Consider the following 72,089-nt stretch of genomic DNA (forward strand, 5'->3'; position numbering starts at 1 on the left):
TGGGTCACCTATAATCTATAGGGGGACAACCAAAAATTCAGGACAAAATGGCATGTTTTATTAGGATATCTGAGAGATGATTACCGGATTCAAATGTGTCCGCTGAACATTCGGATTTCAGAAATTGTCTAAGGCCACTAAACAACTGATAAAATCAAGGACTTCATTGTACAATCTTGTATGTTAAAAGTGAAGCAGCTTGAGGGATAGGGGGGTTTGAGGGAAAGGGGATGGGAGGGGGAGAGGAGGTTGGAGTGGTTTTGTATTGTTTGATATTGCAAAATGCTAATAGAAAATAAATAAAAAGAAAAAAAAAGAGTACTCTCTAAATTCGTAATGAAAGTTCTGATTGACTCTAAATTTGGACAGTTTGTAGATAAGAGTAACCTCTATCTGAGTATGTAAAACACAAATACAGCTTCCCACGCTTTGCATTGTCCAGAAATGACAAAAATGTGTAAAATTAACGAATTTCATCGCACAATGCTCATCAAAGTTTCTAAATATGCGACAGGATTTACAGAATCTGAAAAGATACATTTCTACCACTCACGGTTATTTTAGTAAAAAGATATGTCCAAACAAATGTAGTATCTCTTCGACAGGAACAGTTTTTCCCTCCCACCTTTGCTAGTGATGTGGCTGAGAAACCACACCTCTGTGACAAGGCAGAGGTGGAGCTTGAGAGCTATAAGAATTGGATAATCCAGAATAAGAATTCACATCTCTGAAGGTAAATCAAATCCCAAATCAATCCCAAATGTCCCATATAGATATTCCTCAGAGTAAATATGGGAGGGCAAAGAAAGGGAATGGTAGGGAGTGCAGTTTGAACACAGGGACACATGTGTTGGTACCTCAATGCCTTGTGTTCCCCCATCTTTATTGAATGCAAAATGAGATGTTGCCCTTTAAAGCCCAACCCAGTTTGCTTTAAAAAACTAAATTAAAATCTGAATAGATTTTGGTGCCACTTTAATGTGAAATTGTTTTTGTACGGTTAAATATAAGTACTGGCTCAAACCAGTGTATAATCCTTTGGATCATTGTATAGTTTCAACATACCTGGGTGATATCATGCATGTAATGCAATCAGGGAACGCCATATTTATAAACATGCTGTTTGTGCAACAAAATGCATGCTGAGAGAATGAATTCTAATTATTGAGAATTGTGTGGCGTGCAAACCCCTGCATTCCCTTACCTTTAGATGCCCAGGTAGATTCATGTGCAACGCTAAGGTGAAGGTCGTTCTTTTACATTTTACATGTTAAAGGAAAATAGAATATTTTCAGCCTGAAAATACATGCAGGTTGAATACACACACAGATGCATCAAAGGTGTGTAGGCAAACCCATGTGAATGTAGAGCTGCCTATTTAGCTGTATTCACAATCCCCCATGCACACACCAAGACACCGGTACAGAATCAAAGCAATATATTAATGTTATAGTTCAGAGAAAGCAACAAACATGGGTATTGAAAATGCAGTATTCGTGTGGGTTCCGAATCGAACATATAGATTTCAGAGAGCATTACTTTGAATTCAAACCTACAGGAGCCAATGCAAGCAAGCCATTGTTTACATATACATGGCTTACATATAGACCCCACATTCACAAATTCACACATGTACAGGGGAGCTACGTTAAATGCATAGAAATCAATGTTCTTAATTAAAGTGACTTTTCTCTGGCACTATACATGTCTTGGTTCTGGAGAAAAATGAGTATTTGGAAAAATGATTGATAAATGTTTATGTTAGGCAGCTCATCTCTGGTACCATAGTTGTCTTGACACTGGAGAAAAGCAAGTGTAAGGAATTTGGTTGAATTAAGAAATGCATACTCTTACATCTTATTAAAGCACTATCTGTAAAGTATTCTGGGAATTTAGACTGAGGAAAAAGCATTAGAAATATAGAGAATGTCTAGTATGTTTTAGAATGTAATGTATTTTGAACATAGAGTACATGCTTGAATGACTATCAACAGTGAAATGCATATAGGTAGGCAATTACTTTCAATTTTACTTTCAACGACTTCTTCTGCAAGCAGGCAACCGCCGCTCGGCATCAGATGAGCCCTGTTGGAACACGTGGCTGGAGCCACAGATGATTCATGCAATCTTCAGCAAGGTAAGCCCTACCGGGCTGTAAGCGGATGCTCCACTGTGCGAGTGAAATTCACTCCTGATTGCAATCCCATAGCACTGTTTTGATTTGGTGCGCTTTATCCTGCCTCCCGAATTTGCATGATCTATTTTTCCTCTGTACACGCACTTTGAAACAGGAGAGTGAGCCTCTACATCATGGCCACCGTTTCACTTAGCAACGGAGTGCTGGTATAATGCAACATTGTGCTGTATTGATTGGCTGCCCCTTCCTTGAAACTGCCTAATCAGGGAGCCGGCAGGCAAACGCCAGCTCCCACCTAAGGCCCATGCTCTTGCCCCAACATCATCAGACGACGACTTCTTCTGCAAGCAGGCAGCTGCCACTCAGCGTCAGCTGAGCCTCGCCAGAACATGTGGCTGGAGCCACAGATGATCCATGCAATCTGCCGCAAGGTAAGCCCTACCGGGTTGTAAGAGGATGCTTTGCTGTGCGAGTAAAATTCACTCCTGATTGCAATCCCATAGCACCATTTTGATTTGGTGCGATATATCCTTCCTGCCAAAATTGCCTGATCTATTTTGTATCTGTACACGCGCTTTGAAACAGGAGAGTGAGCCTCTCCATCACGGCCGCAGTTTCACTTAGCACCGGAGTGCTGGTATAACACAGCATTGTGCTGTATTGATTGGCTTCCCCTTCCTTGAAACTGCCCAATTAAGGAGCAGGCAGGCGAACGCCGGACCCCACCAAAGGCCCACGCTCAAAGCCCCTGTCTGAGCCTGTCAGAGCATGAAGGAGTGCCTCCTCTATGTCACCACAGGAGCTGCAAACTTTGGAACACTCAGCAACACGCTGAGGTGTCCTTGTCGCCGCTTCCAATGACCCTGCTTCTCTAGCCTGATAACCAACCAGCCTGACTTTGTACTCACCCTATGTAAACATTACTGTTAATAACCGGAGCGCTCCAAATATCCAGGAAATGTGGCATCAAGCTCCCACGTGTATCCGACACTTGAAAGTTTGTAAAGTCTTAAAGTTTGTAACCCATCTAAGCATAACTCTCTGCACACCTCCCTACGCTACAGGCTATGCGCTAGCACTCTAAAACTGTAATGCTGTTCTCATTCCTGCAATCCACCAAAATCTAGCAAAATCTAGCACGCCATAAATGCGTACAAGCTCTGTGCGCCACCGTGTGAAATAGCACAAACCTCTGTAATGTGTGTATATTGTACATGTATTTATAACTGCCTAATTAGTTGCACCATTATGCTCATATACTCATCTGGCTGCACTAGGTGCTATTAGCACCTTGGTCCATGCCGGTAAAATACCGGGACCGCCTTGGTGGAAAGGGGAATTACCGCCCTATTCCAAGGTTGGCGGGGCGGTAATTCCCCCTTCCACCATTGCCCTTCCCCATTCCCATTTTTGCCCCATAGGGCATAATGGGAATGGGGAAGGTGCTAATTACGGTACCGCAAATTTGCGGTGCCGTAATTAGCACCAAGGTCCCTTAGCGGTTTGGTTTTTAACGCCTGCTAAAAGCAGGCGTTAAAGTACCAACCCGCTAAGGGACCTCGTAGTAAGGCGGTAAGGGTTAACAGTCACCAGTACCATTACCGGTGACCGTTAACCCTTACCGCCTACCGTGTAATGAGGCCCTAAGTCATAGACATTCTCCCTTTCCTCACCTTCCCCCAGAAATGCAATGTCTCCAGAGCTCTGGCCATCTCCAGGCTGCACTACTGCAAGAGCCTCTTCCTCAATCTGCCTAACTCCTCCCTTTGCCCCCTTCAGCTAATCCAGAACAGCACTGCGAGACTTATCCTTGGCCTCAAGCCCGGCACCGCATCTCTCTAGCCCTAAAATCTCTCCAGTGGCTGCCGGTTGCTGCAAGGATCAAGTTCAAGAACCTCTTTCTCATCCACAAGGCTTTCTGAGGTCTGGGACCCCGCTACATCCAACTCTCTCTCCTAAATACCTCCCCGCTAGAGACCTTCGGTAATCTAGCTCTAACTCTCTGCCGAGCAGATGCTTTTCCAAGCAGAGAGTGGGGGTAGATCTCTCTCCTCTGCAGGTGCTTCCCTCTGGAATGGCTTCCCTGCCCGGCTCAGACTTGAGCTGAATCGCCTTAAGTTCCGGAAGCTTCCCAAGACCTTCTTTTTTCTTTTTCCATCCCTCTCCCCTTCCCCTGCTAATGTCCTGGTCTGCCTTTTGACTGGCTGCCTGGTTCCTTCAGAGCCCAGGCAGCCAGTCCAGGCCCCCATACCCCTGAATCCCCTGAAATAAATGCAAAAATAAATAAATACAAAAATAAATAAAAATGTAATATTCCAGTCTACCCCTGAACTTGGTCTCTCCTGATTCCCCCTCAACCTGCACTTGCCCTTCCGGGCCCTTCCCCCGTACTAGCCTGGCTGGGCCTGGACCCTTGTAGCCCTTCATGCCCCTTACCTTGCACTTAGCTTGTGGAGCTTCCTTCCCCCACACTCTCTGCTTTCCCCTGGCTCTGTCCTCCTGGCCTCCCCTGGCACTCACTTTTTCTCTTGGGCCATTCTGCCCTCCCGGCACTTCCTCCCTCTCCCCTCTCCCCTCTCTCCTGCACTTCTCTTACTTCACTTGCATGATCCGAATGTCCAAATGCCTAGTAGGATATTTTTTTGTTTTGTTCTCCCTGTTCCCCCACCCTCTTATCTTGTTGCACCTCGAAACACATTATGTATAGGCGCATTACAAATACCCAATAAATAAATAATAGACAGATATGCTGGGGGTTTCTTATGGAGGGAAAGTTGCAAAATTAAACAGTTCCTTAACACCTATCTACATAACATATGTCATCACTACCACTGCAAATCACTTTCATGAAGCTGTGCTCATGATATATGCTAGCATTGCCATTGTAAATCACTTCATAAAGTTGTGGCAACAATCTATGCCAGTATGGTCACTGTAAATCACGCTCATGATGCTTTGGCCTCAATCTATTTATGCCTTTGTGGTCAATTTTAATCAGTTTCATGAAGCTGTGACCACAGTCCATGCCAGTATGGCCCTTCAAATCAAGTTCATTAAACAGCATCCACAATCTATTCCAATAAAGTTACTGTAAATCAAATTCACTTAATTGTGGCCACACTCTATGCTAGAAATGATCACTGTAAATCATGCTCATGTAGCTGTGAAAACATCTTTCTTGAAGCTGTGGCCACACACTATGCCAGTCATGGTCACTGTACATCACGTTCATGAAGCCGCAGCTACAATCTATGTCATTAGCATCACTGTAAATCATATTCATGAAGCTGCAGTCATATTCTATGTGAGTAATGGTCACTGACATCTGTTTCATGAAGCTACATCACATTCCTGATACAGCGTTTTGAAGATTTGAAGATGTTGCACACACAAAATGATCTGGCATTGTCAAGTAACTTTCATGATGAAGGATCCCCCACCAACAAACATATGCACAGATTGGACTTTCGGACACACTCATTCACTCAGTCACACAAACATATTCATGCATGCATGCACACACTTTGCAATACATTCAAACAGGCACACATACAAACCCCTTCTTATAACTCACCGTTAACAAGTTTACAAGCTGCTTCTTCAGTGGTCTTCGCTTCATCCAGTTGGGGCAATGACAGTCACATTGACAAAAGACAGGCCAGGTGCCTGGGCCGGGCTTTTGATATGTAGAAGCCTGCAGCTCACACCAGGCAATCTATGATCACGGTTTTCCTCACCAGGGGTCCTACTGCAGCATTTTCTCTCTGGAGGCAGTTCAGAAGGTAGTCAGAAGCCTATGCTGAGGCTGTTAGATAAAGAGATAGTATAGACATTTTGGATGGACAAATTATAATTTCTGTTTTATTCAGTTTAGGTTTTAGTCTGTTTTTATTCATCAACAAATTACCCAGATTTAAACTTTTGGCTAGGTTGGGTTGTCGATTTGTTGATACTTTTATAGGGTTGTAGACATTTGAGTGATATGATATGATATGTCATTTATAACGCACCTGTACACAAGTGTTTCTAGGTCTGTATTGTTGTAGCAGCTAATTCCCTGTTTACTGATTGTGTCAAAAGGAGGAGCAATGTAGATGTTGAAGAGAAATGGGGAGATGTTGGATCCCTGCGGTCCACAGCATGTCATGTTTTGTGGGATTGATTTGAAAATAGGCAGGGGGTGTTAGCAGAGTGTGGGCAGTGTCGTGTGGACCTGTGCTGCTGCTGAGTCTTTTTTCAGTGTCCATCCAGGAGACGGTGCCAAACTCCTAAACTCCCCTCGCCGGACATTGAGCATTGCAGAGTGTTGGCAGTGTTGGCGGAGTGCCAACCGGAGACGATGAAAAATGCACCCGAGGTCGGCTCGAGAGAGCTAGCCTGCCTACAACAGAAGGCTGACCACGGGGAACCATCAACTTCTTCTGTGGGGCTGGCGGCAACTGCCATAGCCCCAGCGGGTGCTTTTAAGGTAAAGGTAAACAATCTAAAATGCCTGCTGCAGTATTGGCTGACCCTTTGACTGACGCAACTATATCTGGTGCAAAATTGTCCCTCCAGCCCGCAAAACTCATTACTTACTCCATCTACTCATTAACCCCTGCACTAAACCATTCTCCCACATGGATGTAAGGGCTGCAATGGGTTTACCTGTGAATGACCAGGACTTGGTCTGGGACCATGTAATTGATACTGTAATTTGTGCACAGGACCTTGATGATGTTAACCCTGGTACTCCCAAGAACGTCCCTTCAATGGAAAATGCATTTCCAGTGTTGGAGGGTGGCGCAGATGTTTAAAAAGAGAAGCAAATCACAATCAGAGTTAGTGGTAGATGCGGCAAAGCTAAAATGGCATTTGAAGTGTTTGGCGTCCCCAGTTGCCGAAATAGCCTTTACGAACCACGTACAGTCGAGGACTCCCTCTCTTTAAGGGATGTAAGGAATGATCGCAATGGGGCTAACGGTCCCACGGAAATGGGCAAAGCCCTACCCATTGTTGCCATGAATGGTTGGGGCAATCTTACCGATGCAGACTTGCTGGAAGACATAGACTACCACACAGCCCAAACCGATTCTCCTTCTCCACCAAATACTGTGCCTCTTAGGGCCCGCTGGTTGGCTGAGGAGTCCTCTATGGCACAGGCCTTGACTGGTGTTCAAATAAGTAGAAAAGATTGTGGGAAGCAGGAGCAGTCGGCTAAAACCAACAATGTGCTACTGTCGACAACAAACATTGAGGAGTGCTACCCAGTGATGGAGGAAAAACTCCCAAGATTGGGCCGTATGTGCCCAGCTGTCTTGTTTCAAGGGACAGATTCTGAAGAAAGCCCCCATGAGAACTCGCCTCTGGCAGCAAGGTTAAGGAAAGACATTGCAAACTTGACCTTAACTTTAAGTATGGAAGGTGGCGGCCACGGTGAAAAGCGCCCAAGCCCTGAGACTGGCAACAGTAGAGAACTGGACCGCGTCGTTCCAGCAAAAAAGCACAGACTCAAGGTGCACTCTGAGGGAGAGCATTTAATGGTAGACTATCCCCGGTTTGGCCTCCCAAAGAAAAATGAACTCCAGCCTGACAGGGGTATTGATTCAGGAACACATGAACGGATCAGAACACAGCTGCGCAGGAGTGAGGGCTCTAGTGACGAGTCCTCACCTGACTCTTCTTGGGACTCAACGTATCACGGGATGGCAGAGATACTCAATCACGAAAAGCAAAACAAAAACAGAGAAACCAAGCTCAACTGTTCACAGATGACAGTACCCAAACTGCCTGGATGTCACAGTTGCAAGTCAATATCTTTTCTACATTTACCATCACACTGGCTCCCTTCCTAAATTTATACGAAAATGTTAAACGATAACTACAAAGACCAAACTACCTTGATTGCACTGATGCATACTAAATTGGTGCATGTAGAATCATTTATAGAGGCAATCAAGGAAAGAAAGATGAGGGAAAAAGAAATGAATGGTGTGATTTTAAAATCACTCATCGACCTTACGCAAGATGCCAGGTTGGACAAAAGAATTTTCCTTAAAGGAATTAAGGAGATTGTAACGCAGATAAAACCTCAGGACCTCCAGAGTGAGAACAAATCTGCTAATGTCGAAAGTCCAGTTGCCCCGGCACCATAGCCTGAGAGGATTGCGGCCAGCTTTGCCCAATTCCCTCAGGTGGTCTGCCTAGAAGCAGCATTGTCAGCTCCACTGATTGAAAACTGGAACCGGGTCCAAAGTGAGCAAAGGCCTAAAACACAATAGGGGTCAACAGTGGCAATGTTCCTAGGCCCCATATCCATAGAGGTGGAGTCAACCCAGACACTGGATCACACCAAGATTTCAAACTGTCCGAGTTTGTAACTACAGTCGAAGAAGACAGCAATAATGAAGAGGGAATAACATCCGCAGTGGCGAATAACTTTTCAGTCTTCAATCAAAACAAAGAGAAGAAAAAGATATTGACAGAACTGAATAAAGCTAAAAAACCTCAGAAATCCAAAAACATGTCACAGGCGAAAATGGGGAATGCCTGTGGATCAAGGACCTTTCTAAGAAATCTCAAAAATGTTTTTTGGGCACATCACCAGCACCAGCTAAAAAGAGGAAATTGGCCTGTAATATGAAAGCCCATTTGATTGAAAACGTTACTAATGATAGTAGAACCAGGCCCAGGAGTTCTGAAGACCTGGTTGACCCGGAAAGCTCCTTGCACCCTCTGATGCAACTTCCTACTCATGAGGACTGTGAACTGGACTGTCCAGAGACTGAGATTCTATCCGTAAAGATCATTCACTATTCGAACAGTGGAAGGCCAGATGGATCACGCTGAAGAAGAGAATTCTAATATGACTTCCTTTATTACTCTGGCTGAGAGACAGGCCAGAGTTACAGGTTTGGGGTCAGAACATCCAAAGCCCAATAACATTATAGAAAAAATTATTAATACATTGAGATTAGATCGATCGCTAGGGGTGTCGCCCAAGCAGACTGTGGAGTGTGGTGAACACTTACTCCTGAGAAAGCTTAGAAGAATCCATACAGAACCAGACTGACCATCAGATGTAAACAGAGGTCACTTAACTCTAATCTTAGAGCGAACACTAAAGGCTAAGGAAGGATTAATATTAAAACATTCAAATAACTTTTGCTTATTCCATCATGTACCCAGATTGAGAGTGTTTGACTCCCGAGACATTAGAATTGTTGATTTCCCAAATGAAAGAGATAATGACCGTGTCTATCTTCATATGGTCTCTGCTTCTCTGATCACGCTCCTCTTGGATTCCAGTGATGAGCTTAGATCCTTGGAATTTGACCTAAGGGAGAATGAGAAGCATGTGAGAAAAAACATCTGAGAGTGGGGCCTCTAGAATACAACGAAGGGTGCCCCCAACAAACACTTCTAACGTAGGTGGCCTGAAGGAAAAGAAAGGTTATAAGGGTGGACCGTGAAATAAGGGTCTATGGGAACAGGCTGCCTAGCTGAATGGTTTGTAAAACGTTACCGTGAGCAGGCGAATACTCAGAATGAAAATAAGAGAGTGGTTTGCCAAGAGGATTGTGAGAAACCATTGTTGGGGAAGGTTACATCCTGTGAGTGGCTGGCAACGGTTCTAGTCCCTTTGGGCAAGGAATAGAGCTGGAAAGACCTGGATCCCGGCAGGATTGACTCTTCCTCCTGGAACACCAGGGGCTTTGCCCATTTATTCATAGTATGGACCCGGTCGTTGCTGGGCTGGACATAATGTGTCTACAAGAAACATGGATTCTGGAGACCCCACTCCTGCATGGCTTTTGTCTGTACCTAAATAAGGCCACAAAGGGTAGACAGGGTAGGCCCTGCTCGGGCTTCTTGACTATAAGGAGAAATGGTCTAAATATGCAGGTGATACAAGTTTTCAACCTCAATCCCTATATTCAGATCCTGATTATAAAGTTGGAGGAGTTATCTCACAGTGGCAAGAGCTGTCTGGTTCTCTTTAATGTATAGTGGAACCCTGATTCCGGGGAATCAAGCAGCTTTGCGGACACTGTGATGTCATGGATTGACAATATGCATTCAATAATTGCGGAGCCTCTACTACTGTTATGTGGTGACCTGAATATAGACTGCTTAAAGCTATGGCAGAGGAATGAAAAGGGTTTAGTGGAAGGTAAAGGGGCAAGGGGAGTGAGGGCATTGGATTGGTTAGAGGCAATTGAGTTCAGGGGTATACATATGTTGAATGATCAGGTTCAGTGTGATATCCCGGGTGCCATGACCTGGCGCAATGGGAAATCATGCGCAACGCTGGATTACTTTTTTGCTTCTGACAATGCGTCCCCTAGGGTCTTATGCCTGCGCATAGCTCTCACCGTACATAGTGACCATGCCGATTGTGCTCTCTTGGTTTGCAATGGGGGCAAAAAAGGAGAACATGTGGAGTTAATGTTTGGAACAGAAGGGGGGAGAAATAGATTGCGTATTGGACCCCCACAAGTGCCGCATATGACTAAAAACCTCACTAAGCCCGTGTGTGCAAAGGGCGTTTACAGGACTACCTGCTGTTGTGCTGTGGCTGCGTGAGAGTGCCCACATATCAGCTGTGCTGCTCTGATCAGCTGTTCTACACCAGGAATCAAGTGGAATTGTGCGCGGAAGACGAAGCGCCGTTGCGCTGAGAAGCTCCGCCCCCTTTTGCCCCGAGCACCGCCCCGCAGGAAGTGTGTCAGACAAAAGACCTTCCCAGGCACCCTTGCGGCGCTAAGCCCGTGTGTGCAAAGGGCGTTTACAGGACTACCTGCTGTTGTGCTGTGGCTGCGTGAGAGTGCCCACATATCAGCTGTGCTGCTCTGATCAGCTGTTCTACACCAGGAATCAAGTGGAATTGTGCGCGGAAGACGAAGCGCCGTTGCGCTGAGAAGCTCCGCCCCCTTTTGCCCCGAGCACCGCCCCGCAGGAAGTGTGTCAGACAAAAGACTTTCCCAGGCACCCTTGCGGCGCTAAGCCCGTGTGTGCAAAGGGCGTTTACAGGACTACCTGCTGTTGTGCTGTTTGGCTGCTTGCTGTGGCTTTGCAGGCCACCTTACCCCCAGAGAGTGGTCAGCTGTACTCGGATTGGAGCAAAAGCAGAAAGCGGCGGTGGCGGTGCGAAGTGGTGTCTAAGTGGTCTGGCGTGGTCAGGCGGAGGGCCGCGGTTGCCTGGACCCAGAAGCTCAAGCTCACACGGTAAGCCCTCCCAAGCTCTTTAGTCTTCCTTCCTTACATCCAGACCATAGACTCCAATACCAACATCCACCTCACTTAAAATCACTAGCATTGAAGCTTACTAAATCATTACACGCACCTAAGTCCCCAGCGCACAAAACTTCAGAAATGGATGAAGATGACAGGCGTCGTCTTCGCAGCTCAAAGAAGGGAGTAGGAGGGCCTAGAATCGGTGCAGTTATTGAAAGAGACGAGACAAATAGATCGACAAAGAAGAACGATGCCACCTCTGAAGTCACTGAAGCACCATTAATATCTCCCATACAGACGAGTTGCGAGCACACTGGCCCGCGGACAGTCAATCTAGAAAGAAACTACAAGTCTGTGCATACCCCCACTACAATCTTTGAAATGACTGTGAACAAGGAAACAATAATCAGCGTCCAAAACCGCAAACACTTGGAAAACGAAGAGAGCGAGGACGGCAAGAAGTCTACACCCCCACAACTCGGCACTCCCATGCAAACCACACTGACAGCCCCCGGAGGGGGGTTGGAGTGTATGCATGAAGAGAGCCTGGAGCTAAGTGAGGGAATAGACATACGCCCTCAAAATGAAAACGTCGAAGAAACGCTGCAAGCAAGCTCTACCGACTCACGATTGTTAATAGTCACCTCCGATCTGCCGTCAGAAGATGAAGATCGTGCGCACACGAGGGACACACAACCCGAAATCGAAGTAGAGAGCTGTGAACCGCATAAACAGAAAGAGAAAAAATCTGAAAAACAGACTCACGACCAATTATCAATGAAGATCCATCAACAAGTAAAAGTTCTAGTGCACGCCTCAAACAATGAAGAAAATCCCCAGGAAAGCATAAACGGGACGGAATACGCCCCGCCAGAAACGAATTGCGTAGAAAGCGCATTAACATCAGAGCAAAACATGAAAAAAAGAAGCAGAGACAGTTGCGAAACTATATGCGGACAATCAAGTATGCACAAACCAATCAATCGAAAGAACATTAAATCAAACATGCATGTGAGATCCAAAGTGAATCGATCCACTAAGAACGCACCACTCACTGTGAAAGAGCGGATGAGCAAAAGCGCAAGCATCGAGAAATCAAAAAAAACAAATACTATGCGAATGCTGACTGACTTTTTTGAACTCCAGCTACTGAAGAAATCACGAAATTTCACGGAAATTTCCGATGCAGAAATGTTAACAGCCATAAGCGAAAATATACCACACGCAAAACAACGTAGAATGGACCTCACACCTGAAGCTGGATCGCCACAAACAGACAAACCTGCAGTTCAAAGAAGTACATCAACAGACTCAACTATCGAGGACGGCAAAAAAACAAACGCAAACAATGAGAATGTAACAAGCCAAATGGAAAAAGTCAATCCCTCTATGAACATAGACGAAGATACACCTAACAAAAAAAACGCACCTTATCAACACACCACTGAAGGTGTACACTCAACATCGCTTAACACAGACCAGGAGAGCACGACAAGCGATGAACAACTGATCCGAAGCAGCAAAGAACTTAAAAAGCCTCAAGAGGCTATTGCGGTCATGGCAAAAATACAAGAACAAGAAAGCACACCTCAGACCTCTGTGTCAGGAGTATCTCCATTACGAGCTGCATCCAGTCAAAGTCCCAGTCCATGCTTAATCAGTCATCCCGCGACAGAAACAAAAGAATTAAACAAACATCCAAAGATAGCGGAACTGGATATACAAGGGGACAAAACAAAAGATCGACCTCAATGGAACTTTCCGACAGAAAAAATAATACAAACGGAAGCAAGAGGTTCTCAACATCCACGAACACCCAGGAGAAGCCATAGTGACTTTGAACATCAGTCAGGCAGAACCTCGTGCCCACAAACGCCAAATGCAGCACAAGAAGCATCCTCAAAAAAAACGGACCTACAAGGAATCATGTCTGTCATAACTATTGCACTCAATCCTTTCTGCAAACTATATGAGACCATGAATGACGCAGTAAAAGATCAACAAGTCATCTTAGCAATGCTGCTGACAAAAATAGTATACTTGGAAGGTTACATCACAGCAAAAGGAAATCACACAAATAATAAAGGCACAATAGAGTCAAGTAGTAATGACACGATTATCAACTGTACAGAAACAATAAACGAAACATTGTCTAATCAACCAAGTAAGTCCATCAACACATATCAAGTAGGAACACAAACAGAGACCATCATCGACTTAACAGTTGACAGAAAAGCAACTGATAAAGAAAAAATCCAGCAAAACATAGTAAACAATAATGAGACCATAAACATCAAAAACAATGTGTCCACGAAACAACAAACGCCATCGGTAATGTTGGTGTTAAATCAAGCAAACGCTAACGACGAATGTGAGACTAGACTTGTAACACCCTCATTTGGCATTTTTGAAACAACTGGCCGAAAAAACAAACCGAATAAAGGTCCAAAGACAGTCCCAACCTGCGACAACGAGGAGGTCTTAAAAGCCACCGCCAATAATCATAGCACAGAAAAAGAATCGAACCCAAGTCTTGGAACAATAGCACCAGTCGCAACACCAAAATGGAACATGAGTAGTTCAACGCCCATCATAACAGGGGAAAACAGCAACTCAGAAAGCGTAACAAACAATAAAAGTAAACAAATCAAAAATCAGAACTTCAAGGATAAACTGGATTCAACAGATCCCCTAACAAATCTGAGCACATACTCGGATGAAATTAGTGATTCACCAACAACACTAACCACAGTCAATCAGAAGGCAGAACAAACCCAATCATTGAAACAAAAAACTACAGCAACCATAAAAGAAAATCGCGTGAAAATGCTGCAAGAACGTGACTACGAAACTTTAGAACAAAAACGAAATCGTCTAATAAACCATGCAGCATCCCGTGAGAATATAAAAGAGCATAAGCAAACACATATCACAGACATACACTCAGAAATTAACAAAAGCAAGAACATCGATAAAACAACTCACACCAGAAACAAATCAGAAGAACTTTCCACAAAAAAGAAAAAGAAAATGGACAAAGAACCAATAACCACTTCACAAGTACAAACTAAAATACAAGAACTTCAAGTGGACAAAAAACGAAAGCCAAAGGTGTACGAAGAAACACCCAAGAAACGAGATCATGAAGTAAGAAGATCTAACAATAACACCAAACATAATACAAGCTCAAGACCCAAACAACAGAACGAGACATACAAACGAGCATCTCATGCTTCAAAAATAAGAAATATAGAAACTGAAGAAAACGGCGAGTCACATTCCACGAAAAATGCTTTAAGATACCTTATCAGACTGACCCAACGAAGTTGCATAAAAGAAGAGATCATTTTAAATCGAAGAACGGTCTTAAAGATATTATGTCAAGTTAAAGACTTACAGAGACTTCACACAGACAATTTGAAAATTGTCGAACCATGGCACACACAACATGGGGCAGTCACAATACTGCATTTAACGTCTTTAACAACATTCAAAAAAATTCTAAACAACAAAAGAGATATCTACAATTCTGGTTACTACGTGGAAGACCTTACAACTTACAGCAAAGAAGAATGCATCGAATCAATTAAGATCAGAGAGACCGATGCTACAGTAAGTAAATCCTCAATCACGAAACATGAGAAGCATGTTACAAAAGACACAGAGGACTACCCCCAGAAAGATCATAAAGCAATAATAGAATTTGAAATATCAAAAAAACATCAAAGATCACACCATGATAAGAGCAAAAATGAGCACTACAAAACCAAGAATGACTCAGTACACAACAAAATAACAAAGAAAGAAAATACGGCAACGCAACAACAGAAACATACTATAGATGGCACCACAAAAATAACCTGTACGCAAAGAGTCGGCTCAACATCCACGGCTCAATGCAAACAAAGTCCAAACACAAGCAATAAAACAGGAATCTGGGCCTGGTTGCCACGAGCATTAAACTTACATCGTAAACAATAGCCACTCAAGACAGCGGAAGCAGTCACATGTAACGAACCAACAGAAATCAACAATGACATCAAGTTATGTTCATGGAACACGCGAGGTCATGTACATCTGACTGCTCCGGGAGGTCCCAATCTTGGAGAATTCCACATAATCTGTCTACAGGAAACTTGGCTGCAGCAAACCCCCACACTAGAAGGTTATCAAATCATTCTATCCCCTGCTGCAAGAGGATCCAAAGGACGGCCAACTTCAGGTCTCCTAATAGCCTGCCGAAACGGTTCTGGAGCCTCCATTGTACAGACGATGATTGCAAATCAATCAATTTTGGCAGTAGAAATTGCCTGGCAAGGTGACGCAAATCACAAGACAGATTTTTCAAAACTGGCTATAATAAATCTCTATTGGAACCCAGCCGCAATCACTACAAAAAAATTCATAAACCTCTGTGAAACAACAATTGACGCAATAAGAACCGAGCACGACATAGAGAACATCCTGATATGCGGAGATCTAAATGTCATCCAAACAATCAATACGAACGCAACGGAATCACAAAAGACGTCCGTACACCGTGGCACAATCTGGCGAAAGTTCACCGACTCGAGTGAGCTATACAACTTGGATGAAGTGTTCGTGGAAATAGATAGAATAGCAACCTGGCAGAGAGCATCCTCAGCCTCCACGATCGATTATATTTATGTATCCAAATCCATGTTGCAACGCCTACAACTCTTCAAAGTACGGCACACTCCAACAAGTGACCACAACTTGCTGGAAACTGCATGGAACCTCAAAATCAAAAAAAATCGTCAAATGAACATACAAATCGAGGCAAACGCGAAAGGCACTAGAATCAAATTAAGCAGTGCTGAAATTCTCAAAATCACAGCAAAATACAAAGCCATTACCACCCCAGCGACATGCCTCAGTATTGATTACCAACCCTTACTGCTGCCGTATGTACAATCAACAAAAAGAAAAAGAAATGCAACAAACAAAAATCCAAGGCATGCATACAACAAAGTTCTAATTGATAAAAGACGTGAATACAGAAGACTTCTTCGAATAGCCTCCAAGCAAATGCCCACAAATGGCACATCAGAGATGCAAAATATCAAAACAAAATACAAAGCTTGGGTAAAATCATATAGACACAATTTGTACCAAGAGGACGCCGAACAAATAACAAAAGCGCTCATCAACAACAATAGCAGGAACTTTTGGTCCTTAATACATAATGTTGAACAAACCCAGGACAATCAAATTCTAAATAACATCAGTCAACACACATGGGAAAGTCACTTCAGCAAAGTCTTTAAATCTGATCTAAACGCAAAACCACAGGCACAACAACTAACAGGTGAACAATGGGTGAACTTAGACAAAAAAGAAGACATCATTGACATCATTAACAAATTGAAAAATTCACGTGCGCCAGGCCCAGATGGCATCAGTAACGCAGAACTAAAAAATCATCCAGAGGAATGGGCCACCTTGCTAAGCATCATTTTTAAGCGATGCAACGAAACGAGATCAGTACCACAATCCTGGTCCAAAGCAATCGTGGTACCAATCTACAAAAAAGGCAGTCTTACGGATCCATCAAACTTCCGACCTATAGCCTTACTAGACGTCATGGGGAAAGTATACGCCTCACTACTCTTGACGAGATTCCAAAGATGGGCGGCCTCTGCAGAATGTAATGACGAAATGCAAACGGGGTTCAAGAAACACACAGGCACAACATGTAACATACTAGTGTGCAGCATACTAAAAGCAAAAACCCTAGAAAAGAAGCACCGTCTATTTGCAGCTTATATTGACTTTTCGCAAGCGTTTGACAGAGTTGAAAGATCTCTCCTGTGGAACAAACTTGAAGCATGGAAATGTCCCCACGCTTTGCTAGAGCCAATTCAAGCTCTGCACCAGGAAACATCCATAAGAGTCAGACTCAGTCGTGAAGGCGATCTATCATCCGAAATAAACACCACACGAGGAGTCAAACAAGGTTGCCCACTAGCATCAGCACTCTTTATCACTTACATAGGTGACATTCAAAACATGAGAAGTCCAACACGAGTCTTCCCACCAACATTAGGTAAAACACAAATTGGACACTTACTCTACGCTGATGATCTAACGATTTTTGACCAAACCCAAATTGGCCTACAGCGTAAACTCGACGCCCTCCTAATCTACGCCAATAGCAATCATCTGGAAATCAATATTAACAAAACAAAAATCATGATTTTCCAATCCCATTCAAGAAAGGAAAACTTTCAATGGCATTTGGGCAAAACCAAAATCGAAGTGGTCTCAAACTTTAAATACCTAGGAGTCCACATGGACAGTTCCCAACACGAGACCACAATGCAGCAGGAATTACACACAAAAATGAACAAACTAACAGTGCAAGCAAAAAAAATTAACAGCAAATTTGGAAAATTCTCCCTGAAACCAATAATAAACTTCTACAAGATGAAAGTCGTACCTACCATCATATACGGCAGCGAAGCCATGCCAATGATTCCACAGAAGGTCTGGTGCAAACTAGAGGCTTATTTTTGGCGCAAAGTTCTCAATCTACCAAATTCGACTCCAGGGACAGCAATCCGACGCGAACTTAGTTTACAATCACTAAAATGTGCCGCAACCTGCAATGGAGTCATGCTATACCGCAAATGCAGAATGGACAGTAAAAACAAAATTTTCAGCATCATTAAACAAGAAATGAATGACAACACGTGTAATATGATAACCAACTGGCAAAGGCAAAATCAAAAAGTATTAGAGGCAATCAACTCGGATGAAGACGAACTCATCACAAATCCATGCAAAGTGCTAAAGAAGATAAAAGACATGGACTGGGCCAAAACGATCGACGACACCTCGATGCTAAAACTCATCGCTCACCTACCAAGTTTCACTGCAAAAAGAAACGAACTACAAAACTACATAAAACAATTTCCAAACAGGCAAGCACAGAGCTTAATCCTACGCGCTAGGCTCAACCTGTTTAAAACAAACGAAATAAGACACGTACGAGGACAAACACAGTCAAACATCTGTAGATTTTGCTCCAATGATACACAACCTACAACGGAGACAATAAGACATTTACTCATGACATGCACAGCGACCGCAGCACTTAGACAGTGCTATCTGCCAATGATACCAGGTTTCAGCACACTGCCAGAAGAGCAACTGTGGTGGTGCAGACTCATCGGGGGAGATAAAACAACGTGGCAAACAGCAACTGCAAAAATGTTAGAACATATTGATGCAAAGTTACTAAACGCAAACAATGAATAGAAAAAAAAAAAAAAAACAAAGTCTGCAAAACAGAAAGCAAAGACATGTCTTCCTGTCTTCCTGTGTAGTTCACTACAAAAAGTTTAGAATTGTAAAATCATGTTTTGATAAAACAATAATAAAAAAAAAAAAAAAAAAAAAAAAAAAACCTCACATCATGGCAATCACAGGACTTGGAAGGGGTAGAGTAAGATAGTGTCCTGGCAATCTATAGAGAACACAACGAAACAAGGGAATCAGACTGCACTTTAAACCTAAACATACTTACGACGAGGAGGTTGTAATCCGGAAAAGGCTCCTACATAAAGATCTCAAAAATTGAGAGAATTACCATTGATTGTTAGAGGGGAATTGATTGGGAAAAGGAAACAGGCCTATAAGAACTGGGTAATATCACATAAATCGAAAAACATATCAGATAGATGCTGAAGCTATGCTACAGGTCCTCAATGTGATTAATTCCAGAAAGCTGTGGCAGCTATTAAATCAGAGGGGGACTACTGACTGCCCTCTACAGGCGAATCCCATACCACAACAGCGTTGGGTGACCTATTTTGGGAGCCTATTCGCCTCAGATGTTGAACTGGGGTCTGATACCTCTAATGAACAAAGGAGGCACCAGTGGGATATCAATTTGGATAGGGAAGAAATCCTGTCACTGATAAAGAGGGTTAGCAGGCCGCATGCCCCAGGGCCAGGTGGCTTGACTAATGAAATGTTAAAGGAAGCTCCTGAGGCCTGGGCTGACTTCTGTATGACTCGATGTGGGAGAATCATGCAGATGGGGACAGTCCCGGCTTTGTGTAAGTCAGCAGTGGTGGTCCCAATATTTAAGAAGGGAGATAGGTCTGACCCGAAGAAATATCGGCATATTGCCCTTCTAGACGTTTTGGCCAAAATATTTGCAGCCCTTTTGCTAAAATGCCTGAATGAGCGGGTGGTGGAATCAAAATCCTTTTACTGTCGTCAAACGGGTTTTATTAAGGGAGTGGGATGTAATTTAAATGTACTGCTGATTAGCCTTTTGAAGACAAGATCATTAAGGAGCAACAGCAAATTATATCTGGCGTCTATGGACGTGGAGCACACTTTTGACAGCTTAAATCGGTGGACCCTGTGGAACAAACTGACTGCATGAGGTCACCCTGTAGACCTGTTACTGGGAATCAAGGACCTGTACACAGGAATCTCGATGCAGATCAGGCACGTCAATGGGCCACTTAACCAGAATGATCCAGACTTCAAAGGGCTTAAAACAGAGATGCCCCTTGGCCCTGTATTATTCAACATGTTTGTTGCTGATCTAGAGGATGTTCTGGATTCACCATCCTCTAATCCTCTACAAATCAATCGTAACTCTTTAGGGTGGCTCAAATATGCAGACAACTTGGTCATCTTAGACCAAACCCTGGTTGGCCTACAAAGAAAACAGGATATTCTGCAGGTTTATGTACACCAAAACGACTTAAAGATCAAGGCCGCTAAAACTGAAATATTAATTTTGGAGAATATAAGGGGCAGGAAAACTAAAGCTCCAAGCTGGGTCTTAAATGGGAACCGGATCCATCCTATCCTGGACATAAAATATCTTGGCGCAATGATAAGTGCCAGTGCCTTTCACTCACCATGGATGAATTGCCTGAGGGGTAAAATAAAACACTTAGCAGTTCAGGGAATTCTGATCAGGAGAAAGTATGGTAAGCTCTTGCTTCTCCTGGTCCTTAATTTGTATAACCTGAAGGTGGTCTCTGCCCTCACATACGCTGCAGAGGCCTGCCTCGGTCTACCGTCAGAATTGTGGTAAATACTTGAGGACTGGTTTTGGAGGAGGGTATCGCGCATTCCCAATGCCGTGCCAATGGCGACTATAAGATACGAGATAGGCCTGCGCTCCTTATATGTGAGTGTGTTGTGGAACTCACTGACACTTTTCAGGAAGCTGAACCTGCCTAACTGCCTGCCACAATATAGGGTAATAAGTGTTAAAAAGGCTGGAATGCATGACTGGCCTCTTACTGAGTGGCTTGCACAGTGTAATGATACACTCTTAAGCTTGGGAGTATCTGCTGACATTCTTTGTAAAAATCCATCACATGTAAAAAAAGATTCTTTAGGCTGATGACTGGAGGGAAACAGAGTTAAAAAGCTCCTCCTCTAAATTCTTCACGGTCTCAAAGAATATTTTCGCCTTACCCAACATGACTCTACAATATCTGAGAAGGTTCCAGAGTGCTAGGCAAAGTGATCTATTTTTAACATTCTGTTTGAACATCTTGCACACAAAGGTTATCCTTCTCAGATATGGAAGGGAAGTCGGGGACAACAAATGCAGGTTGTGTAAGGCCCAGATGGGAACCTTAAAGCACCTGACACTGTTTTGCCCGAATTTGAGATCTCATAGGACTGCGAATCTGTACAAGGACATGAGTGAGAGATTTGGAATGGATGCAGAGGTATGGTGGGAAGTCTTATATGGGGGCGCAAATGTCGCACTGATTTATGTACTTGTAAAGTTTTTAGAAATTATTTTTAAGAAATGTAGAGAGCTGGAAGGAGATACATAAATTAGTTTGTAACGTGCAGTTCTTGAATGGCGCTGCCTGGTTTTCTTTCTCACTCTTTGCTCGTGTACTTTTTCCCTGAATCAAGAACTGTTGATTTTATGGATTAACTTTTTGTTTTAGTGATTGGCCTTTCCTCTGGCCTTTTCTCTGTTTGTGCCCCCCACTTTCTACCTCCCATCATTTCTCTTTGGTGTGCTTTTGATTTGATACGTTGTATCTGCTGATTGTAATAGGCTGATAAAGGTTTGAAATCAACTTATTGCCAAATAAAAAAAATCAAACAAATAAAGATTCTGCTTAAGAGAAACCATTGTATCCCTATTCTCAGTAGAACTTCTTCAGCTAAAGTCTTGATCAGGATTGTGTAGCTGATTTTGTGAAATGTAGCTGAGTTGGACAGAGAAGATGACGGGCCAAAGGGTATCTGAATTCCTGTTGTTATCAAATTCCCCGAAATGGGGAACTGGTGGGTTCTGACCCTCACATTGGCCTGAATCCTACATGTGACTAAAGTAGGGTTTTGTTAGACTCCACATGGACAAGTAGCTTCTGAAAGACGTGTTTTTGAAGCAGCTTAGCTAAGTAAAGAAGGATGTGGATGGCTGGCGAATGGAAGGATTCATGTGGATAGTGGGTTACTTTTTATGGGCAATTTCATGTATGATGTCTTTTGCAGTTTTGTGGCAAATCCTTTTGGAATGTTTGAGGCGAGGATGGAGCAGGTGGGTGAATTCCGGCTGTTGCAGGATGGTGTTGTAGATATCTTGAGGGGCCTGGGTCCCCCGGTATTTTGCTCGTATGGATTAATGCTGAGAAGTCCTGCTTAATGAGCGGGGTGAAATGTTGTGAATTTATGGAAGTGTGGAATTAACGGGGTGAAGTGTTGTGAATTTATGGAAGTGTGGAATGATCTGTTTAAATGCAGAAGTGTTCTCATGGTCCAATGTAGTCTGTCTGTGGTCCAGGTGGAATACATATTTGTGGTACTTTGATGGCGAAGTGGGATGAGATGCTGTCCCTAAGATGTTGTTAAGATATTGGTTTGTTCATGCATGCTAATGTGTTCATAGTCTCCTTTAACAGTGTGAACAGTTTCTCGTGTGTGAATTTCTCTCGCTCAATTGTGTTGGCATAGGCGACTTTTAGGGCTTTTGAGCTTTCGTCTTGTAGGTTCGTACTGTCCAGTATTTGGCAAGCTTGTTTTTTTTTAAAATAGATACACAGGATAACCATGTTGCGTGTGCTTGTCTCTGAGTATTGGAAACATGTCTTTGGGGTTGGCTTGTCCTGTGGGGGCTGTGATCTGTTTATGGAGTGTGTGGGTTACTGGGGTGTCATGTGGTATCCAGGCCTGTGAGGAGGTCCTCCTGCTTGATACTTTGCCGTCCTGGTGGGTGCCTTGAATGGTGTAGCCAGGTGATGTCCCCATAGGGGTGCGAGGAATAGGGCCACTGTGTCTGTTCTCGAATATTCCTTCATGTGTGTGGTCGGCTGCGTTGGTGGGTCGTACTAGTTGCTGGAGGTGAACGTTTTCTAAAGTTACCTGTCGGAATTCCTTTCCAGCCATCAGTTGAAATCGGCCCAACTTGTTAGAGATAGAAGCTCACGTGTTTGCAATAAAAGACGATTTGCAGAATACGCGCATGCCAGTTCGCACACGCAGTGTCACGTGTGGCTTGATGTGTGTGGACAGGATGAAGCCACTCTCCGGTTTAACCTCTGATGACTAGACCATGAGGCTAAACAAGTGAGGGCCTGTTTGGGGCTGGCTGGACACAGTCCCTTCTCCGTTTCTTGATATGAAATTAGAACCTGATACGGGAAATGTTCCCCCCTTCTCTCTGTAACCCCTAACAGGGTGTGGGCGGAGGGGGGCTGCACCGTGCCTCGCTCCAGTCACTCGCGCCAACAAGCAAATACCGTCAAAAGACATGTGTTACCTTTTACTCCTTACACAGAATGTGATATAAATACTTTCAGCCCTCTACGGTGCCCTTTCTCTGCACGTGCCTGTGTGCAGCGTGCCAACGTTGCCCTGGAACATGTGCGCATTTCGGTGCCACGTATGAGGTCTGTCCTCTAGCCCCTCCCTTTTCCTTGTGGGCTGTGGGGGTTATATTTAGCCTTCGGATAGCCCCGATGTGATGTTCCAGGGACCGGGAGACAGAGCGAGACGTGGCATTCCGACCTCGCCGCTGGAGAACTGCACATCAGCCCGCGCTATGGTACGTCTGTTCTTTTGGGGAACATGCCGTTGATTATTTTCCTGCATAGGTTTTGCCTTAGATTGCTCGTGCATGAAATAAAATACGTTGCATGCAATTCTGTAATCATATGCCACACAGAAACTATATAAGACTGGCTCCATCACACATACATTGACATGCTTTTTTTAATTAAAAAAACAGACTCAGTGTGATTGCATGCACACTACATGTTAAAGATTCAGGTCTGTATTGCGGTGGAGGCGTTTGAAATCTGGGGTGCCCTGGCTTTTCGTCCCAACTTGACACACACCCCATTGTGATCTTTGACATGCAGATAGTTCCTCCTCTTCCCCAGTAAAGTAAAGTCATGGCGGGGAAACTTGAAATAATTGTTTTAGTGATTACATTGCAAACACGTAAAAATGTATCCTATGACTACGTGTAAAATACTAAATATAGGGAATGATGCTTAGTTTTTATATTTGTGACCATTTTTTTAAATAGCGTGAAGGCAAACATGGGTTATTGATAATGAGCTGTTGTGCGATGTTGCGTGCGCAAAATCTTGCTTTAGGCACGTCATTAATAGACACGTGCAGTGAATAGGCTTAAGTCGGGGTTACTTGATGTAGTTCAGGTGTCTGCATCCTGTTGCTCTTCGGATGTTTTGGACTACAATCCCCTTCAGCCACAGCTTGTATAGTCTGCGGCCAAGGCTCATGGGAGTGCGAGTCCAAAACATCTGGCGAGCGGCAGGTTTCAGATCACTGGTTGGTCGTGTTAGACGAAGCACCCATAAACGATTGCCAAATGACTTTCACGGGCGTAATCTACTTTGGCACGTGCCCCCCTCCCCCCATAAAAGCACGCGCGCCCCTCTGTCCACACCTGCCTGAGGGCACACCCTTCCACGGCGCGTCCGGTGAATGTGATGAGCACTGGGGTACTGATCGCCATGAGCAGAAAAGACCATCCATTTGCTGATTCACCCTTGTGTCTTCGCGTGCTCGTGGCGGCGGCAGAGGGCCGGCCTTAACGTCTCTTCTCCTCTTTGCTTCTAGCTTTCCCGCCACATCTGCATCCGAGAGAAGGCGCGTCGAGGGAGCGACCAGGATTCACAGGAAGCTGTCATCTTCATGGTTCCATCGATCGTGTGTTTTCAATGCAAACATGTTTCAATATGCACTGACCTGTTCCCCTCACCCCCAACCTCCCCGCGTGTCTGCTTCAGACCGAGATACCTTAGTGGCAGCAGGTGGGGGGGCGCGCTCAATTTCATTCTGTGATCCTTTGAATTGTTTTCTTACACCCCATAGACTAGAGTATGGCTGCCACTGTGACACACGCTTTGGGGGGAATAGGGAGTTTTTGCCGCAGTAGATTTAATCGAGGTAGAAATCATCGCATTTTTTACAACGTATTTTGCCGAAAATCTGTGTGGTTGTGGAGTTATGTGAATAATTAATGTAGGGGAGTTAAGGGGCTCTACCCCCTCATACATTTACAGCGAAATCTTCCAGTACAAAATACATTGAATGATTTCTACTTCGATGAAAGAAATTCGAAGAAATCCCATAGAAATGCCCCATCTCTTCTCCCCTGCTGCCCTGTGCTCCTTCACCTTGTTCTGTGTGCTTCGTCCTTCCTTCCCCTTGTTCTGTGTGCTTCGCCCTTCCTTCCCCTCGTTCTGTGTGCTTCCTCCTTCCTGCCCCTTGTTCTGTGTGCTTCGTCCTTCCTACCCCTTGTTCTGTGTGCTTCGTCCTTCCTGCCCCTTGTTCGGTGTGCTTCGTCCTTCCTGCCCCTTGTTCTGTGTGCTTCGTCCTTCCTGCCCCTTGTTCTGTGTGCCCCTTTGTTCTGTGTGCTTCGTCCTTCCTGTCCCTTGTTCTGTGTGCTTCGTCCTTCCTTTCCCTTGTTATGTGTGCCCCTCTGTTCTGTGTGCTTCGTCCTTCTTTCCCCTTGTTCTGTGTCCTTCGTCCTTCCTGCCCCTTGTTCTGTGTGCTTCGTCCTTCCTGCCCCTTGTTATGTGTGCTTCGTCCTTCCTTCCCCTTGTTCTGTGTGCTTCGTCCTTCCTGCCCCTTGTTCTGTGTGCTTCGTCCTTCCTTCCCCTTGTTATGTGTGCTCCCTTGTTATGTGTGCTTCGTCCTTCCTGCCCCTTGTTCTGTGTGCTTCGTCCTTCCTTCGCCTAGTTCTGTGTGTTTCGTCCTTCCTCCCCCTTGTTCTGTGTGCTTCGTCCTTCCTTCCCCTTGTTATGTGTGCCCCCTTGTTCTGTGTGCTTCGTCCTTCCTGCCCCTTGTTCTGTGTGTTTTGTCCTTCCTTCCCCTTGTTCTGTGTGCTTCGTCCTTCCTGCCCCTTGTTCTGTGTGCTTCGTCCTTCCTGCCCCTTGTTCTGTGTGCTTCGTCCTTCCTGCCCCTTGTTCTGTGTGCTTCGTCCTTCCTTCCCCTTGTTCTGTGTGCTTCGTTCTCCCCCCCCTTGTTATGTGTGCCCCCTTGTTCTGTGTGCTTCGTCCTTCCTGCCCCTTGTTCTGTGTGCTTCGTCCTTCCTGCCCCTTGTTCTGTGTGCTTCGTCCTTCCTGCCCCTTGTTCTGTGTGCTTCGTCCTTCCTTCCCCTTGTTATGTGTGCCCCCTTGTTCTGTGTGCTTTGTCCTTCCTGCCCCTTGTTCTGTGTGCTTCGTCCTCCCTGCCCCTTGTTCTGTGTGCTTCGTCCTTCCTTCCCCTTGTTCTGAGTGCTTCGTCCTTCCTCCCCATTGTTATGTGTGCCCCCTTGTTCTGTGTGCTTCGTCCTTCCTGCCCCTTGTTCTGTGTGCTTCGTCCTTCCTGCCCCTTGTTCTGTGTGCTCCGTCCTTCTTGCCCCTTGTTCTGTGTGCTTCGTCCTTCCTTCCCCTTGTTCTGTGTGCTTCGTCCTTCCTTCCCCTTGTTCTGTGCTTCGTCCTTCCTCCCCCTTGTTCTGTGTGCCCCCTTGTTCTGTGTGCTTCGTCCTTCCTGCCCCTTGTTCTGTGTGCTTCGTCCTTCCTGCCCCTTGTTCTGTGTGCTCCGTCCTTCCTGCCCCTTGTTCTGTGTGCTTCGTCCTTCCTTCCCCTTGTTCTGTGTGCTTCGTCCTTCCTTCCCCTTGTTCTGTGTGCTTCGTCCTTCTTCCCCCTTGTTATGTGTGCCCCCTCCTTCCTGCCCCTTGTTCTGTGTGCTTCGTCCTTCCTGCCCCTTGTTCTATGTGCTTCGTCCTTCCTGCCCCTTGTTCTGTGTGCTTCGTCCTTCCTGCCCCTTGTTCTGTGTGCTTCGTCCTTCCTTCCCCTTGTTCTGTGTGCTTCCTCCTTCCTGCCGCTTGTTATGTGTGCTTTCGTTGTCCCTTCTCTCTGCAGACCCTGCTCTTGTTCCCCTGACAGAGAACCTGCGCAGTATACAAAAGCCTAGATTATTGGCTTTTGCCCAAGTTGTTTCTATGTGATTTCTTCCAAAAAATGTCATCGAAGTAGAAATCATTGATTTTTTTTATTTTCTTGGAAAATTTTGCTGCTAATATATGTGGGGGGAGACCCCCTGCAGCCCGCCCCTCGACCCCATACATTAATTATTCACTTAAAGCCCCCCCCCCACACATATAAATCACATAGAACCAACTTTGGCAAATTCAATAGTCTTGGCCGTTGCACAGTGCACAGTTTCTCTGTCAGAGGAACAAGATCAAAGGTTGCAAAGGGAAGGAAGGACGGAAGCACACATACCAAGCGGAAGGAACACAGGGCAGCACTGGAGAAAAGATGCAAACACTGTGAGACTGTGGGACGGGGCACAGGCAGAAAAGGGAGCAAGAGAGAAAGAGAAAGGGGAAGGGGCATACAGTGAAAGCATCACAGGGGGAAATGGCACAGCAGAAAGAACAGCCGATGGACCGTCCGAGGCCTCAAGCCCAGCTATAGTCAACATCGGCACGTGTGGCCTCGTGAAGGAGAAAGCCCAAGCCTTTAAGTGGCCTAGGGCTGCCTCTGCAATCTTTGTTTGAGCCGGGGCTCGGCCAGTCTTCCCTCATTCCCCCGTGCGTGGCAGAAACTGAGCGCGGGTCCTGAGCCTGCTCAGCACGGTCTTCCCTGCTGCGCAAGAGCTGTGAACAGTAAGTGCAGGGAAGCTGCACGTAGACAACAAGCAGCCGACGTTCCCAGGGTGAAGCTGTCCAGACCCGTCTATATGACTCAATGGTTACAGTATTTTTGCTGCTAGGGCCTTACCATATACGAAATAAGGCAGGCCGGTGTGCATTATGTGCCCAGACGGGTCGCAGGCTAGAATCCTTTCACAAATATGTCATAAAAAAGTGGGTCAATTCTTATGTTATCAAAACGCTCTTTGATTGTATGCAATGCAGCTTCATTGGTTCTATTTTTCTATTTGTCCCCCCACCCCCTTTTACATGGGTGACTTTAGTGCATGCGGAAGATGCATGGGGGCTCAGTGAGGGTACTTTTCAAAATATTGTTTTGGGGGCCGTAATCTCCTCAGCCGTTTTCTGGTGCAGATGTGTGGTATACAACATATAATGGACTCAGCTGGGTGATTTCCCTGGGTTTATCATGGATGGTGTAAAACATGAACACCAACTTCAACTCCATTTTTGCGCAATCAGATTCCCAGCTGCACATCAGGGAGTTGAGCGCATGTGAGTGATAACACCATTTAGAGAGGTCTGTGGTTGACCAGCAAACGCATATGGAAAGGGAAACAGATTTTAGTTTGCGGAGGCTGGTCCCTCGCTTGGCAGTATGTGCATACCGCCAGTCCTTCACGGTGGCTTCACGTTGTGGCAAAATCCTGGGTAAATCACTGGAGCCAGGGGGTTAATAGCTGCAGATTATCATTGGGCAAGCAGTCAGCAGGGGAGCTTAAACCTTAAGTGAATACTGAAGCAAAGGGCCTAGGTCATTGTTTACAGAATCAAGGCGATGTGCTCACTGATTGAATTGCTTATATACTGGGTGAGACATACATTTATTTACAGACAGCAATTTGTTTAGAAACTGAACCAGATGGAGCTTTTTTTTACAGAATGCAAACAAGACCGCCTGAGACATTGCTGGCCCAAAATACATGTTTGCAGGGCTGCGAGATGTATTGTGTAGGATAGACAGCTCTTGGCCAAGCCTCCAGCCCCTGCTTTAGGCTTCCCCCAGGATGCTATGACCACGCCACCTGTCCAGGGCCTCCCCTCAATTTCATATCCCACTTAAAGCACTGAGAAGGCATGATCAAAAGCGAGAAGCTGAGGTACAGAAAGGGAGAGGGGCTAGAATGAACTAAAAAAGAGGGTCCGATAGAGAACACTCGAGGTCCTAGGGTCAGAGGCGTTGCTAGGGGGGGTCTGAGGGGACTATTGCCCCCAGGTCTTTTGGTTGTAGCCCCGGTTTGAAGCTCATGGACTGCAACTAAAAGGCTATATATAGCTAGCCCCGAATCCCGCCAGTCCCGACATTAGCTTAGCCCCTGATCTTTTCCAGACCTAGCAACAATCCTGCCTAGGGTTTAAGGATGGAGGGTGATATAAGCAATCACGTGTGGTCTGAAAAGAAGATGCAAGGTGGAGCAGGTGAAGAGCTAGCGGGAGAGAAGGAGGACAGCGCAGAAGCTAAAGATAGGAGGGGTGTGAGGTTGAGGACTAGAAATGGAATGAAGAGAAGGAAGGGGTCTGGTCAGGGACTGAAGAGGGATTCCATTTGCGAGAACAATCGAGAAGCCAGATAAGGTAGACGCAAAGAGCAGGAAGTAGATAGCATAAGATGGAGTGAAGGAAGCTAATGTAGACAAGTAAAGGGGGCTCAAGGTAGTACAATTAAAGAATAGGGGGGAGAAGAAGGATATTTGGTAAGAACACGGGCGCGAAAAGGACAGAGTGTTATGGAGTGCTGAAACCAGGGCTCAAGTCGAGGGTATGGGGGGGGGGATTCCACCCACTTTATTCAGAGGGTGGACTCAGTACCCCCCACCCCCAGCTAAAATGAGAAACATTAAATGTCCTCTTTGAATTTAAGCCAACCTCAGGGATCACAGCACAGTCAGGTTTGTAGGCCGGACACTTCACCACTTCACTATTAAGCCTGATGAAAAGTAACAAACAACTAAAAGTGAAACGTCCCATTTCGGTACTGCAAGTTCCATGGAAAACATCTGTATTGGTTGTTGGAGTTGAAAACATGCTCACCTTTTACTGTTTTCAAAACCACTATTAGAAGAAAATATCCTCTCTTGGTTTTGTGTGTTGATTTTATGAAAGGCAAATGCCATACGTCCTGTGCAATTTGGGTGGTTATGCAAAGCCAATCTAATGAAATGTGCATGTTTCACCTTGATAGGATATTTCTGGTGATGTCACATCCCATTCGTTTGTTGATGAGTCCCCCACTTTCATTTTTAAGACTTGACCCCTGGCAGAAGCTGAGAGAGAAGGTGAGACAGCAAATTGCAGGGGTGGTGAGAGGAAGGAAAGACAGGGAGAGTGATGAAAAGACAGGGTCTTGCAGTGGGAGGCCTGTGCAGAGAAAAGAAGGGGATGGAGCCAGGGGGCGTGTGGTAGAGAAGGGGAGATAGAAATTAAGAGGTTCTAGGTAAAGGGACATATCATGGATATAAGGCAGGGAGCGGAAGAGGGGTGATGGGAAAGTGTGGTAGGGGCCTGCAGGGGCCGTGGCAGATAGGTGAGGAAAAGAGAAAAGGGCAGGGGAAGAGAGGGAGCACAGGAGGTTGGAGACGAAAGGAGTCACGAAGAAAATCGAGGGGCGGGAAGAGAGGCAACACAGAGCAGTGGCTGCAAGGGGGTAGAGGCTGGAGAGATTCGTGTAAAAGTGGAGAGAAGCCGGGAGACTGAGGAAAAGGATAGAGTGCGGGCAGGAGGCAGCAGACGAGATGCAGAATAAGGCGAAGTGTCAAAGTAAGGTGGCAAGATCGGGGCTGAGAAAAGGAAGGTCGATGATAGAAAGGGGACTGCAGACAGCGAGGGGAAGGCAGGAAGAGAAGGGAAGTGGCTTGGGTAGAGCACAGCCAGCACAGGGCGAGATTCAGAACAGAAGGCACTGTTGCGGGTAATTCGTGATTGGAAGGGGGGCCTATAGATGGAGGAAGGATGGGGAACACAAGGAAGGAAGAGCATATGAGTTATCTGTATGGAGAGAGCAATATGCTCTCCAGAGAGTGAGGTGCAAAGATCAAGGAGTGGGTGGAGAGAGAAGAAAGGTGACTGGAGGAAGGGGGAGGTGGGAAGGGGAGGTGTGGTGTAGAGGGGTGGTGAGCTGAAGTACGGTACACGAGGTGGATCTAGCGGACGGGGCAGAGAATAGAAGTGGTGTGGGGAGACGGAGGAGTGATGGCGTGAGGAGGTTGGGCCAGAGTGTGGGGAAGGGGGGTGGAGAGAGAAGACAGGTGACTAGAGGAAAGGAGAGGTGGAAAGGGCAGGTGTGGTGTAGAGGGGTGGTGAGGCGAAGTAGGCTACACGAGGTGGCTCTAGCGGACGGGGCAGAGAATAGAAGTGGTGTGGGAGAGACGGAGGAGTGATGGGGTGAGGATGTTGGGCCACTGTGTGGGGAAGGGGGTGGAGAGAGAAGACAGGTGCCTAGAGGAAGGGGGAGGTGGGAAGGGGAGGTGTGGTGTAGAGGGATGGTGAGGCGAAGTAGGCTACACGAGGTGGCTCTAGCGGACGGGGCAGAGAATAGAAGTGGTGTGGGAGAGACGGAGGAGTGATGGGGTGAGGAGGTTGGGCCAGAGTGTGGGGAAGGGGGCGGAGAGAGAAGACAGGTGACTGGAGGAAGGGGGAGGTGGGAAGGGGAGGTGTGGTATAGAGGGGTGGTGAGGCGAAGTAGGCAACACGAGTTGGCTCTAGCGGACGGGGCAGAGAATAGAAGTGGTGTGGGAGAGACGGAGGAGTGATGGGGTGAGGAGGTTGGGCCAGAGTGTGGGGAAGGGGGTGGAGAGAGAAGACAGGTGACTGGAGGAAGGGGAGGTGGGAAGGTGAGGTGTGGTATAGAGGGGTGGTGAGGCGAAGTAGGCTACACGAGGTGGCTCTAGCAGACGGGGCAGAGAATAGAAGTGGTGTGGGGGAGACGGAGGAGTGATGGGGTGAGGAGGTTGGGCCAGAGTGTGGGGAAGGGGGTGGAGAGAGAAGACAGGTGACTGGAGAAAGGAGGAGGTGGGAAGGGGGAGGTGTCGTGTAGAGGGGTGGTGAGGTGAAGTAGGCTACATGAGGTGGCTCTAGCGGACGGTGCAGAGAATAGAAGTGGTGTGGGAGAGATGGAGGAGTGATGGGGTGAGGAGGTTGGGCCAGAGTGTGGGAAAGGGGGACGGAGAGAGAAGACAGGTGACTAGAGGAAAGGGGAGGTGGGAAGGGCAGGTGTGGTGTAGAGGGGTGGTGAGGCGAAGTAGGCTACACGAGGTGGCTCTAGTGGACGGGGCAGAGAATAGAAGTGGTGTGGGAGAGACAGAGGAGTGATGGGGTGAGGAGGTTGGGCCAGAGTGTGGGGAAGGGGGTGGAGAGAGAAGACAGGTGACTAGAGAAAGGGGAGGTGGGAAGGGCAGGTGTGGTGTAGAGGGGTGGTGAGGCGAAGTAGGCTACACGAGGTGGCTCTAGCGGACGGGGCAGAGAATAGAAGTGGTGTGGGGGAGACGGAGGAGTGATGGGGTGAGGAGGTTGGGCCAGAGTGTGGGGAAGGGGGTGGAGAGAGAAAACAGGCGACTGGAGGAAGGGGGAGGTGTGGTGTAGAGGGGTGGTGAGGTGAAGTAGGCTACACGAGGTGGCTCTAGCGGACGGGGCAGAGAATAGAAGTGGTGTGGGAGAGACGGAGGAGTGATGGGGTGAGGAGGTTGGGCCAGAGTGTGGGAAAGGGGGGTGGAGAGAGAAGACAGGTGACTGGACGAAGGGGGAGGTGGGAAGGGCAGGTGTGGTGTAGAGGGGTGGTGAGGTGAAGTAGGCTACACGAGGTGGCTCTAGCGGACGGGGCAGAGAATAGAAGTGGTGTGGGAGAGACGGAGGAGTGATGGGGTGAGGAGGTTGGGCCAGAGTGTGGGCAAGGGGGGTGGAGAGAGAAAACAGGTGACTGGAGGAAGGGGGAGGTGGGAAGGGGAGGTGTGGTGTAGAGGGGTGGTGAGGTGAAGTAGACTACAGGAGGTGGCTCTAGCGGACGGGGCAGAGAATAGAAGGGGTGTGGGAGAGACGGAGGAGTGATGGGGTGAGGAGGTTGGGCCAGAGTGTGGGGAAGGGGGTGAGAGAGAAGACAGGTGACTGGAGGAAGGGGGAGGTGGGAAGGGGAGGTGTGGTGTAGAGGGGTGGTGAGGCGAAGTAGGCTACACGAGGTGGCTCTAGCGGACAGGGCAGAGAATAGAAGTGGTGTGGGAGAGACGGAGGAGTGATGGGGTGAGGAGGTTGGGCCAGAGTGTGGGGAAGGAGGTGGAGAGAGAAGACAGGTGACTGGAGGAAGGGGGAGGTGGGAAGGGGAGGTGTGGTATAGAGGGGTGGTGAGGCGAAGTAGGCAACACGAGTTGGCTCTAGCGGACGGGGCAGAGAATAGAAGTGGTGTGGGAGAGACGGAGGAGTGATGGGGTGAGGAGGTTGGGCCAGAGTGTGGGGAAGGAGGTGGAGAGAGAAGACAGGTGACTGGAGGAAGGGGGAGGTGGGAAGGGGAGGTGTGGTGTAGAGGGATGGTGAGGTGAAGTAGGCTACACGAGGTGGCTCTAGCGGACGGGGCAGAGAATAGAAGTGGTGTGGGAGAGACGGAGGAGTGATGGGGTGAGGAGGTTGGGCCAGAGTGTGGGGAAGGGGGCGGAGAGAGAAGACAGGTGACTGGAGGAAGGGGGAGGTGGGAAGGGGAGGTGTGGTATAGAGGGGTGGTGAGGTGAAGTAGGCAACACGAGTTGGCTCTAGCGGACGGGGCAGAGAATAGAAGTGGTGTGGGAGAGACGGAGGAGTGATGGGGTGAGGAGGTTGGGCCAGAGTGTGGGGAAGGGGGTGGAGAGAGAAGACAGGTGACTGGAGGAAGGGGAGGTGGGAAGGTGAGGTGTGGTATAGAGGGGTGGTGAGGCGAAGTAGGCTACACGAGGTGGCTCTAGCAGACGGGGCAGAGAATAGAAGTGGTGTGGGGGAGACGGAGGAGTGATGGGGTGAGGAGGTTGGGCCAGAGTGTGGGGAAGGGGGTGGAGAGAGAAGACAGGTGACTGGAGAAAGGAGGAGGTGGGAAGGGGGAGGTGTCGTGTAGAGGGGTGGTGAGGTGAAGTAGGCTACATGAGGTGGCTCTAGCGGACGGTGCAGAGAATAGAAGTGGTGTGGGAGAGATGGAGGAGTGATGGGGTGAGGAGGTTGGGCCAGAGTGTGGGAAAGGGGGACGGAGAGAGAAGACAGGTGACTAGAGGAAAGGGGAGGTGGGAAGGGCAGGTGTGGTGTAGAGGGGTGGTGAGGCGAAGTAGGCTACACGAGGTGGCTCTAGTGGACGGGGCAGAGAATAGAAGTGGTGTGGGAGAGACAGAGGAGTGATGGGGTGAGGAGGTTGGGCCAGAGTGTGGGGAAGGGGGTGGAGAGAGAAGACAGGTGACTAGAGAAAGGGGAGGTGGGAAGGGCAGGTGTGGTGTAGAGGGGTGGTGAGGCGAAGTAGGCTACACGAGGTGGCTCTAGCGGACGGGGCAGAGAATAGAAGTGGTGTGGGGGAGACGGAGGAGTGATGGGGTGAGGAGGTTGGGCCAGAGTGTGGGGAAGGGGGTGGAGAGAGAAAACAGGCGACTGGAGGAAGGGGGAGGTGTGGTGTAGAGGGGTGGTGAGGTGAAGTAGGCTACACGAGGTGGCTCTAGCGGACGGGGCAGAGAATAGAAGTGGTGTGGGAGAGACGGAGGAGTGATGGGGTGAGGAGGTTGGGCCAGAGTGTGGGAAAGGGGGGTGGAGAGAGAAGACAGGTGACTGGACGAAGGGGGAGGTGGGAAGGGCAGGTGTGGTGTAGAGGGGTGGTGAGGTGAAGTAGGCTACACGAGGTGGCTCTAGCGGACGGGGCAGAGAATAGAAGTGGTGTGGGAGAGACGGAGGAGTGATGGGGTGAGGAGGTTGGGCCAGAGTGTGGGCAAGGGGGGTGGAGAGAGAAAACAGGTGACTGGAGGAAGGGGGAGGTGGGAAGGGGAGGTGTGGTGTAGAGGGGTGGTGAGGTGAAGTAGACTACAGGAGGTGGCTCTAGCGGACGGGGCAGAGAATAGAAGGGGTGTGGGAGAGACGGAGGAGTGATGGGGTGAGGAGGTTGGGCCAGAGTGTGGGGAAGGGGGTGAGAGAGAAGACAGGTGACTGGAGGAAGGGGGAGGGGGGAAGGGGAGGTGTGGTGTAGAGGGGTGGTGAGGCGAAGTAGGCTACACGAGGTGGCTCTAGCGGACAGGGCAGAGAATAGAAGTGGTGTGGGAGAGACGGAGGAGTGATGGGGTGAGGAGGTTGGGCCAGAGTGTGGGGAAGGAGGTGGAGAGAGAAGACAGGTGACTGGAGGAAGGGGGAGGTGAGAAGGGGAGGTGTGGTGTAGAGGGATGGTGAGGCGAAGTAGGCAACACGAGTTGGCTCTAGCGGACGGGGCAGAGAATAGAAGTGGTGTGGGAGAGACGGAGGAGTGATGGGGTGAGGAGGTTGGGCCAGAGTGTGGGGAAGGGGGGTGGAGAGAGAAGACAGGTGACTGGAGGAAGGTGAGGTGGGAAGGGCAGGTGTGGTGTAGAGGGGTGGTGAGGCGAAGTAGGCTACACGAGGTGGCTCTAGCGGACGGGGCAGAGAATAGAAGTGGTGTGGGAGAGACGGAGGAGTGATGGGGTGAGGAGGTTGGGCCAGAGTGTGGGAAAGGGGGGTGGAGAGAGAAGACAGGTGACTGGACGAAGGGGGAGGTGGGAAGGGCAGGTGTGGTGTAGAGGGGTGGTGAGGTGAAGTAGGCTACACGAGGTGGCTCTAGCAGACGGGGCAGAGAATAGAAGTGGTGTGGGAGAGACGGAGGAGTGATGGGGTGAGGAGGTTGGGACAGAGTGTGGGGAAGGGGGGTGGAGAGAGAAAACAGGTGACTGGAGGAAGGGGGAGGTGGGAAGGGGAGGTGTGGTGTAGAGGGGTGGTGAGGTGAAGTAGGCTACACGAGGTGGCTCTAGCGGACAGGGCAGAGAATAGAAGTGGTGTGGGAGAGACGGAGGAGTGATGGGGTGAGGAGGTTGGGCCAGAGTGTGGGGAAGGGGGTGGAGAGTGAAGACAGGTGACTGGAGGAAGGGGGAGGTGGGAAGGGGAGGTGTGGTGTAGAGGGGTGGTGAGGCAAAGTAGGCTAGACGAGGTGGCTCTAGCGGACGGGGCAGAGAATAAAAGTGGTGTGGGAGAGACGGAGGAGTGATGGGGTGAGGAGGTTGGGCCAGAGTGTGGGGAAGGGGGTGGAGAGAGAAGACAGGTGACTGGAGGAAGGGGAGGTGGGAAGGTGAGGTGTGGTATAGAGGGGTGGTGATGCGAAGTAGGCTACACGAGGTGGCTCTAGCGGACGGGGCAGAGAATAGAAGTGGTGTGGGGGAGACGGAGGAGTGATGGGGTGAGGAGGTTGGGCCAGAGTGTGGGGAAGGGGGTGGAGAGAGAAGACAGGCGACTGGAGGAAGGAGGAGGTGGAAAGGGGGAGGTGTGGTGTAGAGGGGTGGTGAGGTGAAGTAGGCTACACGAGGTTGCTCTAGCGGACGGGGCAGAGAATAGAAGTGGTGTGGGAGAGACGGAGGAGTGATGGGGTGCGGAGGTTGGGCCACAGTGTGGGAAAGGGGGGTGGAGAGAGAAGACAGGTGACTGGACGAAGGGGGAGGTGGGAAGGGCAGGTGTGGTGTAGAGGGGTGGTGAGGTGAAGTAGGCTACACGAGGTGGCTCTAGGGGACGGGGCAGAGAATAGAAGTGGTGTGGGAGAGACGGAGGAGTGATGGGGTGAGGAGGTTGAGCCAGAGTGTGGGGAAGGGGTTGGAGAGAGAAGACAGGTGACTGGAGGAAGGGGGAGGTGGGAAGGGCAGGTGTGGTGTAGAGGGGTGGTGAGGCGAAGTAGGCTACACGAGGTGGCTCTAGCGGACGGGGCAGAGAATAGAAGTGGTGTGGGAGAGACGGAGGAGTGATGGGGTGAGGAGGTTGGGCCAGAGTGTGGGGAAGGGGGGTGGAGAGAGAAGACAGGTGACTGGAGGAAGGGGAGGTGGGAAGGGCAGGTGTGGTGTAGAGGGGTGGTGAGGCGAAGTAGGCTACACGAGGTGGCTCTAGCGGACGGGGCAGAGAATAGAAGTGGTGTGGGAGAGACGGAGGAGTGATGGGGTGAGGAGGTTGGGCCAGAATGGGGGCCTAGGGAGAGTGAGGCTGATATAGAGCGTAGAACCTGTCTCGAGGGGCCAAGGGGAGACACCAGTGAAGTAGAGATTCGAGACGGGCTAGAGAGAGGGAATGCGACATAGGGAAGGAAAGTATAGAAAGTGCATATGAAATAACTAGTGCCCATGTTCACTCATATTATCCAAAATGTCCGCAAATAAATTCAAAGAACCCAGATCTAATGTGCCAAACCACTATACCAGGAGGGCAATAATATGCGTTTCCCTCGCCATTCAGATAAAACTCAGAAAGTCACTTTCCCGAAAAGCTGTTTTTTTCGTTAGGTGCTAGCCCACCACGACGTAATTTCTAATTTTCAGAAGTACACAATTTTGTAACTGAATAACAGTGAAATCCATGAGAATGACGTTTACAAAAGTCTAACCTGTGCTGGATGAAAAGTGAAAGGGCGCACACATAGTTGGGGTAATATTTGTGAACAATAAGAGGCCGTGGCCTGGGTCTACAAGGCTGGCCTGCAGAAGCCGAGTCTCCCCCCTTTTTCCCGAATGACCCCCATGACATATTTCTGAGCACAGCGGCTCTAAATAGGAATATTTACATACTCAGTGGTTATCTTTAAAACCCGGTGTCATTGCGACCCCGGAGGACCAGATATGGAAACCCCTAGACACGCCTGGGTGCTAAAGAACGCAGAATGTACCGGACGACTTTTTAATATCATTATTTGCATGCCACATTGAACAGCTTACAATGCAGGTGGTGTTAAGGAGAATGGCGCAGGGCTTCTAGGATAATATGAGTTTTTTCATGCTTAGTTCCTCCCGATTCTAAGCGCTGAAATAAAAACTGCTATTATCAATATCGAATTTAAAGGTAGGCCTTAGCACCGGCAGCAATGTATCTCAGACACTAAAGTGTGAACATGAGTGAAGCACACGAGCCAGCTCGGTTCTCATTAGGGGTGCCGAGTGTGTAGGTGCTCGGGGTCACAGGCGCCCTCCAACCACCTCCTCCCGCCCCCTTCCAGGGAAAAGCAATCTCTGAAACATATTAATAGCGTTTCAATGGCACCACTAAAGTCTAGCCATTGGCACACCCCCGGCAAATTCACAAGTTGGTTCCCCTGGTTCTCACCAGGAAGGTGTAGAGGGTTCCTCGTGGCAACTGCCATAGGAAGGCTTTTGTGGCAAGTGATAATGACGAGAAGCACGTACACAGGAATGCGTGAAGTGCAAAAAGTGTCCAGGGACGGGTGACGGGAGAGTGTTGGCTAGAGCGGGGAGGAGGAGGGAGAACTGTGAGGGGAAGGTCACGCGAGGTGTGGAGACGTATATCGCGATTCCAACCCCCCCCCCCCCACCCTTCAAGGGGATTCAGGAACAGGGCTGTAGGTGGTGGGTGGGTGATTAAGGGGAGTGCAATGAGGACGCTCTACTGTAAAAACAGGGCATTCTTGCATCAGCATTTTCTCTGGTGGCCGCCACCTGCCGGCAGTATATGACATAGCACCTATGTGAGTGTGGTTTTGTGGAGAGGTGAATGGATGGGTAAATGGGTACATTCGATTGATGAATGACGTGAATGGATGGATAATTGTATGAATGGATGGATGAAAGGACAGATGAAAATGTGTGTAGAGGTATGGGCGAGTGCGTGAATGTTGAGTGGGTGGATCCATGGCCAAGTGGATGAATGTAAGAATGGATTTCGTATTTATTTTAGATTTCTTTGGAAACTAGCCCTAACACAATGCAAATATAGGCGGAGAGTCCGGCAACACTGCAGTCCCGGAAAAGGTTATAAACCCAGCCCAGTATGAAAATGAGTAACTGCAAGCAAGCCCCAGCAACTCACAGGTGTGCATGACGGGAGGAATACGCCCCCCACCCCTCCCCCCACAGGACAATGTATGGAAACACTTGGGAAACACTGTGCATTTTACAGAAATTGGATTGCATATATACTGAATAAAAAGTGCATTTTTAAAGCACTATTCATGATCTCAGAGTGCAACATGGTCTCCAGTGAGGGGGGGAATGGGAAAAAGTGCATGCGTAACACAATGTACTGTAAAATAGCTTCGTACAGACCGCTAGGTTTACTCTTTCCTAAGTACAATGTTAATCGCTGTCTCCCAGTCTTTTTCATTTGGGTCTGCAAGTGTCATCCTACTCCCCTGTAATCAGCCATTCCAGTTAAGGACAAACATATATATGTATACATATATATGTTCTGGCTAAGTATCATATAGATGCACTGGCGGCTCCAGGCTCGACACAACAAACTCCCTCCAAAAACATACATTCATAGGCGGGAGTGGGGGGTGGGGGGGTCAATGGATCATACGGAGCACAATGTAAAGAAGGCGGGAACCTAGGAATGGAGAGGGATGGAGACAGAAAGGGATACTGGGTAAGGAACGCAAAGAAGGAGACCAAACGGGAGAAAGAGAATAGGAGAGCTCAGAAGTGGCAGTAAAAAGAGAAGGATGAAGTGCAGTAATGAGGCACCACACAAGGACGGAAATGGAGGGAGTGTGGGCTTGGAGAAAGTTCCAGAAGTTTGTATACCAACATGTTCTTCCCTTAGGAATTTGCTGTGATAAAGCGAAACTTAGATACACATTTATTAATCAGACATCCATTTAGGTTGCGGCACATTACGTAGTGCCAATACACATGTCCAAGATCACACATGAAGAATGCATTTCAATGGAAAAAATATGAATATACACAGCTTTTAGTCAGTGGTCGCAGTGTACGAAAAGAAGTAGTGGAACTATGTTTCCTGCTGGCCTGCCCCGCTCCCCACAAACCTCGTCGCCATGCCCACTCCCACGCACAATACAAACCCCCAAACACATGTGCCTGCTGTTTAAAGGAACGTCCAGTGCAGTGCACTGAAAGTGCAAGTTTTAACTTCTTGCTACACTTCTATTTTAAAATGGAACCATTCCGGGGTGGTTTCTTTTTAAAATAAAAGTATAGGAACGGTAAGACTTAATTAAAAGAAGTAGAGGAGCACCTCTCCGACCGCTCCTACCCACTTCGACCACTGCTTTTAGTCACGTCAATTGAAATAAAGGAAGAACTTAAACTTGAAAGAGAACTACGTTGACACAGATCGCCATAACTTAGGCTGTATAGTGAAACTGGAAGCTGTTCTGTTAAGCCTCATATTTAATGTAATGACATGTAATGTAATAGGCATATAGTCTGCGCCAGCTGCCGCCTCTTTGTCATTTGGCTCCAGTATTCTAAATTGCATAGGGGAATGGAGGAACTGGTGGTGGCTAATTGCATTGTTCTGTGTTTTGAATGATGAGTGATAGGTTCTTCATTGCTAGGTCTTGTGGACTAGAGGAGGATGGTGGCAGAGGTACACCCCACCAACCCCACCTACACCCCATCCTCATCCAGATACCCAGCAATTCATGTTAAAAAATGAAATCCAAATTCCCGGATAAACCATTGAGGAGACTTTTTATGAGAGCACGTTTGAACTTACTTCCGATGCAGGAAATCTTGGCCATCAGATCATTGCAGACCTCGAATCATTGTCGAATATGTGAGACTCCAGAGCAACCAGAAACTGTAAGACACCTGCTCAAGACATGCCCTCAAATGATGAAGGAGAGAGCTGCATACTTGGCACCACTTTTTGCAGACTCGACCATCATGGAAGAGGATGTTTGCTGGAGCCGCCTAATGGCTGGCGAAAGTGCCAGATGGACTATGGCAACAGCAAAACTTCTACAAATAGCTTTAAAAAAGACGTAACAGCGAATGACATTGTCGGAACCACCGGCTTTGTGATTAATCTTTCCAAATTAGACTGTTTCGTCTCCGAGCATGTGGATTTTATAGTACTAAAGATTTTCTTCTTCTACTGTACGTCTACAAATCTTAATGAGTAAACACAAGAAAACATTTTTCAAAAAAATGAATTGTGATTAGTTGGAATACATGCTTCCCAGCTAACCAGGGGAAATACCGATATACCATGTGGCCAGGTCAGCACTGGAGTCAGGGAATGAGTGCTGGGGAAAGGCTTGGGAGATCGTTTATAGGTACTCCAGGAAGGGGTCAGGGGAGAGGGAGGCGGTGTGATTCAAATGTCCGATCCAAGTTTGAAACCAGCGAATTCTGCCTGGGAAGTGCTTTTGAAAGTGGCTTTCATTGTTTTAAGGTAATTAGCGTGGACAATAGTCACATTCAACAAATCCAATATTGTATAGCACACAACTGTAGTTATTACAACACAGTGCAATGGTGCACATGTAACCATAACAAATAATCCACACTTTAAAAGAGTGTAATAAACAAATCACAAGAGTTTAAAAACCTTATGGTAAAGTCAAGCCATGATCCCCATCCTGTGTGATGGGCTAAAAGCCAGAGGATGATCCTACTGGCGTGCTTAAGGTGGGCATAGCCCTGCTTGCCTGGCTACCACTGCTTTATTCTACTGACAGTTGGCACAATCAATCTTGCTCCTAGTCCTCCAAACCCTCCAGGCCATACCAGCTATGGCGATTGTGACCATGGAAACGTTGCTAATGATACACAGGTGTGTAAGCCGCACACTCCGTAACTCATGAACCCTCAATGGGGGCTTAACCCACCTGCTTCATGGATATTTTTTAACATGACATAAGAAAATAAATGGGTTCATTGTATTAATGGAGGTGTCTTCACAACCACAGGCCATCTCTGCCCCTTCACCTGACTGCCACCTGACCCCCAGCCATAGTTTCATGTCTAAAGTTCTAATTTCAGGCCACACTATCGTTTCCAGCTACTGCTCAGGACCCTTCACAGATTTAAGTAAGTGGCAGAAAATCACTCACTCTGGGGTCACAGAGAGACAATTCCTGAGAATCATTGTGGTACCGTCTCCCAAAAGATCCCCGAAGTGTGCCTATTGTACGCCCGCTGCATGCGCTCAGGAAATTCCCACAGGCCTCTTTGGCCGAGCCTAGACAATAGATCTCGGATCCATGCCAGCCAGGGCACAGAGTCAGACCAGATCGTTGCCCGAGCGGCTCCAGGTGGCTCCTGTACACCCAGGGCACTTCTAACACCAAGGGCACAATGGCTTCCCCTTCAGTCACAACCAACTCCCCCTTAAGCAACACATTGGTCACTCCCACAGGAAATGGGAGGAATTATATAAAACAATATATGTGCAGCCACCTTTGGCTGCCTTAGGTCACAGCACCAGTAGAGCTCTCTCACATGCAGCGCGCCTGACATGCAGACAGTGGGGCATACAGACATCTAGCTGTGAGCCTGTGAAAACAAAATCAAAATATCGAGGCTGAGTACTCCAAAAGGAAATACGCCGAGCGCGGGTTACAAAGGAATAACAAATAACTTTTTATTTTATACTGAACAGTTTTCCAAGAAAAGTAACAGATAACTATCAGCCCTCAGTACAACACAACGAACTCCAGCGTGGTCCAGTGTGCTTAGTGAGAGACGCTGTACATTAGAATTCGTTGCTCTTTTATACCATTTGCGAACATGATGTCCAACCCTACTTCGGGTTAATATTCCTCTAATACATTACTGATCTTCATGCCGAGTTCGCACCACTATGTGCATAGAGATTGTCTTTAATACATTCGCCAGCAAGCCTACATGGTAACAGTGTATTTTAGGATTTCTCATAAAGGACTTCTCAAACATTAATACAATGTAGTTAAACAAGTGTTCTTAGTTCAGTATTTAGATACATTGTTCTTAACATATGCTTGCGGACTAGTTTCATTGGCGCAAGTAATCCTTTACACACATGTCAGCGAAGGACAACGTCTCAGTTCACGACCCCAACAAGTGGCCTACAGGCAAGTTACATATTAATTACACACAGAGGTCAAGACGGCCATGTTGTATTTCGGAATGACATCGTCCACCATTTTAACTCACAGGGTGACGTTACAGAGAGAACCTAAAATGGCGGATTGACCTAAAATGGCGGCTTACATTGATTCTAAGGTCAGGACCTTGCAACACGGTTTTCTTCGCAAGTGGCTTATAAGCAGCTAGGCGTAGGCCAATATACACATATTCATTGCAATAGGAGGTACGATATAATTTCCTGTTTGACAAGCCTATCCTTAAACCTGTCCCTAGATGCCCTCCTTATCATAGTTGTCTTTCTAGGATCCGGGGGCTTTCAAATCCTTCTGGTCTACCTGGGAAATGTGAACCGATTCATGGAATTCCCACTGCTGAAAAGTGACTTTGCACTGCCGACACAAACCCTGAGTCGCGGAACTGTGCAAAGTGTATTTCTGCAGTGAAAACTCATTTCTGCAGTTTCTGCAGTGAAAACTCATTTCAGCAGTACAAATTATATTTGCAGTGCAAAAATACACTTTGCACAGGTCCACAAATGAGGGTTTGTGTCGGCAGTGCAAAGTCACTTTTCAGCAGTGCAAATTCATGCGGAACCGTGCAAAAAAGTCCATGAATCGGGCGCTTAATGTGCAATCATCATTTACTATTTATTGTTTGTGTCGCAAGCCTGGTCTATGTGGGTGTGGTGTTAGCCTCCCAAACTCGGTATAAGGCACTGCTTTGATGGAGGACAGACTGCAGACAGAGATCTCACGCAGGTGGGTATTGTGTACGTGCATACGGGAAATGAGCCCATTGTTTGGCAGCTGAAGGGACATTAGTGCAGCTTGGTCCTCTTGAGGATTGAGAGCCACCATGACTTGGTTTCAGATTTTATGGCTGTGAAGAGGGGGAAGCAGCTCGGATTCAATGATGGATCTCATCGATCTTGCATGGGTTGGAAGGGATGGGTGGGAATGAATGGCTGAGTGCGTGTGTGAGTAGATGGATGTGTGAGTGGGTGGTTGAATAGGCGAGGGTGTGAATAGGCAAGTCAGTGTGTGAATGTGTGAGTGGAACAGCATATGGGTGCATAATGAGTGGCTGCGTTGAAGTGTGAGTGAGGATGAGCGGACGAATACATTGTTGATTGAAGAGTGAATGAATGGATGTACAAATGGGCAAATGTTCCATGCACTGGTCACCTGGCCACCCTCTGAATCTGAGCCCACGTCCTTGCCTGTCCAGTTGCACCTCACACTGCCTCTTGCCCCCCCCAGCACTGGTAGTCTGTATCTATAACCTTACAGTCCCCTCTCTCTGTACTTATGAGCCACCCCCTGGCTGCACCCTCTGTTTACCGGCACTTAACCACCCGCTGGATGCACTCTGTGTGCACCACCTTTGCCTATGAGAATATTCTCCTTCGTTGCAACACTTGTTGCAGTCTGCATCTGTCTTGGTGAGATCGGCTCCCCTTTCTCACCGTGGATGACTATCCATTGTCTCGTCTGGCTGCATCACATGTTTAGAGACCTCAAAACTGAGTTCTGAGCTCACAATTATGAGGATTAATTCAGTTTCTCTGCAGCTGGTCCCTTTGTTGTCTGGGGATTGGAATGTGTCTTTGTATCTCTGACCTTGGCTGTGGGCCTGTCTCAAGCATCTTGCTCTCTGTGCAGCCAGAGTCAGTTTGGCTCTTCTCATGTTCAGTGGCTTGAGGCCTGCTGTAATTTTCCTAAACCATATAATGCGGTTTCTACATTGTCCATGTTATGCTACGTTCCCTATGGGTTAGTTATACGTGGTTCGATCAGATTCCATATACACCTGTAGTTCACATGACTATTGGCTATTAGCATCAGCATGCTTCCTTAGGATCTCTTGTGCTTTGCAGTTCTGCGTTACTGCATTTGCTAGTGCAGAAATAATAAAAGCAATGACACATATAGAACTGTGCGCTCATGTTCTTCATGTATACGTGTGTGTGTGTGTGTGTTTGTGATGCAGTGCGGGACTACACATGTGCTTCATGCCTAACGCTGCTATGTCGTGGTGTCACTAATGACACCCGCGTCTTAGCTTCTTGGTGCTCAGTCAAGGCTGTCCATTTAGGCGTCTCTGTCCACGATCACAGGCTCTCCTTCCGCACATGGAAAGATTTGCATTGTGTTCATTCTGTATGGCTGGCTGAGAGGATAACTTTCAGTGTATTTGTCAATCATTGGTACACTTGGAATATGTCTGAAATAAGATGGGTGGCTGTGAGCATTTCTGGCCTTTCATCTCGTCATGAACATCGGGGTAGGAGGGGTGGTCATGGGACCCTTGAATCCACTCTTCAGTGCCCCCTCTGTTCGACCTCAAGCACATCCGATATGTAGAGCCTTTAGCTCTTGGCTACTATATTTTCGTTATTCCGCCGAGGTGCTCATAGTACTTCACATGATCGTCAAAAAAGGTCTATTTCATATAACTGCACAGTCCTTCCGGGTAGCACCACGCCCATTTTTCTTCATAGTACTTCTCATTGAATGAGTTGTCCAATTTCATCGCTTCAAGTGGGAACATCATGCTGCTCCCTATTATCTCTCTCAGTTTGTCTCTTTCTTTCACAATTTCGTCTTTTGCTCCTCCTATGTTCACGTCCGTCCGTATTTCGATAGTTTCCTCTGCTGTCTTTCGGCAATGAGTGAGGCAAATCTTTACCACACACATAGTCATCCCTGCCAATATCAGTGCTCGCAATATCACCTTCAGCCGGTCTGATAGCCATGACGGCATCCATGACGATATGTATGATTTGATATGGTAGGTTATTTATAACATGCTTAATACCCTAAGGTTTCTAAGTGCGGACCCAGGGATCGAACCTGCGTTGCACCGTGTCGTCTTGCTTCCAAGGCAAGCACGTTGCACCTAAGCTATCCTCCCAAGAGATGCTATCCAGCTCTGGCCCTTTCCAGTTCCTTTGGCCACTTCTTTCATCTTGGCATGCATCTGGGACAGCTGAGTTACCTCTTCTGTCAGTTTGCCATTATCTTCATCGTTGGCAGGTGTGAATATGCAACAGGAACTCCCAATTTTTACACAAATACCCCCTTCCATTGCTCTCAGCAAATCCAGAACATATCTATTCTAGAGCACCACTAACCTTACTGCGTGGAGCTCTTCCTTTATTGTGTTGAACCCGTTCACTGTAGAGTTGATCGTCACCATCATCTCGCACCACGTGATCTTCAGCCACTTTGCATTTTTATATGTCTGAACAGATGGAATAACTGATGAGAAAAAACATTTGTGTTCTGTTGATCAACTTGTGTTCTGCTGGAACTTCATTCAGTGCTGTTTCTGATGCTTCTGAAAAATAATTACCGCCTCTTTTTACTCTCCTTAGTTCTGTCGGTTTTTCGCTCTTGCTTGTCTGTTCTCCTTCTACAGACCTTTTCTTCCTTCTGGTAGTGTCTATCTTTGGGAAATCACTGAGCTTCACATCCTTTCGTGGCATGACCAGTGGGGGTATGTTGATGTGTACCAACGAGCAAACTCCTCCCCAGTCCTGTGGCAGCTTTTCGTATGCCTTGGAGCCACACACCTAGCAGTGATCCATCAGTACAGCAGTGCCTACCTTCATCGCTGCATGTTTTTCTATGCTTCGGCATCCTGTATTATCCCCAACTTCAACTTCAACGTCATTTTGGTGACATAATGCTGGCGCTTTCAAGGGTATTATAGGCATGGGTCCAGCTTCATTTTCTACCCAGGTGAGCAACTTTGCACTCGCATCCCACCGCTTCAGACACTTGTCATTTTCTTCTTGTACTTTGTTCACTGGTGATTGTGCTAGGGTGAGCTCCCTACCACTCCATCCTTTCATCCATATTCTGTGTAAACTTGATCATGCCCTAGTATCTGCAGTCTTTCCCAGCACCCAGGTTCTCCTCCTGTCTCTTTCACTATTGCCCAAGGACATGGCCATTCCTTCAATGTTATAGTCTTTGTCTCCCCTTTCTCGGGACCATCAGTAATATATTGTATTGCTTCATCTAACTGCCAATAATTGTTCATCATGTCTAATGTCTTTATGTAATTGTCTTCGTAAGGGAACGTTGCGCGAGACATCCACCTCAATGTTGCTGTCTTCCCTTGTAATCTTCCTTGAGTTGTTACCATCAACACGTACATGTTATATGAACTGGGTTGATCCCTCTTTTTTGTTACCGGGGGGCCTGTCTCATAAGGGAACATACTATGTGAACAAAGAGAAGGTGACCACTGGCTAGCCCCCCTTCCACACTACCATAAGTAGATGCAAGCTCCGATACATACTGAAAATGATCACTAAACAGCGCTCATGGTCAGAGACATTAAAATAATGTATTCAAACCAAGCAAATTATTGCATTATCAAAAACACATACTTTGCAATACATATCATACATTTAACACATAGACAAAACATCAATCAAAAATACTTGAACCGCCACTGGAGATGGCTGTACTAAAAAGCTTGATTCATAGGGATGGAGATGACTGTGCACATGCCATGAATCTAAGTGGGGTTAGTAAAAGTGTGACAAATGTTCCACTATCGATACATTGTGTTTCTGGATAGAGTGGGAAAACTCTGTGATACATCAGTTCAAGGTATTAATGAGTACCTCCAAGCCTTCCTCAGGACACTCAGCTCAAGGCGATGTAAATACATCAATCGTTCTCCAATCACAAAGAACACCTCCAGGCAAACACAAAAACTAAAGAAAAAATAGGATTTAAAAACTGACCATGGGAGGTTACATTGCATATGAAACCCGTGTATCGAAACTGTCCACCCACCTTCTATTGCTTCTACGTGTCTTGGGCCACTTGCTTCTAAACACAGCATCAATGTTGTGTGTCTGACGATTTCTTACTAGGATCAAATAAATCTAAAAACCACAAATCAATAAGGGCGAGGGGGTCCTCTTCCTCAAGTGAATGAAGTATGCCTATAACTCAGTATAACTACTGCAGGAAATTATTTGTACCTTTCTGGTGGTGACATCAAGGGGCCGATTCATGGAACAAACGTGCGCCGAAAATCTTCGCGCAAGCAGGCGCAAGCAGGCGCAAGCAAGCGCAAGCGGAAAAAAACAGGCGCACGTGCACGCGTGCGATACATGGAAGTCCCTGCGCGTGTTTACCACGGGATGTGCGCCAAACCCGTGCATGGCGCACACGTCACTGCAACATCCCAAAAGACGTGCGCGATGCGCACAGTGAAAGCGCACAACCTCGGCGCATACACCAGAAAGTGGGCGGAACACGGGGCGTAACGCGCGGAATGGGGAACAACTCGCGAAAACAAGGGCGTAACTGGGGATGTACTGCAGGGAAGCAGACGGAACGCCCACATGCACCCGAACCACACGTATTCATGGAATCGAATAGGGCAAAACCACGCACAGCGAAAGACACGCACAAGCCGATACACGTCCGCCACACGAAGGCAGGCGGTAGCGTCCCTGCGCATTACAAAAGTGGCAACATACAGCAATTGTGCGAGCGGGGCACGTGTATTTCGGGGTTGCCCGGGAAGTTACACACGCGATTGAGCGGGATACGTGTATTCCGGGGGTTCGCGGGAAGTCACACACGCGATCGGGCCTGGGGGAGCGTGCTACGTGTATTTCAGGGGTTCGCGTGAAGTTTCTCACGCGATCGGGCCTGGGGGAGCGTGCTACGTGTATTTCAGGGGTTCGCGTGAAGTTTCTCACGCGATCGGGCCTGGGGGAGCGTGCTACGTGTATTTCAGGGGTTCGCGTGAAGTTACTCACGCGATCGGGCCTGGGGGAGCGTGCTACGTGTATTTCAGAGGTTCGCGTGAAGTTTCTCACGCGATCGGGCCTGGGGGAGCGTGCTACGTGTATTTCAGGGGTTTGCGTGAAGTTTCTCACGCGATCGGGCCTGGGGGAGCGTGCTACGTGTATTTCAGGGGTTCGCGTGAAGTTACTCACGCGATCGGGCCTGGGGGAGCGTGCTACGTGTATTTCAGGGGTTCGCGTGAAGTTTCTCACGCGATCGGGCCTGGGGGAGCGTGCTACGTGTATTTCAGGGGTTTGCGTGAAGTTTCTCACGCGATCGGGCCTGGGGGAGCGGGGTACCACTCACTGTCTGCCTTGCGTGTAGAAGAACGCGTAGCCAACACCCGCTGTGAAGTAATAGCGTGTGAACCCCAACGGATGGAAAACACACGCACCGCACGAAAAGCACGTACAGAACATAAATGCACGCGGGATCACCAAGCCCTGCCAGGGCAACGCCCGTGCGCAAAACGTCACAGACGCGCTTACGCTGCAAGGGCCTTGGGTCCAATGAAATCGCGTACGCGTGCTGACGCGCTTACGCGCTACGGGCCTTTCCTCGATTTTCACGCTGACGTGCAGGATTTTCACGTGCCAAATCACTCCGTATCAAGCTGGCCACGCGAAAACACACGGAACACCACGCTCCTGCCCAGAAGGCCGAATCACTGCCCCCAGTGCCCCGAGCAGCCTCCCACGTGCCATCTGCTGCTGCCTGCCTGCCTGCCTGCCTGCTGCCACCGTGCCCTGCCATTTGGTGCCTGCACATCAGCCATCTGCAGGGGTCCAGTTGCTGTGTCCACCCCTGCTGGAACAGAAGACTCCCGACTCGGATAACATCGCTCCACAGCCCAGCCCCAGGACCCAGTTGCCCACCCACTCCTGCCCCTGGGGTTGCCATGTCGGGCACATCAACATCTGGCACCAGTGGCAACCCCCAGCCAGAGGGGCAGAGGGGCACCAGCTTCACTGCCACCGAAGTTGGTGTCCTGGTGGAGCAAGTCCTGGGGCAGTATGATGCCCTCTTCGGATCGTCCCGCGCCAACAAGGAAGGACGGGACAGGATCTGGGCCGACTGTGTGGTTGCCATCAATGCGGAGGGGGTGGCAACCCGCACCATCCAGAAGGTCAAGAAGCGCTGGGAAGACTTGAGGTCCAGGACCCTCAGGAAGGCCCGGCGCCTCGTGGAGGGGGGCCGGGGCCGCATGAGTTCCATCCAGTTGAGGGTCCTGGAACGCGCACACCCAGCGCTCCACGCCCAGGTCCTTGAGAGGGAGACCCGTCTGGAGTTGAGCGGTAAGTGGCCAAGCATTGCTGTGTGAGACAGGGCATGTAGCAGTGTGCTGGTTGTCTGATACTTGCCTGCATGTGTGACATAGGCCATGTACGCATGTATGTGTGCAGGGACATCATGGGAATGCATGTACGACCTGTAATGTGTGAACCGCACGGTTGTTGCATGTGTTTGAATGCGACATGGGGAGCCCTGTGCAGATTGCACACATGAGAGCATGGCAGTCTCTGTTCCTGGACATGGGTGGGGGCGAGGGATGGGTGCTGATGCCAGATACATATGTGGTATCCATGTCTGTGTGCCTGACCTGCGTGTCTGTGACTTGTGAGTGCCATGGATGCATGACACATGTCTGTGACAATGTACAGATTCACTGATGCAGCCTAGTCATCCTTGTATGCACTGTGATTGGGGTGTACGGGGCCAGATGGATGTGACTGAGGTGAAGTGTGTGCATGTGATAGGCATGACCCATGATGCATGTGAGTCCCATTACATTGTATGATTCGAGAGTCCATTGGACATGCATTGAAATGTCCATGGCACGCATCATGACTGTCACTGTGTGTGTTTTGCCTGGACTGACACATGTGTTGTGGTGTGACATGATGGAAGTGTACTTTGACAGTGGCACTCATCTGCTATTGCTTCCTGTCTAGGGGACCATTGTACAGTACCCTGATGCTTGTGTTCTATGTCTCCCTCTACGCAGCGGCTAGTGAAGGAGAGGGCGGAGACGGCGCTGTGGAGCAAGGCGGCGGGGATGCCCCCACGGCTGCAGCAGAAGGGGTGGGTGAGCCCCCACAGGGGCCTGCTACGGCGGTAGACGGCGAGGAGCCATCCAGGTTGGTGGTTTCCACAGAGGAGGAGGAGGCCGCCACTGAGGCGCACATGGGGCCTGGTGGGGGCATCCCTGCTGGTGCAAGTGGTGCAGTCCAGGGGCAGGGGCAGGAGGCAGCACAGGTCACCGTGGAGGGGCCTGTGCATGTCGCTGTCCCTGAACCTGTGGGTGCACCACCTTGCACCAGCAGGGATGCCCCGTCCCAGGCCCGTCCGCAGGTAGAGGGGATGTCCATGTCATCTGACTCCCCTCCACCTGCGGACGAGGGGACCCCTGGCCGTGTGGAGAAGGTCCTGATTGGGGTCGCGATGCGCACGGCTGTGATTCGTGATGCTGTGCGTGCTTTCCAGGAGGAGCACGCACGTCATCACGAAGAGCACCGTGCCGACGTGGCCCAATTGGGATCGGCCATGTTTGGGGGTTTCCTGCATGTGTCGGCCAATCTGGCGGCCCTCTCCTCCTCTGTGGAGACCATACGCCAGTCGTTCTCCTTGCCGTCTTCCGGCCCAGATGCCACCAGGGCCCCCTGTGGACCTGCCCTGACCAATGCAGCCAGCTCGGTGGGGATCCCATCCCTGCCACAGTCGGGAGTCGAAGGTCCAGCAGGGGTGGACACACCAGCAACTGTCCCCCTGCAGATGGAGGATGTGCCGGCATCATCTGGCAGGGCACGTGCACGACGGCATCGGTGGATTCCATCAGCCTGGATACCGTCGTGCTGGCAGAGGCAGTGGCGTCGGAGGCAGCAGCAGGCTCGACGTGGGAGGCATCATGGCTCGGGGCCATCAAGATCAGAGGGGCAGGCATCGGCCGGAGGGCAGGAGAACCCTGGGATGGCAGTGTCTTCCGTGTGGGAGCAGTTGGTCCAGCGGATAGGTGCGGAGCGGCAGCGGGCGGAGGAGGAGCGGCTCACCATGGTCAGGGCGGAGTTCTCCATGCGTCGGGCGTTGAGGCGGGCTGAGTGCCTCGAGGAAGCTCGCAGGGAGTTTGAGGTGGACACGGGGTTGTCCCTGCGAGACCTCGGGGCCAGGACAGAGTCCCGCCTCCGGGACATCGACATGGAGTTCGATGATGCCCTGGCCGGCAACATCACAGAGTGAGCCGCAGGACTTGCCCGCTGCCATTGTATATAGTTCTTTAGTTGGTTAATGTTAGGTTTCCTTTATTTTTTAAGTTTTTTTTGGACCGCTCGGACAATGGCCACTTTTCTGTATATATTTTTTTTATTAGTTAGTAGTAGTAGGTTTCATTTATGGTGTTGGGCTCATGGAACCTGGGATATTCTTGTACATAGTTTGATGTTTGGAAAACATTTGTTGGATTTATATTTGTGTTCACCATGAGGCAATGGTTTTTCCTTATTTTTTCCCCCCATTATTTTTCTTTGGACTACATTAGTTTTTGGATTCCTTTGTTTTTTGATTTTTTCTTTTAGTTCTCGGACATGGACCATTTGTTTTGTCATCCCCATTGTTGTGTGTTTTATTTCTTTACTTCATTTTCATCTTTAATACATATATTTATTACTTACATTTGTGGTATTTTCTCATTGGTTTCATGCATGTCATGATATGGGTTTTGACATTCACTTGCACCCATTGTGTATGTGTGTGTGACGGACATGTGTTCATTTACATACTTGCCATTGGGGTTGTATCATGTAATTGCATCTACTATGTGGGTGGATGCAATCCTTGGCTGGGTGTTTGTGCTGGGTATGCTGCCCATTACTGCCATGATTGCGTTTCTCCAGGGCCTGGGGGCAGGGGGACATGAGTGGGGGCCTGCAGGGGGGTGGGGGTGCAAGGGGACATGAGTGGGGGCCTGCTGGGGGGTGGGGGTGCAAGGGGACATGAGTGGGACATGGTTGGGGGCCTGCTGGCAGGTGCCCCACAGTGCTGGGGGGTGGGGGTGCAGGGGGACATGAGTGGGGGCCTGCAGGGGGGTGGGGGTGCAAGGGGACATGAGTGGGGGCCTGCTGGGGGGTGGGGGTGCAAGGGGACATGAGTGGGACATGGTTGGGGGCCTGCTGGCAGGTGCCCCACAGTGCTGGGGGGTGGGGGTGCAGGGGGACATGAGTGGGGGCCTGCTGGCAGGTGCCCCACAGTGCTGGGGGGGTGAGGGTGCAAGGGGACATGAGTGGGACATGGTTGGGGGCCTGCTGGCAGGTGCCCCACAGTGCTGGGGGGTGGGGGTGCAAGCGGACATGAGTGGGGGCCTGCTGGCAGGTGCCCCACAGTGCTGGGGGGGTGGGGGTGCAAGGGGACATGAGTGGGACATGAGTGGGGGCCTGCTGGGGGGTGGGGGTGCAAGGGGACATGGTTGGGGGCCTGCTGGCAGGTGCCCCACAGTGCTTGGGGGGTGGGGGTGCAAGGGGACATGAGTGGGACAATAGTGGGGGCCTGCCGGGGTTGGGGGTGCAAGGGGACATGGTTGGGGGCCTGCTGGCAGGTGCCCCACAGTGCCGGGGGGGTGGGGGTGCAAGGGGACATGAGTGGGACATGAGTGGGGGCCTGCTGGGGGGTGGGGGTGCAAGGGGACATGGTTGGGGCCTGCTGGCAGGTGCCCCACAGTGCTGGGGGGGTGGGGGTGCAAGGGGACATGAGTGGGACATGGTTGGGGGCCTGCTGGCAGGTGCCCCACAGTGCTGGGGGGGTGGGGGTGCAAGGGGACATGAGTGGGACATGGTTGGGGGCCTGCTGGCAGGTGCCCCACAGTGCTGGGGGGTGGGGGTTCAAGGGGACATGAGTGGGGGCCTGCTGGGGGGTGGGGGTGCAAGGGGACATGGTTGGAGGGCCTGCTGGCAGGTGCCCCACAGTGCTGGGGGGGTGGGGGTGCAAGGGGACATGTGGCTTGGCTGGGGGGCATGCCCATGGTGGATGGGCTGCCTGCGGGACATGACCAGGGGTGCAGGGTAGTCCCCTGTGGTGTGGGCTGCCTGCAGAGGTCGTGGAGGGGGTAGAGGGGAGACCTGGGAGGACCCACACTGGCAATTCACCTCTTCAACTTCCCGCACACCCACGTAATACACTGCCCCACTCGCACAGGCCCAATCGCGTGTAGGATTTCTCGCGCACCCCTGTAATACACGTACCCAGGCCAATCGTGTGTAGAATTTCTCGCGCACCCCTGAAATCCACGTACCCAGGCCAATCGCGTGTAGAATTTCTCGCGCACCCCTGAAATACACGTACCCTGCTGAAATCGCGTGTAAAACTTCCCGCGCACCCCTGAAATACACGCGCCCAGGCTATTCGCGTGTGGAACTTCCCGCGCACCCCTGAAATACACGCGCCCAGCCTATTCGCGTGTGGAACTTCCCGCGCACCCCTGAAATACACGCGCCCAGGCTATTCGCGTGTGGAACTTCCCGCGCACCCCTGAAATACACGCGCCCAGGCTATTCGCGTGTGGAACTTCCCGCGCACCCCTGAAATACACGCGCCCAGCCTATTCGCGTGTGGAACTTCCCGCGCACCCCTGAAATACACGCGCCCAGGCTATTCGCGTGTGGAACGTCCCGCGCACCCCTGAAATACACGCGCCCAGGCTATTCGCGTGTGGAACTTCCCGCGCACCCCTGAAATACACGCGCCCAGCCTATTCGCGTGTGGAACTTCCCGCGCACCCCTGAAATACACGCGCCCAGGCTATTCGCGTGTGGAACTTCCCGCGCACCCCTGAAATACACGCGCCCAGCCTATTCGCGTGTGGAACTTCCCGCGCACCCCTGAAATACACGCGCCCAGGCTATTCGCGTGTGGAACTTCCCGCGCACCCCTGAAATACACGCGCCCAGGCTATTCGCGTGTGGAACTTCCCGCGCACCCCTGAAATACACGCGCCCAGCCTATTCGCGTGTGGAACTTCCCGCGAACCCCTGAAATACACGTAGCCCGCTCCCCCAGGCCCGATCGCGTGAGAAACTTCACGCGAACCCCTGAAATACACGTTGCCCGCTCCCCCAGGCCCGATCGCGTGAATAAGTTCACGCGAACCCCTGAAATACACGTAGCCCGCTCCCCCAGGCCCGATCGCGTGAGAAACTTCACGTGAACCCCTGAAATACACGTAGCCCGCTTGCCGTGCTGGTACAGGGTTAGCGCAGCCCTTTGCGCTGAATTGGGGATTTTGATGGCTTTTCCCTGCGCGGAAGGCGTTCTTGGGGGCGTAACTGGCGCTGCTGCAAGGTCGCTGCGCCACTATGCGCCACGGCTGGTTTTGGTGGCTGGAATCCATGAATACGCTGTGCGCGGAAATGGGTTTTGGCGCACGCGGCTGGCGCAGGGATTCGCACGCGCACACTGTGCGTCAGCCGCGTGCGCCACTTGTGCGCTGAATTCTATGAATTACCCCCATTGTGTATAGGCGCTATATAAATAAACTATCATATCATATTTTATTTTTATTTCAATTTCATTAAGTATTATCTGCTACTGGTTGGCACTCCAGTGAGAATGTGAATTGATTCCTAAATCCTTATATTTCCTAATGCAACAGACACAGTTGAATGCTTCCAATGAAGCCATTACAACTTGCACATGATCAATGGAAGAACAGATTGTTTACTCCAAGCCACAGTAATCATGTTTAGGTTGACGGTAACATTCCATGCAATCTTTCAGATTCCATTCTTCGAAGTATTAATTCCAGTACTTGAATTGTCCAAGTGAATGTTCTGTGTAGTAAAATGTAACTCTATGTAGTTCCATCATCCATTTTCTTTAGAAAGAAAATAGCATTCTGTTTGTGAAGACAAATAATTTGTTACACAACTGTAATAAAACGTTGCTTTCCATGTGTGTTCATTGATAAAATGTAGCCATGTTGATCCTGATGACAGTCATCACAAACGGGCAAACAGGAGCTGCGTGATCGTCCCAGAATATCGATGTAACAGTTCTGTTTGTGATGCTGAGGCTCCAGTTTTGTTTGAAGAACCCATCCACTGGAAAACATTGTCAATGGCATATACACATTTTTAGGACGTAACTATGTAGATGTAAGAAAGAAAAACTATATTTCAGTAAACATTATCAAAATAAATAAACAAATCAACTACATTTAAATAAAACATAACTTTTTATGTATACGTTACATTCTAATAAAAGACTTTACTGCCTTTGTGTGAAGTTGAAGAAAAATGTAGAACATCGTTTAGCATTAAGCACACATTTGCATACATATTATAATAATTACGAAAACATAAACTACATGAATTGTCATGTTGACATTCTCACTATGTAAAATAAGGTAATTCTCTTTCAACAGCTATTCAGAATAGAAACTTGAATTCCATCCGTTGTGTTTCTTTCAACTTCATGTTATCATTTTTTTCTGTTTATTTACTAAATGTTGTCCTTGGAATTTTTACTATGACCATTTCAGGGACAACTTACAATGAGCCTCTTCTTTCAGTGTTCAAAGGTCCAAGGCCCCCTTAGCTTTCGGTTTTGCCTTTACTGGAGAAATGAGAAATATTATGTTCCTATTTCGATTTAGACCTTGAGATTAAAAATAAGACAATATTTTTTCTCTTCACCATAATGTAATATTTAGTTCCTACGTTACTATTAATATGCACAGTCTTATACGTTATATTCTAATAAAAGATTTGCTGTCTTTGTGTCAAGTTGAAGATAAATGAAGAACATTGTTTCTCATTAAGCACACATTTACATACATATTATAATAATTACGAAAACATAAACTACATGAATGGTCATGTTGACATTCTCACTATGTAAAATAAGGTTATTCTCTTTTGACAGCTACTCAGAATAGAAACTTGAATTCCGTCTGTTGTGTTTCTTTCAACTTCATGTTATAATTTTTTTCTGTTTAGTTACTAAATGTTGACCTTGGAATTTTTACTATGATCATTTCAGGGACAACTTACAATGAGCCTCTTCTTTCAGTGTTCAAAGTTCCAAGGCCCCCGTAGCTTTCGGTTTTGCCTTTACCGCAGAAATGAAATATATTATGTTCCTATTTCAATTTAGACCTTGAGATAAAAAATAAGACAATATTTTTTCTCTTCACCATAATATAATATTTAGTTCCAACGTCATTATTAATATACACATTCTTAATCAAACCATGTTAAATTATTATTAATTAAACAAACAACACTACCTGTAAACACGGCAGAGTGTTCTTGTGTTATATCTGGTCTTCCACTTTTACATTGCAAAGAGATTAGTACTGGTTTTCCCAGTCACATTCATTTGAGTAAAATGAATAACGACTAACTTGTTTTAAACCAAAGTAAAACAGTTCCCTTTGCTAACAACGATAATTCAATTCAATTGTTATTGTTATTTCAATAAAATAGTAAAGTTTCACATAATAGAGTCATCTTGGTCTACAATTGCAAAAACCAGGTACTCTCTTGCAGTGTAACAGAGACAATGAGGGGATGAGTGGAGTCAGATGTGGAGTGGAGGGGGGGAGGTAGGAGGAATAATAATAATAAAAATGTTGCATTTATATAGCGCTACGAACCCTCAGGTATCTGAGCGCTGCTTATTATTACCCACAGTGTGTGGTGCTCATTTATTGACCTTGGAAGGAGGAAAGGCTGAGTTTGGCTCTGCTGGGATTCAAACCTGCGTTAGCAAGCTCTGCACGGATGTCAAAGCGAGCACTCTACTCGCTTTGCCATTTGACCTGGAATGTAAAGTTACTAACCTGACAGCTATTTGTCTTCATAAGATGGACCTGATCGATGCAAAACACAAACGCTAGAGTCATATTTGAACCGTTGTGCTATGAAGTCGGTCTGCGCAACCATCTTTTCCAGAGTACAGGGTTACAGAGTTACAAACAGAGATCGATACAATCAGACACAATACTTCCAACAGACAGAGAGACAGACAAACCGACAGAGGGTGGGGACGACAGGTCTATCAAGTAACACAGATTCTTTTTTTAAATGTGCATACATCCAAAGAGAGATCGAGATATGGACAGATTCAAAAGGAGACAGAGAGATATGCATAGAGATAGATGTATACAGAGCAATGGATACAGGAATATAGATAGATGTAAACAGGTAGATCAATAATGGTAGAAGGGCAGAGAGCCATGAATGGATACATTGATACATGGGAAAAAAGATACATACATTTACATTGGCAGGGAAATGTAGCTAGAGAGCCATAGAGAAATGCAGCAATGTATAAAGGTATGTAAATGGCCAGATATGGATATATAGATTCACATACATAGATAAAGAGAGAGAGTAATATGTATAGAAAGATCTGGATAAAGATAGATAAATAAATGCATAGATGATCATGTATATTGATAGATAAGCAGAGATGGATAGGTAGATATGAGACATGCATAAGGGGTCCTGAACGTAGACAGAGACGTGCATAATCATAGAGAAATGGATAGATATATTTGGAAGTAAAAAGATAGATGAATATAAATAAGTATGTGGACATGTAGAGATTAATGTAGATAGAAAGATTGATAGAGGGAGAAGTCTGGATACATAGAGATCCAGTGACGGATAGAGTTAGATGGGGAGGTTCATGCACATATGAACAGATTGCTAGAGATGGAGAGAGAGAGAAGGATGGAGAAAAAGGGAACTATTCATATAGAGAGATGCAAAGACAGGTCGGCATTGAAATACATAGAGAACAGTTTTTTAATTATATTCATGTTACGTCTCAGCAAAACAAATTCCGGGTGATTCGAATTTGTATTGTACCTCTTCTTAGATATAGTGAAAAATAAGGAGATTCCGAGGAGAAAGTCATCCTATAATACAGCTCCAAGTATTTTCATGTAATCCTGTCAGTGGTATCTGATCAAAGCCAGAATCTTTCAGATGGAAAAAACTCAGGCTTCTTCCAAATTCAAATCCTTTCAGCATTACCACCAAAGTCTGAATAACTACCCAAGCATTATATTTCATTATATGATATGATGTGACATTTATAACGTGCCTGTGCACAAGTGTTTCTAGGCGCGATAAGACAAGGAGGGGGAAAACAAAGGGAGGACAAAATAACAATCTTACTAGGCCTTGTGTCATTCAGATCATGCAAGTGCGGGGAAAAGGCAAGGGGAGAAGTTGCAGGGGGGGAGGGGAAGGGGAAGTGCAGTTAACTCACAAGTGCAGCCAGCTGGTATCTCATAAGTGCAGAGAGAAGGGACTGTAGGGTTGCAGAAACAGACCCTTGAGTGCTGGGGAGCCCAGAGGCAGTGCAAGGGCAACTGGACATGCAGGAGCATGGGCCCGAGTTCAGAGGGTGACCAGGTGACCAGTGCGCGGAGCAGTCAGGTGCATCAGCAGGGGAGAGGAAGAAAGAAACCGGAAGTGAAAAGGAAGGTCTTGAGTTGCTTCCGGAACCAGAGGTGATTCTGCTCAAGTTTTAGAGAGGCAGGGAGGCTGTTCCATAGGGAGGCCCCAGCCGAGGAGCTAGATATGCCCCCCAACTCTCTGCTTGGAGAAGCGTCTGACCCTCAGGGAGTTGGAGGTGGATGAGCGGAGAGCTTTAGAAGCCCCCAGAAAGCCTTGTGGACGATGCAGAGGTTCTTGAACTTCATCCTTGCAGCCACTGGGAGCCAGTGAAGAGATTTCAAAGCTGGAGAGGTACGATCCATGGGCTTGAGGCTTGCAGCCCTGTTCTCAATAAGTTGTAGAGGTCAAAGAGTAGAGGCTGGAAGATTTAGAAAGTGGCTGTTGCAATAGTCCAGCCTAGAGAGGACCAGAGCTATAGAGACAGTGAGCTTCTGCAAGAAAGTGAGAAAAGGAAGAATACCTCTGAGGAGGTGCAGATGATAGTTTGACTTTTTAGAGACATCAGAGATGTGAGGACAGAAGGAGAGAGTCGAAGATTACACCAAGTTTACTCAGCCTCAGAGGAAGGAGCAGGAAGAGGGACCAGAGTGGGCGGCCATAGAGAGAGAGAAAAGGAGGGAATGGGTGTCCCAATGAGGAGGATCTCAGTCTTTCTGGCATTAAGGCAGAGATCATTGGTGGCATACCATTCCTGAAATGCGGCCAGACCTTCTGGTATGAGATAAGAAGCAGAGGTGGCTGAGTGGACCCTGAAAGAGAGATGAGTGCAACTGCATAATGTTGAAAATTGGAGCATAAAGTAGTGATGCGGTGGCCAAGAGGTGCTAGGTAGTGGTTGTAGAGCCAGGGAGAGAGGTTAGACCCCTGTGGAACACCACAAGTAGAGAGAGAGATAGAAGAAAGGAAAGACCTCAGTTGGACATGATAGGGTTAGCTGTAGAAGTTATACATGCGGTAGTACAATATTATGTTCCATTAATGAAATTTGGGACTGAATCACCATTAGTTTACATCTTGTGTTCTGGGCAGATTTTAAAAAGGACACTAATGCCCAGCTATGTCTCTGGGAGTTAGCCGAGAGCAAGTAAGTATATGCTGGGCAACATTGCCTTCATGGACTGGCTGAACATGCAAAACCCGTTTCTCAGATTCTCTGAAACACATAGCACTGTTTCAGTACACTTCCTGGACCTAACCCTAAAGATCAGTAACGGCAACATCATAAGTACCGTCTACAACAAACCGACAGATAGGAATTCGTTACTTACCTACAAAAGCTACCACCCACCCAGTCTAAGGAAAAATCTACCCTTTGGCCAGTTCCTCCGATATCGCCGTAGCTGTACACAAGCGACTGACTACAATCAACAGTCAATAGCCCTAGCCACGAAACTGAAGAACAGGGGCTACCCAAAAAAACCTGATCAAACAAGCCAGAAAAAGAGCGAGAAATATACCAAGGGAAACCACTCTTGAACATCATACTAAGGAAAACACATCTGCTGAGCAAATAACAGCTGTATTTAGCTATTCACCCCTCACTAATAAAATCAAGAAAGAGGTCCTGAAGCTTTGGCCGATTCTGAATGTCGGCTCTCAAAGACTAGACAATCCCAGATTTGCCATAAAAAGACGGAAGAACCTGAGAGACTCTTTAGTTCATTCATACAAGGACCCAACACCCAGAACTAATACCCTTTGGAACACGGCCCAAGCCATAGGCCACACACCATGTGGATCATGTAGTGCATGTTCCAGCACCAAAAGATCGACCAGCATCGAGATTGGCTGGCACTTTCCATGGATGCAAAAGACTCTCACAAACTGCAACAGTTGCAATGTAATTTACATCATAACATGCCCTTGTGCCAAGCGCTATGTAGGAATGACAACAAGACCAGTAAGAACACGGCTTGCCGAACATCGGTCCTGCATACGTACAAAGAAAGTAACTGCACCGATGGTGGAACATTTTCTTGCACATCAACATAATCCAGCAGATTTCACTTGGTCAATTATTGAAAAGATGGTGACACCCACGAGAGGAGGAAACATCCATGATCTCCTCTATAGAAGAGAACAACTGTGGATTTTCCGCTTGCAGACAGATAGGGTCGGATTGAACGAACCGACCAGCTGGCAAACACTGGCAACCATGTGAACATCAAACACTCCACCCTGGCCTTCTACATGACTTGAACTACATGGAGTAGACACCTTATAGGCCTGGGTGTACACGTGTTAGACTGACTGTTTGGGAACCCTCCCCCCAAACCCACCTCTTCTTGTGTGTGCAGCAAGCTGCGATTGAACCTGCAGGACCACCTCTGCCCACAAAATTATACACAATTATACATAATTACCTAATTGCACAGAATTGCATTTCGATTGCCAGCTATACATGCGCTTTACCCTCCACAGGGTGCAGGGAGTCTGATGTGGAGCCTGACTCTAAGATGGCCGCCCGGGGACACTCACAGGCGGCCATATTTGGACTCCGCGCGTGCACAACGCGGCAGCGTCTTCACAACCGTCATCAATAACAAGAGACCTGGCGGCCAGCGGCGTAGAGAACATTCCGCGCGCAGACCGCCAGACCTCTTCAGAGACGGAAGCAATAGGTAAGCCGCTACCCCCCATACGGAACAATAGACGCTCGTTTTCAAATAAGCGGACATACACGGCACAGGCCGCGAGGTAAATGTGGATATTGGTAATGGTATGTGGCACACCACCTCGCGGCCACACGCACGCAGTTTTTAGGCAATTTTTGGTTATTGAGAAAGTTTAGAAATAACGCATACGGTGTCAGCATACACTGTATTTTCACTCATACTTGTGTCAGTACATACCCTCACCAGGTATTTATTACTGCTTTGGCCCTTAGGTCTCAGGCTGCCTCACCCTTCCGTGCACAGAATCATGTTCCACATGGAAAGGGTAAGCCCCCCTTCCTTCTATATTGAATTGTGCAGCATGTTGAAATTGTTTCATATACTAGACCTTTGAGGAGGTTAGGTACCTACCAATTTAACCTGCCCCCCCTCTTTCCCGCACCCCCTCCTGTCACCCTTACAGGGAGAGGACCACGAATAATGCAGACTAAGCTGCCACTACAAAACTAGGAGGAATCCATCAATACACCTCCATAAGCCCTGAGGAATGTGGTGTAACTACCTCGATACCACAGAAACCGGTCGGCTATAGGGAGACCTGACCTAGTGCTTCAGTAAACAGCACAGGCAGGCTTCTCCCGTTCTAGGATCCTTATAAATTTCAAGGAACCCACAAAATTCTTCAATGCTTAGTTGCAAAAGAGGAACCCACTGGAGAATCTAATACCTACTCTCTCGTCCTTTTAATATACAGTTCTGCACCTGCCCAACGGAGAAAACACAATAAAGAGTTTAGAATCTCTACCGCAAATGGCAGATACACATAGAGTCGGGACCGGCGTTATGTGTTTTTTAGCACGATAAAGTGTATTGACTTGCAAGTGTGAGCTCAGTGAGCGAGATGTATCCATCCCTACTCATCTTAACAAAAAACTGTGAGTTCTTAGTGTGACAACAACATTATATAAAGCCATGCTCATGTAATACTGGCTTCAAAGTCCTGGCTCTAATTGAAGAATATCGTCAAGCTACTTGTTAGTGCACACCTATTTTCAAACCCAATTACTAAACAAGTCATGAAAGATTATAGAGAGTTGGTTGCAGGGAGGAATATTGACCTTGACACAAGAAGAATTGTTAGTATTGCATTGAATCACACCTAGAAAGTGCCCACTGAGATAGTACTGTGAACTTTTAGCCTGCGTTGCACACTTACACAATTGCTAATGTTACACTGATTCACACCTAGAAAGTGCCCACCGAGATAGTACTGTGTATTTTAGCCTGCATCTCGCTCCTGAAAAACAGTTGATATTGCATTGAATCACACCTAGAAAGTGCCCACTGACATAGTACTGTGAACTTTTAGCCTGCTTCGTACACTTAGAAAATTGTTAATGTTACGTTGATTCACACCTAGAAAGTGCCAAATTGTTAATGTTACTTTAATTCACACATAGAAAGTCCCCCTCTCAAGTAAGCACTGTGAATTCTAGCCTGCATCACCCTCTTAGTGAACGGTGAATATTTACCTGTGTCGCATGCCTAAACATTGTTAATACTGCATGGTGTTGGATCCATAGAGTCACATCTAACTATTAGCCTGCATGGCACTCTTGAATAATTGTTAGTATTGCATTGATTCACACTTAGAAAGTGCCACACCAAGATAGTATTGTGAATTCTAGCCTGCACCACCCTCTTAGTGAACTGTGAATATTGACCTGTGTTGCATGCCTGTAAATGCTTAATACTGCATGGTGTCACATCTATAGATCGCCACTATGGAGTTACTGCCTGTGTTGGACCGTTTATCCCTCCGTCCAGGCACTGCCATTACAGCTGCAGTTTTGCAATTACTGTTACTTTTACTGCTGCCCCCTGCATTACGCCTGTCTCCCTCTATCCAGGTGTCCCGTGTCTGGCGCTGCTGTTTCATCTAGGGTTACTATGCTCTCTGTTACTGCATTTGCTGGTGTCTCCATGTTAAGCCTTTCCCCCTGTGTCCTGGTATCCCTAATCTAGGCGCTGCTACTACATATAGAGTTGCTGCATCTACTATTGCCGCTATTGCCCCTGTTTGACCCTCTCCCACTGTCCTGGGGTCCGGAATCTAGACACTAGTTTTACATCTAGGGTACCTGCATCTACTGTTACAGGTACACCAATTTCTAGGCACTGCCCTTAATATCCCCCGGGATGGAGATCCCACATCAACAAAGACCACCTCTCTGACCCCATCTCATTCCCAGCCTCCCTGCACCTTACCCTCCCACCATAACTCACCCCTCCAAGCGCATATCCCATGCTCTAGCACCTAATTTCATGACCCCCCGATTATCCTGCATGTGGTCGCTACCCATGACCCCTGCCCCTGAACAACGATACACCTGGACCCCGCCTGCCCATCCCCCTACCACCATTCCACCTCCAACTCTAAGATCAAAGGAGCACTCTGGCGCACCAAACACCTGTCTCCTCAAACGATCATCCCCCACTCTCCATCCCACCCGAACACATCAACATCCACCTTCCCTCTAGCTTCTATTGCAAACAACAACACACCCCAGCGGAAAATCAAACTCACAAGCCAGAGGAGCTCTCTGGCACTCCAAACATCTCATACCCCCCCACTACCAGGCCATCCTTGTGCTCACTGAGTATCTCCCCACCCTGTCAAACTCCCTCCCATGCCACCCACTCCCCAACCCACCTGAACACATCACCATCCATCTTCCATCCACGCAATATCAAACTCACAAGCCAGAGGAGCTCTCTGGCACTCCAAGCACCATGAACCCCCTCCACCACCATGCCATCCTTGTGCCCAGTGCTGAACTTCCCACCCTGTCAACCTTCCTCCCATGCCACCCTCTCCCGCCCCTACTTGGCCCCAGCTCACAGGCCCCCCTTCATACCCTTTCCCTTCCCTGAAAGTGGCTCGTCTCACCCTTCCTAGAACAATAGCTTAATCCTCTTCCCCTTCTGACCCTCCTACCCTTTCTCACACTCCTATGGCACCAAAACCCACAAGATGCCGAAAAGTGACTGGTCCTCTCCCTCGACCCTCCATACCTCACCACTTCTCCATCGGTCCAACCTCCCAGCCTTTCCCACCCCTCCCTCCAGACCCTCGCCTCCCCCTCTCCCAGTCTCCACCCCCTTGCTCTTGACTTTTCACCCAGTACACCATCCCCACCCTATTCCACCTGATCCTTCCCACTGTGTCTCTTACATACCAACCACAGCCTGCCTACTCTTCCCACCCCCCATTGACATAACCCTCTCACCCAAAACTCAAAGTCCACTGGCATCCAGTTCTCCCTCTACCCCCCCTCAGCCACTCTCAAGTACCCTGAATGATCCTACCACATCCCCCTCCTCTTCGGACACCCATGTCCATCATGCACTCCATACGATGAGCGGGTCAAAAAACACCCCCCCCATGAAGTCACATGCATCCTTTTTAATGCTGCTCCATAGCAAGAAACAGACACAGCATCTTTGACCTCCTGTCATCTGACAACCCCAACCTCATTTTTATTACTTAATCCTGGTTCTCCGATGATTTTGCACCTGTCGCACACAAGTCCTTCCCCCCTGGCTACTCGCTTATCACCCACAACAGATCCTCCAGATGTGGCGGAGTGGCAATCCTCTACAAACCCCATTTCTCTGCCTCACTTCTCGAATCCCAGACATGCAATGCTTCCTGTGAATCCCTTCTGGTAAAACTCTATACCATCGACATTCACCCACAGCTTCCTACTCATCTAAAGACCCCCTGGATACGACAGACATTTTGCCAACCATCTCTGTGACCCTATAGCTACCATTCAGGTAAATCACCCATCTCTCACAGTCCTGGGATATTTCAATATCTGGTTTGATATGCCCAACAACCCCATGACTCATCCTCTGGTCGACAGTCTTGATGCACTCAACCTTACCCAACATACCACTCATCCAACGCACTCAGGTGGCCACACCCTTGAGGTGATATTCAGCTCCTATCACCTGGTTTATAGATCCAGTCCCAAACCGCTTATCTCGAAAGACCACTTTGCCGTCCCTTTCTCTAGCCAATCACCACCCCTTCCTCCTACAGCCCCCTCTCTGCCCACCTTTGATTACAAACGCTGGAACAAACTCAAGGTACTCCCTGACCTAGCTGAAGCCCTGCTACTCTGCCCCCCTGGAACGCTGTCCTGTGGTAGACCATTAACCATAGAATCCTTTGACTACTAGCTTAAAGAATCTCTAATTCCTCTCACTCCCTCGCGTCCCACAGCCTCACGCAGAGGACCCTCCCCCAAATGGTTCACGCCCCACTTGAGGACTTTGACAAAACAAAATAACTCTCTTGAATGCAAATGACGAGCATCAAAACTGATCTCAGCAGATCCATGTTCGCCCTCCACCACGGTAATTACAAATCCGAGATCAGAAAGGCCAAAAAAATCCAATTACAGTAAACAAATTCTGAATTGTGGCAGCAGCAGCAAATAACTCCACAAGATCATCTCTGAATTAATTAAACCTACCTGCACCTCTGCCCATTCTACTCCCACACAATCCCTCTGCAACTCCCTCTCGCTACATTTCTACAACACCGCACTTGACAGGATGGCAACCCTTAACATCAAATTATCCTCGCTCACCCCCCACCCTACTCCAACCCCTCCTGATCCCATTACCCTGACACCCACCTTACCAACCATCGACTCTTTCAAACCCATCTCCAGAGATGAATTCCTTGACCTACTATCAGTCAGCAGGCCTTCTGGGTCGCTCCTCGACCCCTGCCCGCCTCTGTTCAGAAAGACATATTCTCCTCTACCTGTGCAGGAGAACATGCAAGAGCCATCTTATACGTCTCCCTCACCTCTGGCATCTTCACTGAAATCTTTCAAATAGCGCATGTCAAGCCTCTTCTAAAAAAGACATCCCTCGTCCCCCTTGACCCTAAGAATTACAAGCTGATCTCCAACACAAGATTTCTCCCGAAACGTATAAATCAGACGGCTTACTGCCAGCTCAACTGCTTTGTAGAATCCAACAAACTCCTCAACCCTGCACAATCAGGCTTCAGACCTCGACATGGAACTGAAACCACACTGATCTCGATCTGGGATGATCTCAAGGTCATGGCAGACTCTGAGGGTTGTGCAGCGCTGATTCTCCTCGATCTCTCCACAGCCTTCGACACCGTTAACCACTCAATCCTCCTTAACCGCCTCCACTCCCTAGGAATCCGTGGCTCGGCACTCAAATGGATTGCCTCATTCCTCAGCAACAGGAAACAAATTGCCTTCCTCTCCCCTTTTGCCCGAATTGCTCGCCCTATGAACACTGGAGTACCCCAAGGCGCTTGCCTCTCTGCTCTCCTTTTCAACCTCTATCTGACCACTCTACCAGGAATAATCTGCACATGCCCCCTCTCCTGTTACAACTATGCCGACGATACCAACATTACCCTAAAAATCCCCAAGGCATGCACCAACTCAGGTCCCGACCTAGAAGCCTGTCTCCGTGATATTGACCAATGGATGACATGTAACCACCTCTTTTTGAACCCTGATAAAACTGAAATCCTGGTGTGTGGCAATACTGCCCTTCTCCCACAACTGCTCCCATGGCTCCCCTCCTTCGGCCCGCCACCCCCTCCCTCCACTATAGTCAAAAATCTAGGCTGCACTATGGACTCAGGCCTAACCCTCTCCTCTCATAAATAATGTGTCCAAAAGCTGTTGCTACCACCTCAAACTTATTAGACACTTTTATCCTTTCCTCTCCTACCCCAACAGACTTGCTGCTGTTATGTCTGTAGTTATGTCGAGACTGGACTATGCCAACTCCTTATACCTGGGAGCACAGACATATCAACTCAAAACACTGCCGCCAAACTCCTCCTCGCCCTGGGGCAAAGAGACATCTCACCTGCTCTCCGAACCCTCCACTGGCTTCTAGTCAGACGAAGATCCACCTTCAAGACCCTAGCTATTACCCATCAAGCAGTGCACAAGACCGGCCCAATGTACCTTCAAGAGAAGATAAAACCCTACCTCCCATCTCGCACCCTAGGATCAAGCACTGCCCTCTTTCTAGTGATTCCAACCTCTAATTATGTCAGGATCAGAGGATCCGCCTTCTCAACTTTGGCCCCTACTCTTTGGAACTCACTCCCCCCACATATTCAGCACACCAAAGACTACACAGCCTTCTGCAAAGCTCTAAAAACCTGTGTCTTTCCAACATGACACCTAAGACCATCTAAGGCCGCTGAGACCGTGCAACCTCATAACAAATGTTCAAGAGATCCTGTGCAATGACACCACTAAATGTGCCCATTAAGTCACTAATAAGCTTACTCTGAACGCAGCAATCGCAAATCGATGCACTTGAAATCCGGAATAGCAAGCCCATTAGATCAAAACCTCCTCCCAGACACTCACCTCTCCTATCCCTATGCTCACTCTTTACACCAACACGCAATTAGAGCGCAGCTGCTCCCATTGATCAATTCGGCGTAGTTGCTCACATAAGAACTATACTCCATGAGCACCTCAGCATCCCGATAAAACGCAACTATACCCCACGAAAATCGGCCTAGCTGCACACATAAGCGTCCTAAACAGGCCTAACGCAGCCAGTACCCAGTCTTGTTGACCATCCTCCAGACTGCACACATTCAACTGATATCAAATATCACCACACCTATTGCTAGGATGCAGCTGCCATCAGGCAATCGCACGAGCGGCGCACATAATCGGTGCACCCAAGCACCCGCTGACACCTTACTCTCTTGACTGACCTGGACTACGGTCCCCAAGGGCTTTCAACCTACCAGCACTTTGCGGTCATACCAATCATATATAGAGTGCTATATAAATGCCAAATAACATAACAAATATATTGTTTACCAAAAAAAAATGAATGGCACTAATATTGTCTATTTATACTTTGTAATGTGAGCTATATGTAGAGTTTGCTATTGAGTTTGGTTGTTTTGGAGGTTAGGAAGGCTGCATTGTCCGTCTTGTACCACTGTACCATCTTCCACATCTTCCAGAGTATAGTATTAGCCCATTGTAATGTCTATTTTCGGAACTTGTCTTTTTCATCAAACTCAAGTATCAATCACACAAGTTGTTACCCACCTCAAGACTTGCTTGGTAACTGGATCCGAAAATGTTGAAGAGAAGACAGTGAAGTTCCTCCTAGGGACCCCTATACCTCCGACTCCAAGAGTCAAGACGCACAGAAACCCCCAGGGAAAACCCCCAATGGGGGAAAAAAAACCCTGTGTCGGGCTGCTAGGGTTCGTAGAATCCTGAAACCAGCCGGAATAAACTTCCTCTGTTCAGGCAAGGAGATGATCATCAAAGGACCCGTAGAAATGAAAACAACTGTGTAAAATAATACACAAAAATGAGAGGCTGGTGAATACAAGGAGTGAAAGTAAGAAAGGTAAAAGTAACAGAAAACACAGATTACCTGAATCTTATCCGGTCTCTCTTAAGGTAAGAACAAGTCGAAGCAGGAATTCTGTCCTGATTCTATAGGGCTAAAGAAGGATAAGCTGGTTAACCTTCCAATAGTATGTTACAAACTGTCTTACTACCTAAAAGTGCCTCCCTTACCGTCTTTGCGATTGCAACAAAGAGAAATCCCTGTCCTGTACTTCCGGGTAGAATATCCTACTGATTCCGTGGCTATGGCTAGGGTCGGAACTGCTATTGTAAAGATAACAAAAATAGCAAAGAATAACTAATAAAAGTATCCATCGGAGATAATAAGTAAGTGGAAAGAAACAGACCACTAAGTGTAGTGTACCTGTGGAAATCACAAAAGGAACAAGGAAGATTCGAACTGAAGAAAGAACCTTTGCCTGCAAGCCCGGCGGGGTTTTCTAGCGTAAAATAAGAAAACACAAATAATTAAGATAACAGCGTTAAGGAGTAGGAAATCGTGGTTAAGGCAGATGGAGATCTACGCGAAACTTACGGAGCGTAAAGCTTGTCGTAAAGAGAGAAGCAACGCGTCTTGCGAAGGGTTGGGTGTCTGGATATACTGTGCGGAAGTCAGGGGGCGTGGTCAATCTTCGGTTGAGATCTGGAGAGAACGCTAGAGCGTTACAGCCCGTTCCGTAAATACCCGGAAGTGTTAGAGCCGTGTTCGAGAGTCGGCAAAACACTGTGGAGACCAAATTAGGTGTAACAGTATGCCCCTTCTTAGATCCAGTCCCCCCTGGTTTTCCTGGGTGTCTCATATGAAAATGTTTTAACAGTTTAGGTGCATGTATTGCAGATTTTGGTTCCCAAGTTCGCTCAGAGGCAGTGTAACCTTTCCAGTTGACCAAATATTGGAGTCTCCCATGGTGCTGCCGGGAGTCACAAATATCTGAAACCTCATATTCTGGTCCTGTAGGCGTAAAAACAGGAGCAGGCCGAGCGGAGACATGGGGGTGAAAGACACTCCGTTGGTCAGGTTTCAATTGAGAAACATGAAAAACTGGGTGGATACGTGCCCATGTCTTAGGAAGTTTCAGTTTAAATGCCGCAGTGCCCATGGGAGCCACCACCCGAAAAGGGCCCATAAACTTAGGTGAGAGTTTAGATGGTCTCAGATGTCGCGGGAGAAACCTAGAAGAAAGCCAAACCCAATCCCCAGGTTTCAATCCTGGAGCAGGGGTTCGATGTTGGTCTGCATACCGTTTCACCCTGTCCTGGGTGTTCTTTAGAGCTTCCTTAGCAATTTCCTGGCCATGGTGGATCTGTTTTAGTAAAGAGTCTACATCTGGAATCTTATTATCCTCTGCTCTCTTCACAGGAAACACTGTGGGGTGAAAACCATAAGTACAAAAGAATGGCGATGTTTTGATAGCAGAGTGGTAGGAATTGTTGTAGGCATATTCAGCAATTGGTAACAAGTCCTTCCAATTGTCATGTGCAGCAGAAATGTAGTTCCTCAAGTAACCTTCTAGAGTTTGGTTAAGTCTCTCTGTTTGGCCATTAGTTTGTGGGTGATAACCCGAACTTAAGACCCGAGTAATCCCCAGTCTTTGGCAAATATGTTTCCAGTATCTAGACGTACTGGGATCCGCGATCCGAAATGATGGTATCAGGTAAACCATGTAAGGAGAATACCCGGGTAACAAAGATACGTGCCATGACTGCTGCCGATAGTAAAGCTGCCAACGGAAAGAAATGAGCCTGTTTGGTGAAAGAATCAATAACTACCATGATGGTGGAACATCCTCCAGACACGGGAAGATCGACAATAAAAACAGTTGAGATTATTTGCCAGGGTCGAACAGGCAATGGCATCTTTACTAATGCACCAAATGGAGAATGTCTGGGGCTTTTGGATTGTAAACAGCAGGGACAAGATTCCACATAACTTCAAATGTCCTCTTTAAGAGATGGCCACCAAAAGTCACGGGAAATCAATTCATAAGTGGTAGCATATCCACGATGTCCAGCCGTTTTAGAATCATGACACATGTTCAACACTTCTCTTTGTAAAGATTTAGTAGGTACATAGACTTGCTTGCCCCTGAAATAACACCCTTCTTTTTCTGACAGGTTGTTTTGTTCATTTTTAGTGAGTGATTTAAGAGAGGAAGGGCCAGAATGTTGTTCAAGACGGTGTACAAAACTGGGAGTTTTAACCAAACTCATCGCTAGGCAAGGAAAAATGCGTTCAGGTCTGGTAGCCCGATTGCAGATCCCATCTTTCCGAGACAGAGCATCAGCCTGCAAATTATTTCTCCCAGGGATAAAGGTGAAAATAATTCTAAATGGGGAAAAGAAGTGAGCCCATCTAGCCTGACGGCTATTACAGGTTTGTGCATATTGCAGAATCCGGAGATTTTGATGGTCGGTTCTCACTTCAGTGGGATGTACAGCTCCCAATAGTAAATGCCTCCATTCTTCAAAAGATCTTTTAATCGCCAGAAGTTCCTTTTCAAGCACGGTGTAATTCAATTCTGCTGGTGAAAGAGTTTTGGATAGATAGGCAATAGGTCGTTCTGTATCTTGCTCATCCTTTTGTAGAAGGACCGCTCCTAAAGCATACCGAGATGCATCAGTTTCGATGATAAATCCCCGGGATTGATCCGGAGTCTTAAGGATGGGTGCTGTGGCAAAGCATCTTTTTAAAGTATCAAACGCCTTTTGTGTAAGCTCAATCCAAAGATATGGAACACCCTTCTTCAACAGATTGGTAAGAGGTTGAGTTAGAGTAGAAAAGTTAGGAATAAACCGACGGTAGAAATTTGAGAATCCCACATATCTTTGAATGTCTTTACATGAGTTGGGAATCGGCCAATCCTGAACAGCCGTGACTTTTTCCGGATCCATGGCTATGCCTTGAGCTGACAAAATATAACCCAAATACGTTACTTTGGGTTGGTGAAAAGAACACTTTTCAAAGTTACATTGAAGATGGTTATTCAGTAGTCTTTGCAAGACTTCTTTGACGTGAACCTTGTGTTCCGACCTATCCTTAGAGAATACCAAGATGTCATCAAGGTAAACTATTACATAATGTAACAGTAAATCTGAAAATAAATGATCCATAAATCGTTGGAAAATCGCTGGAGCATTAGATAGTCCAAAAGGCATAACTTGAT

The 72,089-nt window shown here is 47.8% G+C and overlaps 1 protein-coding gene and 1 non-coding gene across 2 annotated transcripts; both read left to right on the forward strand.

Annotated features, from left to right (window-relative positions):
- Positions 1-11,491: 11,491 nt before the first annotated feature.
- On the forward strand, positions 11,492-15,334 carry LOC138480655 (putative leucine-rich repeat-containing protein DDB_G0290503). Its single transcript, XM_069612325.1, has one exon. The coding sequence runs from the start codon at positions 11,492-11,494 to the stop codon at positions 15,332-15,334; it is 3,843 nt and encodes a 1,280-aa protein (XP_069468426.1).
- Positions 15,335-24,326: 8,992 nt separating this feature from the next.
- Positions 24,327-24,395, forward strand: LOC138481880 (small nucleolar RNA SNORD123). The gene has a single exon (XR_011274471.1). It is a non-coding gene; the product is annotated as a small nucleolar RNA SNORD123 (small nucleolar RNA).
- The last annotated feature ends 47,694 nt before the right edge of the window (positions 24,396-72,089 follow it).

Source organism: Ambystoma mexicanum, chromosome 5p (assembly GCF_040938575.1).
Source record: "Ambystoma mexicanum isolate Mex_15411 chromosome 5p, UKY_AmexF1_1, whole genome shotgun sequence".
Lineage (NCBI taxonomy): Eukaryota > Metazoa > Chordata > Amphibia > Caudata > Ambystomatidae > Ambystoma > Ambystoma mexicanum.

What these genes read in the sequence shown, in the direction of transcription:
- LOC138480655 (XM_069612325.1), top strand. Translation starts at nt 11,492, where the DNA reads ATGGATGAAGATGACAGGCGTCGTCTTCGCAGCTCAAAGAAGGGAGTA.